This window comes from Chionomys nivalis, chromosome 1 (assembly GCF_950005125.1).
Source record: "Chionomys nivalis chromosome 1, mChiNiv1.1, whole genome shotgun sequence".
NCBI lineage: Eukaryota > Metazoa > Chordata > Mammalia > Rodentia > Cricetidae > Chionomys > Chionomys nivalis.
Genome location: NC_080086.1, coordinates 81,929,213 through 82,001,301, shown reverse-complemented (window position 1 = coordinate 82,001,301; position 72,089 = coordinate 81,929,213). Strand labels below are relative to the sequence as shown.

The window sequence follows — 72,089 nt, the reverse complement described above, 5'->3', positions numbered from 1 at the left end:
TCATAAATAAACAAAATCACATTATTTACCTGAAAGAATATGTTAGCTACATGAGAACCTGTCCTTCTTTCAATTTATGTCTTCAAGTAGTATTCTGTTGCACATATGGTAATCACTGTAAGCAAGAAGCTGCATGGTAAGTTGTGGAGTTCAGTCCCAATGGATACATCTACACAACACTCCAATACCCAACACTCAGTGAACAGTTTTGGAAAAGGGGTGAATAGTTTGTAAGGGCCATAGGATCAGAGAGTCTGCTGTGATATTTTTGCCTCCTAGTAACATCAGGAGATATACATGTAAAGTCTCATGAACATTATTAACCAAATGAGAGCTAAACAGGGAAGAAAAAAAAAACATACCAAAGTGAATGGGGAGGGGAAAGCAAACAGAGGAATCACTTCTCCACAGAGAATTAAAGATAACCAAGTAATGTTGGGAGGAGGAAAGGTTCTAATCCCCAGGAAAGAGCACATCAATTGACTGCCTTTTGGCAATCTGCCCAGGAAAGTTACAAGGAAAATAATATTGATTCAAAAGTTTTTTTTTCCTATGGATATTATGTATACAAAAATACATCCATGCATTAAATGATAAAGCAATGGAAAAAACGAACCAAGAATTTGAAGGAGAGTGAAGTGGCATATATGTGAGTATTTGAAAAGAGTAAAGGAGAGAAGAAATTCCCTAATTAAAATACAATCTTATATATAAATAGAAAAAAAGATATAGCTGACCTCCTCAATAATTTCTGCAGGTATGTAATTACAAGTCAAAGCAGAAAGAGGCCTCAATAACTCATAAATATGACAGAAATATACACGCATTTATTATTAAATGGGTCAGATGAAGAAGTCAAAAAAGAATCTGTAAAATATTGTAATGCATAACAAAATGAAAACACAAAACATTAAAAATAATGGAATGCAGATAAAGCAAAGGGATGTTATAAAGACTATCTTAATACAATGCAAAGTTCCTAAGTGAGATTAAGCTTGGAGGCCCTCCTTCCTGAAAGAAAAAAAAAAAGACCTTTAACTTGGTAAAACCTGAGATATCATTCTTGCTGCAAGACTTCCCATTACATAAGAGGCCACTGTAAGGGAAAGAGTCACTGAAAGAAAAGATCTGTTTTAGTGTTGTAATTAGAACAAATAATATGCAATTAAATCTTACCATGTGTTCACAAAATATAGCAGTGTCCCACTCAGTTCAGGTCTTAAAGTAATGGGGTCTTAAGTTGCCTCTACTGGTTATTAGAGCTGTGATTATGAGGTAAACCTGTGGAACAATTACCAATCTAGTTGCCTCAATGAAACAAATGAAGCTACTAAATAATGTTGTAAAATCAGTGTTTTACCACACATAACATTAGGAAATTTGATTACATTGTAAATATCAAACTTTCCTTGCATTTGCTATATTTCAATCACTCAATGCTCATGCACACCTTGTGATTAATGGATTTTTAATTAAGAAGAGTATATGAAGCAGTGATAGTTTAAAAGGTTACTTTGATCATTATAAGTTCAGAGCACAAAATCACCAGCTAGCTTTGTAAAAGACTGGGTGATTTCAAATGATCACTTAACTTGTTCAGCTACTGTGGTTCAAAGAGTTGGCTACTGCAAAGTTGTCTATTGAGAGGAATGGGGCTACCCCAATAAACATAATCCAGAAATCACTGATTCATACACAAACCCCTCCTGAAGTTTGCTCTGTAGTTCATAACAAATATTCTCTATAACAAAGAACAGTATAGGTTTGGGGCTTTGGGAACTTTCACAATTCAAGTTAACAATGTCTATTGTTGTTTTTCAATTTATGTCCCCTAATTTAGCAGTCAGATTGATGAGCATATGTGGTGTAACTACAAAAACTCAGAGAAGAAACCTCACAATAAGCTTCCTATCCTTTAATATTGCAATCATTCTACTCTCTCTACTGCAATGACCTCTGAGACTTTGGGTGTTGGAGAGTAACACTTTGAGTCTGTGTTTTACAACTTTGAATTTTAATTGGTTATAGGTTTCTGTTAATGTCTCCCTCTGTTTCAAAGAAGTTTGTCCTTGATGCAAGGTAAGAACCATAAACAGCTAAGGAATGTTCCCTGTGGGAGAAATTCTCTTCCCAAGGAAGAATACTGCAATTAGTTAGGTAATATCAAATGATCATTCCAAAACTATCCACAAAAGAAATATGATAAAGACTGTGCAGGTTATGCTTATGTATTTAGGAATATATGTCAATATTAGTATATATGCACATGTACGCACACATACATTTTTATAACAATAGAAGAATAAAGGTGGTGGCTTTAATAAAGAACAAGAAATTATACAGGAGAGTTTAGAGGAAAGGAAGGGAAAGGAGAAATACTGTATTATAATATAATTTGGCAATGACAGTGAAAGTCCTGCAGATGGCAGGCAAACCCTACTAAAAGTGGAATATCCATGTTAGGTACCTAAGAAAACTAAGTGGTGCTGGAGGAGGCTTGGAAATAATCACACAGAAGCTATATTATTAAAATATTGCTTGGCCCATTAGCTCTAGCTTCTTTTGTTTTAAACTCGTTTTTATTGAGCTCTACATTTTTCTCTGCTTCCCTTCTTTCCTGTCCCTCTCCTTCAATTCTCTCTCAAAGTTATCATGCTCCCAGTTTACTGAAGAGATCTTGTCTTTTTCTACTTCCCATGTAGATTAGATCTATATTTGTCTCTCTTAGTGTCCTCATTTTTGTCTAGAATTTCTGGGATTGTGATTTGTTAACTGTTTTTCTTTACTTTATGTTTAAAAATCACTTATGAGTGAGTACATGTGATAATTCTCTTTCTGTGTCTGGGTTATTTCCCACAAAATGATGTTTTCTAGCTCCATCCATTTGTCTGCAAAATTCAAGATGTCGTTATATTTTTCTGCTGTGTAGTACTCCAAAAATATGAGAGTTCTAGTTTTGTATTGGTTAACTCTTACATATTAATTTAACCCATCTCCATTAATCTGTGTATCGCCACGTGGCTGTGGCTTACCAGCTAAATTCTGTCTCCTGTGGGGCTACATGGCTTCTCTCTGACTTCACCACCTTTCTCCCATTATTCAGTTTAGTTTTCCCCACCTAGCTCTGTTCCCCTATAACTCTGCTATAGGCCCAAAGCAGTTTCTTTACACATTAATGGTATTAACAGTATACAGAGGGGAATCCTACATCAATGTGGTATTGACAACTTCTCCCCAATTAGTTTCATGAGACTGAATAGGGTCTGCAGTTTCACCAGAGCCACATAGAGGGATATTTAAGTGCTAAGATTTTTTAAAATCTCATTCTTTATTTTGTACTTTACTGTTGGAAATAGTAGGTTAATTTTGAACCTTTCTCTCCTCTGGCTTTTCTGGATTGCTAAGTGTGTGTGTGTGTGTGTGTGTGTGTGTGTGTGTGTGTGTAAACTAAATTATGTCTCCTCGTATATATGCTTAATCTTTACCTTCAATGTGAGTATATTTGGAAAAGCTATTTAAAAAGGAATGATGTTCATGATGAATGCTACAGGTGTCAATTAACCCCACATTATTAGTGATGTGAACAAAACAGTCCACAACAATCTCTGTGTCACTGATGCCAGGTATTATGAAAGATTTTGTGAGAATCAGGCATGGAATAGCTAACTACTTTGAGGGTCTGATTCATACCTATATCATGAAAATCTTCTAGTACTTCATCTGGACTGTTAAGGTTCCTATAGACTAAGAAAATGAATTTGTGTAATTTAATCCTCTGGGTTCCGATGCTCTGTTCAGACTAGTGTATCATCTTAAATCACCTCATCCAGATTAGGACCAGAAGGTCGCACTTGTTCATTAGAACATCTTTGCCAATTTTTCTTCTTTCACTCTGACCTTGGTGAGAAAGGAGGGAAGGGCTTCATTCTCACTGTGTTTACTTTAGTCACAAGTGTTTCCTTCTAAGAGAGGGTGTTTTCTTGTTTAGCTTCTGATAATAATGAAATGAAATGAATGAAAAGATTGCATTGTAGATCACACAAATGTTCATGTTATCACATAGACTGCAGTAGGAGCTCTTGCATGCCCACTGTTTCCAGTGGCTTTTTCATATCTCATGATGCAGGGTCACTGTTCTTTATAGGGCCAAATGAAATTATGAGTGCTTCATGCTAGCAGAAGAAAATTCAAGCTTGTAGACACAGGACATCATTTCATTCATTTTAACTGATCGTTGAGGCTGATCAGGCACCTCAACTCGAGCAGACTGCCAGGGAACCGCCGGGGGCCAAGCTCCGGGAAGCACGAGCCCCTCATTTTGAGACAGCCACCACCTGAGAGGCATTTTGTCACACAGGCAGGACAGCCGTGGATGTGGCAAGCTGGGGTCGTCATTGTAGATTCCTGGGAATTTCCCTTGCATTGTGTTTCTATCTGACCCCTTAAGGCCCCCTGTTTACAGTCATCTTTTCTTCAATGATGACACCAATGCAACTGCTAAAATTTCAATCCCCAACTACCCCCAATCCATCCAGGAATTCCCTTCAATTTCTGCTTCCTATGGAGATTTATGTGTTCCCCCCACCACACTGGGTTTTCTTCCTACCTAGCGTCTCTGGGGCTGGGAATTGTAACATAGTTATCCTTTACTTTTCAGCTAATATACACCGATGAGTAAGTACATATCATGTTTGTCTTTCTGGCTCTGGATTATACCATGTAAGATGATTTTTCCCAGTTCCAATCATTTGTCTACAAATTTCCTGATGTCATTTTTTTAATATTTAAATAATACTACATTGTCAAATGTATAATATTTTATTTATCCATTCTTCAATTGAGGAACATCTAGTTTGTATCCATGTTCTGGCTACTACAAATAAAGTTGCTATGAACATAGTTGAGGAAGTGTCCTTATAGTATGATTAGGTATAATTTGGGCATATGCCCAAGAGTTGAATCACTGGGTCTTTAGGTAGATTGGTTGCAAATTTTCTGATAAAACATGTCATTGATTTGTAAAGTGATTACGTATAGTGATATTTTATTTATGTTTAATAAGTAAAGCTTGCCCTTTTTTGTCTCTAAATATTTATTATTCAGCTACAACTATATAAATTTGCATTTGCTAATAAAAGAGAATGAACAGCTTCTGTGTTGCGGGAGGTCCTTCCGCTCCTCCAGCCAATAGCCACCAAGATACCAGCCCATTGGGGCGTGGTATCTTTCCCTTTAAAAAAAGCGGCCACTTCCCTCCTCTCTCTCTTTACTTCCTGCTCCGGTTCCGGCGACTAGACTTCTTCCCAATTGCGTGCGCAGAGGGCTGTTGTCTGGGACCGTGATCTGTAAGTTTATTCCCCTTTAAATAAATACCACCCTATTAATCACAATTCCAAACTGGTGTGGGATTGTTTATGACTTGCGCCTTCACTTCTGTCCCAGAAGTGGTGTGGGACAATGGTCTGTATTCTGTCAATTATGTTTTAAATAAATGCTGATTGGCCAGTAGCCAAACAGGAAGTATAGGTGGGCCATTCAGACAGGAAGTAGAGGTGGGTCTATGAGAACAGGAGAATTCTGGGAAGGAGGGAGCTCATTCCTCACCAGTCCTGTCCAGACACCAAAGAAGGAAGATGTGACCTGCCCTGCTGAAAAAGGAACCAAGCCATGTGGCTAACATAGACCAGAATAATGGGCTATATAAGTTATAAGAGTTAATAAGAAGCCTGAGCTAATGGGCCAATAAGTTTATAACTTATGAAGACCTCTGTGTAATTTTCTTTGGGACTAAATGACTGAGAGAAGTGGGCATGATAGAATCCCCAACAAGCAGGCCCTCATGATACACAGAAGAGTCGTCCATCAGAGGCTCTATGTGTCTCTTAAGAAAGATCTACACAATGAAAGCAGAATTCTCAATCACTTTTTAGATTGGTGGATATTGAGATAGTATCTTAATGCATTTTTTTATAATATGATGCACTGTGGAAATGAGTGTGCCTAACAAATAAGCATTAAAATAAGAAAACTGTCAAACATTCAAATTATGACAAATGGACTTCATTCTACTATCTAAGGAGTAGATTGAGATGTTATGGTGTAGGAGATTCTTCTGTATTTGTGTTGCTTTCATTGATTAAATAAAAAGACTGCCTTGATGTTTTGATAGGACAGCCCTTAGGTGGGCAGAGTAGACAGAATGGAAGGATGGGAAGAAGAAAAATGTGGCAGATGCCATATCAGCTCCAGCCTGAGATGGACATAGGTTAGAATCTTCCTTGGTAAGCCATGACCTCAATCTCATGGTGCTACACAGATGATTAAATATTGGTTAGAACAAGATGTGATAGTTGGCCAATAAGAGGCTAAAAATAATGGGCCAGGCAGTAATTAAATTAAAACAATTTCTATTTGGTTATTTTGGGTATAAGCTAGCTGGGCGGCAGGATGCTGCCTGCTCCCCTCATACTACAATGTTATATAATCTAGTCTTAAGTTTTAGAGTCTGGAGGTACAAACATACATACATACATTTACATACCCGGATATGCTCCTATATACAGTGGTTCAAAGGAAAAAAATCATATTTCAAAGCATCATATATTTAATAATTCTCCCAGTATTAGTGGACAGAATTAAAGCATTGTGCATTTATTTTAATCTCTCTTGTAGTCTTTTTGATGACTCCTTCAAAGAAAATACTATTACTACATAATTTAAGGTCAAGCTTGTCATTGATTTTCAGGTTAATCATTTTCTTAATATTTCCATGTTCCTACTCTTTCTAACATATCTCTTGTGTCTGTCATGATTATCTGGTACCGATTGGATCTCATTTTAACCATGCCTGATTTCTATCACTTACAGAATGGTTGTCTATGCTTTAAAACCTTACCACCCCTCCCATAAAAACTCACACTAAGGCCATTATTTCATTGATATATACATATTCTGAATCACATTATAGTTCTAAATCCCCTTGTGTGGCTTCTAGCTTCATTGGCTTATATGCTTCTCTTAACAAACAGCTGATATCACTCTGCCATAAAACTAAACTAAAAGGCATATCTCATCATTATCTGAAATACTTGGTGCTCACAGTATTTCCAAGTTTGGGAACCATTGTACATTCAAGGACAATGAATGACAATTCTGAGACAAACTCATATTTTAAAGACAGTAACTCTTGCTAATTCTTGTTAAAAAAATCAGAAGTCTCAGAAGAACATTAAGTATCGATATAATCCTAGATACAATTCCTGAATCTAGAAAGGAAATTTATATGCACAAATGGAAAGGAAAAAACTCCATAACCTTGGATATTCTTAATATAAGTAATTTCTATATAGTTGAGTGGTCATAAATAAGTTAAATTACATTGATTACCAAAAAGGATGTTTTAAATATAAGAGATTCTGGGGGCTGGAGAGATGGCTCAGCAGTTAAGAGCACTGACTGCTTTTCCAAAGGTCCTGAGTTCAATTCGCAGCAACCACATGGTGGCTCACAACCATCTGTAATGAGGCCTGGTGCCCTCTTCTGGCCTGCAGGCATACACAGACAAAATATTGTATACATAATAAATAAATAAATATAAAAAATATATATAAGAGATTCTGGTCTTCCTGACAAATAACATCTTCAAGATGTATTCCTTAACTTTTGTGAGAATGATTATGAGCAAGAAATTGCATGGCAAGTTGTGGAACTCAGTGGGTACATACACAGCACTCCAATACCCAAGGCTCAGGAAACATTTCTGGAAATGCTGGTGAAGAGATTGTGGGAGCCATAAGATCACAGAGTCTGCTGTGAGATTTTGCCTTTTGGTAATTTCAGGAGAAATACATGTAAGGTATCACCAACATTATTAGCCAAATATTAACTGAACAGGGATGACACCAAGAACATGCCAAACTGAATATGGAAAGTCCACGAGGCACTAGTTCTCCTCAAAGAATTAAAGATACAGAGTAATCCTGGCAGAAGTAGAGGTACTATTCCCCAGGAAAGAGCACACCAATTGATTTCCCATGGCCAAATGATCAGCCCTAAAAACATACATGCAAGTAAAATTAAATGGATTTATCCATTTGTATTGATGGATGTTTACGTAGCCACAATACCTACATACATAAAATGATATTGTAGCCAGGTGGTGGTGGAACACGCCTGTAATCCCAGCAGTTGGTAGGCTGAGGCAGGCGTATCTCTGTGAGTTCGCAGCCAGCATGGTCTACAAGAGCTAGTGGAGGACAGTCTCTAAAGCGACAGATAAACCCTGTAACAAAAAATGACAAAAATTGCAATGAAGAATAAACCAAAGATTTGAAAATGAATAAAGGGGGTTGTAGGGAGGATTCAAAGAAAGAAAAGGGAGAGATAAATGCATTAATTAAAATACAAACCCATATATAAATAGAAAAAAAAAATAAGTAGCTACCTTAGCTCATTATTACCTACAATTACCTATAAAATGACCCTGTAATGATTTATGTTCTTTTCAGAAATGTACTATATTTGACAGCCCCTACCATCAAGGGTATCATAACAAGGAAATTCTACATCATATAAAACAGGAATCAAAATAAAGTTCAAGTAATAGACTAGTGCTGTTCTTTGTTGTCCCAAGATGTGTTCTTTCCCTGAAATTAACATGTACTGCCCCTCTGATCTGAGACCTAAGACAACAGGCCTATAATGAATCTCTTGGGCAGTCCTGTGGCTATGCCCCACCATTGCTGATTTGCATGTGCCCAAAGCACAGCCCACTGTACCAATAACTTCTTCATAGACAGGTCACACCCTGTGCTGGACTCAGCCTCAGATTCATCACACACAGACATGATGATCTCCACACCTCTCCTGGGGTTGCTATTGATTTGGCTTTCAGGTAAGGAAGACAATACTGGAAATCTATTCATTTGAGTGTGGTCAGTCCATTGTCTCTGTGAAAGTTCTCTTAGCATAATTAATTGTATGGGAAATTTGTTTTCAATTTCTAACCCCAGGTGCCAGATGTGACATCCAGATGACCCAGTCTCCAGATTCCCTTCCTGTGTCTCTGGGAGACAGTGTCACCATCACATGCCAGGCCAGTCAAAACATTTACAGTAATCTGGCATGGTATCAGCAGAAACCAGGGAATCCTCCCAAGTTTCTGATTTATAATGCAAACAGTCTTGCCAATGGGGTCCCAACGAGGTTCAGTGGCAGTGGATCTGGGACACAGTTTTCTCTCAAGATCAGTGGCCTGAAGTCTGAAGATGTTGCAACTTATTACTGTCAACAGTATAGCAGTTACCCACCCACAGTGATTCAAGCCATGACAAAAATCACCCAGGAAAACAGAAGTGAGAGCCCAGGCTGACCAAATTGTTACTTCTTTTTTCTGCAGCTGCTGATTCTGTTTATTAAGCTATTAAGGTCAATGTTATATTTTTTTGCAGGGGTCAAAGGAATTTTTTATGACATAAATCTCTGTCCTATTTCCAAACTCAAACACTAAAATCACAGGGCTTCTTTTCATTACGTCCATAAAAAAAATAGAAAAAAAATGTTTTCCTGAGTAACAGAAAAATATGAACAGCTAAAATTCATCAAGTAGAGATGTTTACACACACATGCACACACACACACACGCACACACACAGAATCATAAATATATAATCACATTCAGCTGGGGTAATCTTTGCAAGGATATTATTATCTAATTATGTAATAATCAAACTATGTTAAAATCCCAAGGAAGAAGGCTCCGATTCTGGCTTATTGGTTAAGTGCACTAGGTATTTTTCTTTAGGAGCTGGGTTTGATTTCCAACAGCCACATTAATACAAGAAACTGAATGTAACAACAGTTCAGATGTATCGGAGACCCTCTTCTAGCCTCCAACAGCATTGTAGTAATATAGTACACAAACATATATAATGGTAATAAAACATATATACATAAAATAAAAATAAATAAGTTTTAAATATTTGAAAAACTCCAAAGGACTAGCATTTGATTAAAATGATACTGGAAACAGACTATTCTCAGAATTTATACTCCATTTTTTTTTTTCTGAAATCAAGTCTTTCTGAAAACATGGCTCTCGGCTATGGTGTCAAATCTCATATAATATGAATGGGAGGGAGGAGTTTTCCTTCTTTACCTGTTTGTTTCTTTTCTCTTTTTGTGAGGAGGGCAGGTGTCTTAGTTACTTTTCTCTTGTTGTGACATGACACCAAGACCAAGTCTATTTTTAAAAGAAATAATTCATTTTTGGGTCTTTCATTTCTAGAATGTTAGCCCAGGACTAACAATGTAATAATCATGGCATCAGGCAGAAAGGCAGAACTCTGGAGCAATAGGTAGCTGTATACTTCTTTATCTGTAAGTAAGAGTCGGTGCAACACAGAGAGATAAATGGGGATATCTTGTGTTTTGGATGTCTCAAAGCACACACCAAGTGACATACCTACTCCAAAAAGACACAACTTTTTTTTTCTTTTTCTTTTTTTTTTTATTCTTTTTTAATTAAAATTTCCAACTGCTCCCCGTTTCCCATTTCCCTCCCCTCCTCCCACACATTGCCCCCTCCCCCCACTCCCCTCCCCCATCCCCACTCCTATTCTCCTCCCCCCAGTCCATTCCCCCTCCCTCTTGATACTGAAGAGCAGTCCAAATTCCCTGCCCTACAGGAAGACCAAGGTCCTCCCACTTCCATCCAGGCCCAGGAAGGTGAGCATCCAAACAGGCTAAGCTCCCACAAAGCCAGTTCATGTATTAGGATCGAAACCTAGTGCCATTGTCCTTGGCTTCTCATCAGCCTTCATTGTCCGCCATGTTCAGAGAGTCCAGTTTCAACCCATGCTTATTCAGTCCCAGTCCAGCTGGCCTTGAAGAGCTCCCAAGAGATCATTTCCACTGTCACAGTGGGTGGATGCACGCCTCGTGGTCCTGATTTCCTTGCTCATGTTCTCCCTCCTTCTGCTCCTCATTTGGACCTTAAGAGCTCAGACCGTTGCTCCAATTTAATCTTACTTGTAAGGTTCCAAAACATGGGGACCAAGTTAAATGTGTTTACCTATGGGCAATATTTTCATTTATAGCACCATAGCAAATTTCAAGCCCCAAATTATAAAGAAAAGCAAAGATTATATAAGAAAAGCTTTAAGAAAAGACTGAGTCAAAACCACCAGGTATGTGTAGGGGTAGCTTAGCACACATGGACCCCACTGGGAAAGATTTGCAAGCACATTCTTTTCCAAATAAAACAGTTATCTGCTAGAGCTATAATTTCATAACATTTCATTCACACCACTCTCTAAACAAAGAAAACAATTCATTCCAATCTTGCCTTCAAAATAGCCTCAAGTATGGCCAAGTACATCAAGAAAGAGAAACCAAAATAGGAGTAGTTAACCAATCTAGGCTACAACTGACTTTGTGTAGTAAAAATAAAATTTGAAAAATAAAAAGATGTCCTTGCAATGCTGAAGCATACATAGGAAGCCTGTATATGGCAGGTTTGTCAAACTTGTCTATATTGGGATTCAAGTTCTAAATTGATGAGGATGACTGACCAGTTCACTTCCTCAAGATTGCACCAGATCTCATTGCAGATGGTTGTTAGTCACAGTGTGGTTGCTGGGAATTGAAGTCAGGACCTTAAGAACAGTAGGCTATCCCCCAGCTGAGCCCATATTGGTGCTGGGACCTGGTGGTGAGTGGCAGGAATTCCTTTGTTTCACTCAGCTTGCTGGTGGCAACCTAGGCATTTTGTCTGCAAGGTTCCTGCCCAGCAAGGAGCCCTTATCCTGTAACAGAAGATCCATCGGACGGGTGAGTATGTTTCTGACCTGTGGGTTGCAGAAGCCCAGGTCACGGAGCACAGACATTCCTCGAGCCCCTAATCTTTCCAGTCATTCTGCAGGGCCTTCTCCCTGCAGCTACAGCCATTCTCTTCCCATGCCATCCCAGCTTACCTAAGGCACTCCCTCCCTCCTTCGGGACAACAAGACCCACCAGCTAAGCCCATATTGGGACTGGGACCCGGTGGTGATTGGTGGGAGTTCCTTTGTTTCACTCAGTTTGCTGGTGGCAAGCTAGGTCTTTTGTCTGCGAGGTACCTGACCAGCAACGAACCCTTATCCTGTAACAGAAGACCCATCAGAGGGGTACCTGGCCAGAAAGAGACTTTGATCCTGTACCAGAAGAACCATCAGAGAGCATTTGAAGGAAGAGATGGACAGGTGCCAAGGCAAGAATTCCTCCAACAATCTGAAAAACAACATGAAAACACCAGAATCCAGCAATCTTACAACAGAAGGACTTGAACACCCTAATCCAGAAGAAGTGGAAAAAATTGACATTATGAAAGTGATAGAGTCCCTTAAACAGGATATGAAAAACTCCCTTAAAGAAATAGATGAGAAGTATAGCAAAAGTTTGAAGAAATGAATAAATCCGTAAATGGTACCCTGGAAAACCAAGAAAAAGCAATCAAACAGGTAATGGAAACAGTTCAAGAATTAAAAACTAAAATGGAGACAAGGAAGAAAACACAAACCAAGGGCCAGCTGGATATGGAAAATCTAGTTCAACCAACAGAGACTACAGAAACAAGAATAACCAATAGAATACAAGAGATAGAAGACAGAACCTCAGATTCTGAAGACATCGTAGAGAAAATAAATGCACTGATAAAAGAAAATAGCAAATCTAACAAATTCTCATCACAAAACATTCAGGAAATCTGGGACACAATAAAAAAAAACAAACATAAGAATAATAGGGGTAGGAGAGGGAGAAGAATTACAGATCAAAGGTCCAGAAAATATATTCAACAAAATTATAGAAGAAAACTTTCCCAACATAAAGAAAGATATTCCTATGAAGGTTCAAGAAGCATGCAGAACACTGCATAGACTGGATAAAAAAAAATCCTCTTGCCATATAATTATCAAAACACAAATCATACAGATTAAGGAAAGAATATAAAGAGCTGCAAAGGAAAAGGGTCAATTAACTTATAAAGATAAACCTATCAGACTTACACCGGATTTCTCTATGGAAACCATGAAAGCAAGAAGGTCCTGGATAGAGGTACTGCAGAAACTAAGAGACCATGGATGCAAACCCAGACTACTATACCTAGCCAAGCTATTGTTCACTATCAATGGAGAAAACAAAATATTCCAGCATAAAAACAAATTTAAACAATATGTGGCCACAAATCCAGCCTTACAGAAAGTAATAGAAGGAAAATCACAACCGAAGAAATCCAACATTGCCAACACTGCCCACAATAACTCAGATATCTAGCAACCCTTCACAAGCACAACTCAAAGAAGGGAAACGCACAAACTCTACTACCCCCCCCCCAAAAAAAATAAAAAATAAAAAAAGTAACCAGAGTCAACAACAACTGGTCATTAATATCACTGGATATCAATGGACTCAATTCACCTATAAAAAGGCACAGACTAAGAGATTGTATACGAAAACAGGATTGAACATTCTGCTGTTTACAAGAAACACACCTCAACCACAAAGACAGATATCTACTCAGAGTAAAGGGTTGGGAAAAGGCTTATCAAGCAACTGGATATAAGAAACAAGTGGGTATGGCCATACTAATTTCTAACAAACCAAAATCAATCAGAAGAGATGGAGATGGACTCATTACAGGAACAATTCATCAGGTTGAAGTCTCAATCCTGAATATCTACGTACCTAATATAAAAGCACCCACTTATGTAAAAGAAACATTACTAGAACTCAAGGCAGTCATCAAACAACACACACTAATAGTAGGGGACTTCAAACCTCCTCTCTCACCAATGGACAGGTCAGACAGAAACCTAACAGAGAAATAAGAGAATTAATGAAGATAATGAAACAAATGGACCTAACAGACATCTATAGAATATTCCAACGAAATAGGAAAGAATATATCTTCTTCTCTGCAGCTCATGGAACCTTCTCAAAAATTGAACACATAATAGGTAACAAAGCAAACTTCCACAGTTACAAAAAAAATATTAGTAACCACCTGTGTCTTATCAGATCACCATGGATTAAAGTTAGACTCCAACAACAATGCTATCCCCAGAAAGCCTACAAACTCATGGAAACTGAACAGTCAACTACTGAACCACACCTGAGTCAAGGAAGAAATAAAGAAAGAAATTAAAGTCTTTCTTAAATTCAATGAAAACAAAGACTCAACATACTCAAACCTATGGGACATTATGAAAGTATACTAAGAGGAAAATTCATAGCACTAAGTGCCCACTTAAAGAAAATGGAGAAGGCACACCTTGGAGACTTAACAGAACACCTGAAAGCTCTAGAAAAAAAAAAGAAGCAGACTTACAGAGGAGGAGAAAAAGACTGTAAATAAGCAAACTGAGGACTGAAATCAACAAAATAAAAACAGAAAACAATCCAAAGAATCAATGAAACAAACAGCTGGTTCTTGGAGAAAATCAACAAGACTGACAAACCTCTATCCAAAATAACCAAACAGCAGAGAGAGAACACGCAAATTAATAAGATCAGAAATGAAAAGGGGGACATAACCACAAACACTGAGGAAATTCAGAGAATCATTAGATCTTACTACAAAAGCCTGTATGCCACAAAATTGGGAAATGTAAAAGAAATGGATATTTTTTTAGATATGTACCATATACCAAAGTTAAACCAAGGGCAGGTGAACAATCTAAATAGACTTGTTAGTTGCAAAGAATTAGAACCTGATGGAGGTGGGTCATCTTTCTATCTGTTATTTCATTGGTTAAGTAATAAAGAAACTGCCTTAGCCCATTTATAGGCCAGCCCATAGGTGGGTGGAGTAAACAGACAGAATGCTGGGAGAAAGAAGCCGAGAAAAGGAGTCGCCATGATTCTCCCACTCCAGACAGACGCAGGTTAAGATCTTCCCTGGTAAGCCAACTCGTTGTGCTACACAGAATATTAGAAATGGGTTAGATCAATATGTAAGAGCTAGCCAATAAGAGACTGGAACTAATGGGCCAGGCAGTGATTAAAAGAATACAGTTTTCGTGTAATTATTTCGGGGCATAAGCTAGCCATGTGGGCGGCTGGGTGCCGGGGACGCAGCCCTGCCGCTCCTATTACAAGAGAGTGGCGCCCAGACATGGAACGTAAAACCTGAGAGGGCTTTAAAAGGACACAGAGAGAATTTAAGACAGATTTTTGCTGTTTGTGGGTTGCGTGCTGCAAAGAAATTGTCCTGACTCAGCAACAGGAAAAAACTGGCTGTTTTAAAATGCCGGCTTTCTGGGCTGTGCCGCCATTACGATCTCTGTCTGGCTCCTGTGGGAGACAGAGCTTTTGAATGGAGCATTTGGAGTAAAGTGCTACGGCTTGCTTGATGGCAATGGGGAATGCTGTGTGCCTGGAACTGTGTGTGGCTCAGGGGCACCAAATGGCTCTGACGCAGGAGCGGCTCAACTCCGCCATGCTGAACTATGCTGGTCTCAGGCAGTAACTACCGTAATTACCATAATAACAGCTCAGTTAAGGTTTAAACTGAGCAGGACACAGGCGGTACCGTATTACCTGTACATGGTGCAACTTAATTTTTTAAGAAATGCTTAATATTTTAAGAAATGCTCCTGGATAGTAAAAAAATTACAGATTCACAATAGGACAGATTCAGACCTATAAATGGATCACAGTGTTGAATGAATGTACGTAGGCTTGAGAGAGAAAAAAATATATATAAAGAATAAAGTTAATGTCTTAAAAAAAAAAACGGGTAAAGTCTTTAAAGAGACAGAGTACAGATAGTTATAGATTAAAAGAAATAAAGAAAAATAAGCCACGTAAAAATGGAAAATTCACAGAGAGTCTGGATTATTTGTATTATTGTGTTTTCTTTAAAATTTTTGACTGTGAAGGAGCTAAGTACAGAGAGACATTTCATTATATGGGCTGCCAAGCTAAACCAGAATGGATATAAGGGTATTATGATTTCAGAATATGGGTCTAAGGATATGATGCTTTGGAGAGGGTCTTCTTTTGTTTTCACAGAGGATGCGACCCTGTGGATTTCTTCTATCCCAATATGGTATGATAGACCACGCCCTCCTGAAAGGTTACTGTGAACGCCCTCAAAAAATTACTTCACTCAACTGTCAACTGAGATGACCCTGGCACCCAGGTTATACCATGAAAGACCTAATTAACGACGCCCCCATTCAGCAGGAAGCAGTTTGGAGAGAACAAACTGCGCCCATGTTCCCAAATATGGTTTATAAATGTTCTTCTACATTTAAAGGGGGATATGATATAGATATGAATAATTTGCATTGGTATAGATTTTAAGGTCAATTTTGTTATATGTATATGTATTTCTGATCTTGATTAAGGTATTGTGGTTGTGTAGTTCATTTAAAAATGTAATGTATAATTAGGAAATATAGGTTGTTAATGGATAATCATCGATAATTGTCAAGCTTTTAGTCATGTGAGTTAGATTTTCTAGATGTACATAGATATATTTCAGCTAGATAGGCATTCTTCATATCTTTCAAAGACTGCAGAATATGGCATTTAATGTTTTAATAACTTAGGGCTTTTCATGATAATGAGACACGTCTGCTCCTGGCAGCACCAATCTACTTCAAGAGGAAGATGGGCACCGAAGAGGCTCCTTAAGGAGTTTGATAGCCATTTGGGCAAGAAACTGCTCTTGCCTGGACTGATGCATAAACTGGACACAAAGAACCCGCAGAGAGAGGACTGCTGAACTTGCCTAAAGGTGAGATGGTCTTTCGGGGTTCCTGATTCATGAAAGAGTCTGCGAGACATTCTGCAGGACACAGCAAAAAGTGACTGAACTGTCTTTGGAATTTCCTGCTTTATGAAAATGTCTGCTGGATACTATGGGCCTGAAGGCTGAAGATGGATGCCCCAACAGTACAAAAGAACTTTGGGTGACTGTCTAGGCAGCGAGATGTCTCTGTCATTTCTAAAGTTTGAAGTTTCTTATTTCTTGTTTACTTAGGTAATATTATATCCTTCTGGAGTCTTTGATGGAGTTGAAGAATGGTTAGTTATAGTTATAGTTTTCTTTACTTATGATAAAAGATAAAATAGATATAAATATTGTAACTGTAATTCTTGCTTGATAACTGTTTTGTTATATGTAATTTTACTATGTCAAAGTGAACGCCTTTCTTTTTTGTTTAAACAGAAAAAGGGGAAATGATGGAGGTGGGTCATCTTTCTATCTGTTATTTCATTGGTTAAGTAATAAAGAAACTGCCTTGGCCCATTTATAGGCCAGCCCTTAGGTAGGTGGAGTAAACAGACAGAATGCTGGGAGAAAGAAGCCGAGAAAAGGAGTCGCCATGATTCTCCCACTCCAGACAGACGCAGGTTAAGATCTTCCCTGATAAGCCAACTCGTTGTGCTACACAGAATATTAGAAATGGGTTAGATCAATATGTAAGAGCTAGCCAATAAGAGACTGGAACTAATGGGCCAGGCAGTGATTAAAAGAATACAGTTTTCGTGTAATTATTTCGGGGCATAAGCTAGCCATGCGGGCGGCCGGGTGCCGGGGACGCAGCCCTGCCGCTCTTATTACAACAAGAACCTCTTATCAAAAACCTCCCTGCCAAAAAAAGCCCAGGACCAGATGGTTTTAATGCAGAATTCTACCAGAACTTCCAAGAAGACCTAATACCTATACTCCTTAGTGTATTTCACAACATAGAAACAGAAGAGTCATTGCCAAATTCCTTTTCTGAAGCTACAGTTACCATGAAAACAAAACCACACAAAGCCTCAACCAAGAAAGAGAATTACAGGCCAATCTCACTGATGAACATCGATGCAAAAATTCTCAATAAAATACTGGCAAACTGAATGCAAGAAGACATTAGAAAAATTATCCATTATGATCAGTAGGCTTCATCCCAGAGATGCAGGGCTGGTTCAACATATGAAAATATATCAGTGTAATCCATCATATAAATAAACTGAAGGAAAAAAACCCTATAATCATTTCATTAGATGCTGAAAAAGCCTTTGACAAAATTAAACATTCCTTTATGATAAAGGTCTTGGAGAGTTTAGGGATACAAGGCTCATATCTAAATATAATAAAAGCTACTTACAGCAAGCCAACAAAAAAATCAGTTGCCATTCTACATACAAAGGATAAAGAAGCAGAGAGGGAAATCAAAGAAGCATCACCTTTCACGATAGCCACAAATATTATAAAGTATCTTGGGGTAACTCTAACCAAGGAAGTGAAAGATCTTTTTGACAAGAACTGTAAGTCTTTGAAAAAAGTAATTGAAGAGGATACCAGAAAATGGAAGGATCTTCCTTGCTCTTGGATTGACAGGATTAACATAGTAAAAATGGCAATTTTACCAAAAGCAATCTATAGATTCAATGCAATCCCCATCAAATCCCATCAAAATTCTTCACAGACCTTGAGAGAACAATAATCAACTTCATATGGAAAAACAAAAAACCCAGGATAGCCAAAACAATCTTATACAATAAAGGAATTTCTGGAGGCATTACCTCCCTGACTTCAAACTCTATTACAGAGCTACAGTAATGAAAACAGTTTGGTATTGGCATCAAAACAGAGAAGATTACATATGGAATCAAATAGAAGACCCAGATATTAACCCACAAACCTATGAACACTTGATTTTCGACAAGAGAGCTAAAAGTATACAATGGAAGAAAGAAAGCATTTTCAACAAATGGTTCTGGCATAACTGGATGTCAACCTGTAGAAAAACGAAAATAGATCTATATCTATCACCATTCACAAAACTCAAGTCCAAATGGATTCAAGACCTCAATATCAATCTGAACACACTGATCTTGATAGAAGAGAAAGTGGGAAGTACTCTATAAAACATGGGCACAGGAGACAGCTTGCTACATATTACCCCAGCAGCACAGACATTAAGGGCAACCTTGAATAAATAGGAACTCCTGAAACTGAGAAGCTTCTGTAAAGCAAAGGACACTGTCACTAAGACAAAAAGGCAACCTACTGACTGGAGGAAGATATTCACCAACCCCACAACAGAAAAAGGTCTGATCTCCAAAATATATAAAGAACTCAAGAAACTAGACTTTAAAATGCTAATTAACCCAATTAAAAATTGGGGCACTGAACTGAACAGAGAATACTTAACAGAAGAAGTTCAAATGGCCAAAAGACACTTAAGGTCATGCTCAACCTCCTTAGCGATCAGGAAAATGCAAATCAAAACAACTCTGAGATACTATCTTACACCTGTCAGAATGGCTAAAATCAAAAACACCAATGATAGCCTTTGCTGGAGAGGATGTAGAGTAAGGGGTACAGTCATCCATTGCTGGTGGGAATGCAAACTTGTACAACCACTTTGGAAATCAATGTGGTGGTTTCTCAGGAAATTCGGGATCAACCTACCTCAGGACCCAGCAATAGCACTCTTGGGAATTTACCCAAGAGATGCCCTATCATTTTGCCACATCCACGGCTGTCCCGCCTGTGTGACAAAATGCCTCTCAGGTGGTGGCCATCTCAAAATGAGGGGCTCGTGCTTCCCGGAGCTTGGTCCCCGGTGGTTCCCTGGCAGTCTGCTCGAGTTGAGGTACCTGATCAGCCTCAACGATCTCGTTCACTTTGTTCTTGGCGATGGTTTCTTGCATTGACTCTGCTTCTGTTCTATTTTTCTCTTGACAAAAACTTAATCTGTTCAAGGAACCAGGAAGCATTTCCAACAGCTCCTTGAATATGGAGGAACTGATGCGTCAGTTCCCTCCCTTGATTCAGGCCATTAATGTTATGATTAAAACTCCAGTTCGCTCTCTGGGGGAATTTATAGATACCCTAGAACAGAAAGAGCTCATGATAGGAGATTTGGTAGAAGATGGGTAAATTATGAAGGAAAATGTATGGAATGGCATGAGTTACCATTTATGGAGAGGCTAGCCAGAATGAGAAACCCCTGGTACATATTAGATAGGAAAGAAAGGCAGGCTATTCTTGATAACATGAAGTCAGTCATTCAATATTTGAACAAACCCTGGGGGTGGAATCCTGAAGAATGGTGTTTGGGTCACCTTGGTTACCTTGAGGGCAGATATGATTTAGGGCCATGAGAAAGCACAGTTAGTGGTGTGAGACGAATTTCAAAGAAAAGCTCTGCCCACCTGGCCCTGACCACAAGACTTGCTGAGAATAATTAATTGTTTGTAATCATTTTTCTATGGAAACTTTTATGTCTGCCAACTTCCATCTGTAATCTCTTAAAAGTGATGCTTGAATTTTAGTAAAGTTGCAGCAGATTCAAATCTCATTAGAGTTGTGTCTGTCTGTCGTTCACCGAATCCTGGGTTCTCCTAAGTCTTCACCCCTATTCTCCCTCGGTCTTCGATCTTCAAGAGAGTCAGTCCGTGGCATCATTTTACAAAAGCATTTGTTCAACTATGTTCATAGCAGCATTATTTGTAATAGCCAGAACCTGGAAACAACCTAGATGCCCTTCAATGGAAGAATGGATGAAGAAAGTGTGGAATATATACATATTAGAGTACTACTCAATGGAAAAAAAAACAATGACATCTTGAATTTTGCATGCAAATGGATGGAAATAGAAAACACTATTCTGAATGAGGTAACCCAGACCAAAAAAGATGAACATGGGATGTACTCACTCATAAATGGTTCTAGCCATAAATATAGGACATCGAGCCTATAATTCGTGATCCTAGAGAAGCTAAATAAGAAGGTGAACCCAAAGAAAAACATATAGTTATCCTCCTGGATATTGGAAGTAGACAAGATTGCCTGGCAAAAATTGGGAACTTGGGGGTTGGGTGGGATGGGGGTAAGGGGAAATGAGGTGAGAAAAGTGAGAAGGGGAGGATGGGGAGAGCTTGGGGGAAATGGGATGGTTGTGATAAAGAAAGGGTGGATATGGGAGCAGCGAAGTATGTCTTAATTAATGGAGCCATTTTAGGGTTGGCACGAGACTTGACTCTAGAGGGGTTCCTAGGTGTCCGGGGAGATGCCCCCAGCTATTTTGTTGGGCAGCTGAGGAGGGGGAGCCTGAAATGACCCTATCCTATAGCCATACTGATGAATATCTTGCATATCACCATAGAACCCTCATCTGGCAATGGATGGAGATAGGTCCAGAGACCCACACTGGAGCACTGGACTGAGCTCCCAAGGTCCAAATGAGGAGCAGAAGGAGGGAGAACATGAGCAAGGAAACCAAGACTGCAAGGGGTGCACCCACCCACTGAGACAGTGGGGCTGTTCTATTGGGAGTTCACCAAAGCCATCTGGACTGGGACTGAAAACCATGGGATAAAAATGTACTCTCTGAACATGGTGGAAAATGAGGGCTGATGAGAAGCCTAGGACAATGGCACTGTGTTTTGATCCTACTGCATGTACTCCCTTTATGGGAGCCTAGCCTGTTTGTATGCTGACCTTCCTTGACCTGGATGGATGGGGGAGGACCTTGGACTTACCACAGGGAGGAAACCCTGACTGCTCTTTGGACTCTAGAGGGAGGGGGAGAGGAGTGGTGATAGGGGGAGGGAAATGGGAGGCGGGTAGGAAGAGGAACTTTTTAATAAAAAAAAGGAAATATAATTATATTTAAGAACTGTTTTCATGGAACATATATACATCATATAACTTCTTATTAAGGGTCATCCAACAATTGAAATAATTAAACAGAAATGAGATGTATTAAATTTATAGAAACAATTTGAAAGTCTGATTTTGTTTAACTAAATTTTTAAATGAGATTAAATTAAAGGCTTCCTTAAAGGTAATCACTTGAATTTGTTAAACTTACAAATAGAATAATAACATTTATATGCTAAATTAAAAAACTTAAGGACAAACTGGTTTTGTAAACTTGTTACCACTGAATTGAATACTAATTCAAATAAAGTTAACCTATAAAAATTAAAAAAAAGAAATGTTACACATATTTAATTCATGTAAAACAATTGAGTTGGACTTGACGTGTGGAATTTGACTAGTGAAATAAAAAACAAAACACCAGAGCCCAAAACAATACTTTAAATGTCTCCTCAAACTAAATTTCTGTGGAACATTAATTTTAATATTTATTCTCCCTACATTTTCATAATAAACACTACAGAAGCACCTTGCTAGTATTTGTATTTTCTTGTTTTTCATGGGGACAAATTCTTAAAAATAATAAGTTTTTTTCTATAAAGTTGTTCAAAGAAGAGGAAAGGCTTAGTTATTTAAGTCAAAGACAGTGATTGTATATATATCTTTGCTGTCACTCCTTTCTGTATTGTAATGCCGCACTTAATGGAAGTCTGGTATCAGCTAAATTGACCCTTTTTAACATATTCCTTCCCCATCAAGTACCACATTTTGTTTTATTATTGTTGCTGCACCTGACATACAAGATATTTTATATGATTTTTCAAATATGAGAACCCTCCATGACTCTTCTCTTTTTCTATACTTCAGCACTAAACCAGATATTTGCATATCATTCCCCAGGAGGAACCCACTCCAGCTAGTATCACATAAAAGTTCAGTTATCAGCTTTCAGTTTCCTATCATTCTCCTTGGACTGCCTCCTCAAAATGAAGTTTCCTGTTCTAGTTTTTGTGCTGTTGTAAAGTCAGGATTCCTGATAAGAGTAAAGGGGGTAAGAACAGAGAATGCTCAGGTAAGATTAACACACTGTTAATCGTGTGTGTTCCCACCATATCTGAGAAGATAGTGAGGATACTGGGACCATCAATAGGTTTTTACAGGAGAAAGAGTTTGAGCAGGAGAAAGAGAAAGAACAGCAACCTCCTAAGTTTAAACTGTCATCTCAGCCCACAGGACTACTTCTTCAAGGAGGAAATCAAAACAGGATTGCACTTCTAATTATTCTTGCACTCAAGGTACATGATATATGCTGTGGCTATGAGTTTCTTTTTTTTTTTTACTTATTTATTTATTTTTATTCTTTTTTAATTAAAATTTCCACCTGCTCCCCATTTCCCATTTCCCTCCCCTCCTCCCAAATATTGCCCTCCCCCCACTTCCCTCCCCCTATCCCCACTCCTCTTCTCCTCCCCCCACTCCATTCCCCCTCCCTCTCGATACTGAAGAGCAGTCCAAATTCCCTGCCCTGCGGGAAGACCAAGGTCCTTCTATCTACGTCCAGAAAGGTGAGCGTCCAAACAGGCTAAGCTCCCACAAAGCCAGTTCATGTATTAGGATCGAAACCTAGTGCCATTGTCCTTGGCTTCTCATCAGTCTTCATTGACCGCCATGCTCAGAGAGTCCGGAATCAACCCATGCTTATTCAGTCCCAGACCAGCTGTCCTTGGTGGGCTCCCAATAAATCAGTTCCACTGTCACAGTGGGTGGGTGCATCCCTCGTGGTCCTGATTTTTTGCTCATGTTCTCCCTCCTTCTGCTCCTCATTTGGACCTTAAGAGCTCAGACCGTTGCTCCAAATTGAGACTCTGTCTCTACCTCGATCCATCGCCAGATGAAGGTTCCGTCCCGATGAAACTTCTCGGCACCTACCGGCTATGAGTTTCTTAAGGGTGCAATATTGATCACCAAAACAGAATCCCTAGGTGGAAAGAATGGACAATGTTTACCAATAGACACTTGATTACATTTAGACAAGAGGAAAAGGACACAGCTGCTGCACTGTGTGTTAACTATAATCAGTTACTACCTAAAACTGATCCCAATAATTTAAAAGAGATACACTGACAATATTTTACCACTAAGAAGAAAAAAACAATACAAATTATGTAACTAATAAAAAGAACAGTGCCGCAGAAATATTAAGGTTATGTAAACAATGCCAACACCTGTTTGGGTAAAAAACAAGAAAAAGATGAAACACTAGTTCTAAGTGAAGTCATTTCCTTTTTTAATATATTACAGAAGCAAGACATACAAGAAACTCAAGAGTAAATCTTTTGGACTCCCAGAATACAGCAGAAATCATGACCTGAATCACAGGGGAAAAACAACAAAGTGTTTGAAAATGTTTGAGACAAAATAACTTGGACAGGAAGCAGTAATTTTTTTACTACAACTTATAGAACAGTCAAGTGAAGGAAAAGCAGTCTCTTGGGGCAGGTGTCCAAAGATCAGGCCCTTGAGAAGATTACAGAAGCAACAATGGCCTGAGGAAGTGCATGAGAGAAGCATTTGGGAAGTGTAAATTAGAGTTCTACTAGAATATTAGACCCTGCTAAAAAGAAAAGACAAAAAAAGAAGAGTATGTCAACAACTGATTAAAAATCTTGATTCAACAAGATTTCACTGCTTCTAAAATAAAATTATTCTCCTGGAATAACAAAGAGTTGAGAAGATCTGTGAACCTCTGAAGTGTGAGGAATGTTTATTCCTCACATTGGGATAACTAAGCAGAGACATATGCAGTAATATAATAATAGTAGTAAATTTAATTATTTTACTTAGAAGTGAAAACAGAACAGTATTGAACAATACAAAAGTAGTGGAAAGTGGGGTATCAATAGTTCTTTAACTGTGTTCTCCATTTAGATTTAACACCTACCTCAAGAGATTCAGTTCTCTTTCACATGAATGTCATCAAACACTCCACCTCTAAGAACAAAGTGCACATTTTTCTCTCAAGCACATGAGATTCTCTAAGCTCCAGTATGTATAACTCTGTCGGGGCCAGCCACTCACAAAAATACCTTTTTCCAGAGTGGAAGTATGACAATTTAGAAATAGAGTAAAGGAAACAAAGACGTGGATGAAAATAATAAATGCAGAAACATATCGGATAGTATTGAGAGGGAATTTCTCAGTGAGTATTGAAAATTACCCTCAACTAGTTAACATACCTCTGACCTCAAAAGGTAGGAGTGAAACAAAACTTCTTCAATGGACAAATTGAAAATTACCTGGTACATTCATTACTCATGCCATTGACTCATGCCCTATTCTAAACACTCTGAAGGCAAACCACTTCCTGGGTGGATACCCAAGTTATTTCCATAAAGGGAACTGGAACTTAGTTGGATCCTCAGACTTTTGTTTTATATAGGAACAAACTCCTTCCCTATTTCAGTAGCAGAGAGTCTGGCAACTAGCTACACCTGTTGACAATAGCCTTGAGAGAGCAGAACTCTGATTTACAACTATGTGAGACCTTTGAGTAAGAAACACAATAACTTGAATGAACTGAAAATAAGTCCCAAACTCTCTGAACTTTGGTCTCTTTGAGCCTCCACATAATTCACAAAAAAAAGTCATAAAATGTTTAAAAGACTGAAAACATGCAAATTATCTTCTTTTCATTTGGACATAGTGGGGAAGGATTTTATAAATATGTGTGTGCACATATGTGACTGTGCCTGCAAATGTGGAGGTCACATGTCAACTTTGGGTGATGATACTGAGAGGATATATACCTTATTTTAGTTTTGTGTTCTTTTTTGATCCAGATACTTTTACTTTCATGGAGTTTGCTGGCTAAGTAAGAAGTATTGGCTAGTGATGCACATTGATTGACGGGTCTCTGCCTCTTGAATAACTAGTGTTACAATCTATTGCCACTTGACCATGCAATGAGTCCTTGGGATCAAACTCATGTTGTCAAATTGAATGGCCAGTAATTTATTACCTGAGGTTCTCTTTGGTAAAATGGTATGTAAATACATAATCAAGGAAAAAGGAGGCCTAAAAAACTCATAAATATGTCAGAAAGACACACACACATTTATTATAAATGGGGCAGATGAGGAAGTCAAAAAAGAAGCTGTAAAATATTATAATGCAGAACAAAATAAAAACACAAAACATTAAAAATAATGGAATGAAGATAAAGCAAAGGGCTTTTATGAAGTTTATCTTAATACAGTGTAAAGTTCCTATGTGAGATTCAGCATGGAGGCCCTCCTTCCTGAAAGAAAAGACCTTTAACTTGGTAAAAACTGAGATATCATCTTTGCTGCAAGACATCCCATTGCATAAGAGGAAAAGTCACTGAAAGAAAATATCCCTTGTAGTGTTGCAATTAGAACAAATCATTGATGTAGGTGGGCCTTCTGTCTATGTGTTACTTTCATTGGCTAATAAAGAAACTGCTCTGAAAAGTGCTGGCCTCTCATGTGTATCAGTAAATCATGATAACAAGTTGCAGTAAGACTAAGCCCACCCCGGGTCCCATATAGGCTCCTTGGTTGTTGGTTCAGGCACTGTGAGTTCCTGTGAGCTATTTTAATTGTTTTTGTGTTTTATTGTGAAGTCCTTGACACCTCTGGCTCTTAAAATTCTTTCTCTTTTTCTTCCTCAGGTTTTCTTGAGTTCAGCCTAAAGTAGGTCTCTGCATATTTTCCCATAAGTTACTGGGTGAGGGTTCTCGGTTGACAATTGTGGTAGTCACCACTCTAATTACAAGAGATGACCAGTTCAGGGTACCAATCCATTATTGCAAGGAGTTTTAGCTAGGGTCATGTTTGTAGATTCCTGGGAATTTCCCTTGCATTATGTTTCTATCTGACCCATTAATGCCCCCTGTTTATAGTCATCTCTTCACCATTGATGATGCCAATGCAATTGCTAAAATTTCCATCCCAACTACCCCCAATCCGTCCAGGAGTTCCCTTCTATTTCTCCTTCCTATTGAGATTCATGTGTTCCCACCACCACATGGGGTTTTCTTCTTACCTAGCCTCTCTGGGGCTGTGAATTGTAACATGGTTATCCTTTACTTTTCAGCAACTATCCACCTATGAGTAAGTAAATATCATGTTTGTCTTCCTGGCTCTGGATTATATCACATAAGATGATTTTTCCAAGTTCCAATCATTTGTCTTCAAATTTCCTGATGTCATTTTTATAATATTTAAATAATACTACACTGTGAAATGTACAATATTTTATTTATCCATTCTTCAGTTGAGGGACATCTAGGTTGTATACATGTTCTGGCTACTACAAATAAAATTGCTATGAACATAGTTGAGCAAGTATCCTTATAGTATGATTAGGAATCCTTTGGGCATATGCCCAATGGTTGTATCACTGGGTCTTGAAGTAGATTGATTGCAAATTTTATGATAAAACATGTCATTGATTTGCAAAGTGACTGTATATAGTGATATTTTATTTATTTTTAATAAGTAAAGCTTGCCCTTTTTGTCTCTGGATTTTCATTATTCAGCTACAACTGTACAAATTTGCAATTCCAAATTATGAAGAATGAACAGCTTCTGTCCCAGAAGTGGTGTGGGACAAAGTTCTGTATTCTGTCAAATATATTTTAAATAAATGCTGAATGGACAGTAGCCAGGCAGGAAGTATAGGTGGGACAAGATGATAGGATGTAGAGGCGGTCAATGAGAACAGGAGAATTCTGGAAAGTAGGAAGCCCATTCCTCACCAGTCCTGTTCAGACACCAAATAAGAAAGATGTGACTTGCCCCGCTGAAAAAGGTACTGAGCTATGTGATTAACATAGACCAGAATAATGGGCTATGTAAGTTATTAAGAGTTAATAAAAAGCCTGAGCTAATGGGTCAATCAGTTTTTAACTTATGGAGACCTCTGTGTGGTTTTCCTTGAGGCTAGACAGCTGAGGGACCTGGTGGTAGGACAGAATCCCCAACAACCAGGCCCTTGTGTTACAAATGGCACCAACATGTGGACAAATGCATCCACATATTGCAAATTAGCTTGGGAAGTAATTCTAAAGAGAAAAGAATTGAGTAAAGCATGGCTTATTGATAGCATAAATTTGTCTGGGGGGTCTTCTTGCTAGAGGCAAACACTCTCATTTAAGAGAGGCTTCCTGACTTAGCATTAGCTGCAAAACCTTGCATCTCTTTAAGAGGTCCTTCCACAAAACACTTAAATGGTGCTGATAAAAGCTGCCAGCATGTTTTTGGTTTTTAGCCATAGCTGGAAAAAAGCCATGCTGTTTTATAATGCTAGCTTTCTGGGCCATCCTGCCAAGGCAAACTCTGACTTTTTCAGGCAGGCAGTCTGACTACAGAGCATTTAAGTGTGGGTTGTGAGCATGTTGCTGCAGCTGCTTTATTGACAGGAAACTTGAAACACTATATAGTTGTGGCAATAAACCTGGCTACAGCCAATACCTCCACCATGAGGCTGAAATCTCAGATAGCTAAGGAATGGGATGGATCCAGCCGTCAAACCCACAGTTTTAATATTCTCCATATTGTTTAGCAAATCAAGACTCATGCGGTCAGAAAAAGAGAGCTATATAAGAAAAGAAAAATTCTAAGTTGAAGAAAACCTCTAAATGTTTTACATTATGTTAAAAATATATGCAAACTAAAGGTTAAAGTCCTTACAATAAAAAAGAGAGTATTTCGGTGTGGTGGTACACACCTTTAATCTCAACACTTGGTAGACAGAGGCAGGCATACCTCTATAAGTTCAAGGCATGGTGGCACAAGTCTTTAATCCCAATGCTTTGAAGACAGATGCAGACAGTCCTCTGTGAGTTCAAGGTGTGGTGGCATACATCTTTAATCCTAGTACTTCAGAGTCAGTCTCAAGATTTAAAAGTAAAAATAAAAAATAGAGGTTAAAGTAAAGCCATATAAAAATGGAAAATACACAGAAAGTCTGGATACTATATGTTATCATGCTCTCTTTGAATTGTTTGAATGCTGAGAAAGGAGCATCAGCTGCTAAAAGATATTTGGTTATAAGTGCTGGTATACTAATCCAAGATAGGTATTTTGAAAATACCTTGACTTCAAAATTGATGTCAAAATATATGTTACTGTGGAGAAGAGAATTTGCTTTTGTTTTCACAGGAAATGAGAGGCTGTGGATTCATTCTGAGTTAAGAAAATCAGATTTAATCAAGGAAGACCACCTGAGAAATCTCTGGTAGGAACAGATGGCCCAGATTTCTGAGCTCTACATTCAGAACAGGTTCAAGAATGCTGCCTCAGATGATCAGGACTCACAGGATATTCCAGTCAGTACTTGATCATAATACTAAATTTTCTTTAGGTCCCCATAAGATTATCAGTGCCCCAATCAGCAGGAAGTAGCCTAAAACAGTATGCCAAGATTCCCAAAAAATGGACTATGGATATTTTCCTTTGTTTAAAAAAAGAGGGGGAAGTGGTGTAGAAAATGATCTGTATTCTGTAAATTATATTTTATATAAATACTGATTGGCCAGTAGCCCAACAGGAAGTATAGGTGGGATATCCAGACAGAAGTAGAGGTAGGTCAATGAGAACAGGAGAATTCTGGGAAGGAGGTAGCCCATTCCTCACCAGTCTTGTCCAGACACTGAAGAAAAAAGATGTGACCTGCACTGCTGAAAAAGGAACCAAGACATGTGGCTAACATAGACCAGAATAATAGGCTATATAATTTATAAGAGTTAATAAGAAGCCTGAGCTAATGGGCCAATAAGTTTATAACTTATGGATACCTCTGTGTAATTTTCTTAGGGACTAAATGGCTTAGGTGATGGAGGAAAGTCATTGGTTAACTAATAAAGAAACTGCCTTGGCCCATCTGATAGAGAAGAATTTAGATAGGCGGAGTAAACAGAACAGAATGCTGGGAGGAAGAGGAAGTGAGCTCAGACGCGAAGCCACTCTTCTCCAGGGTAGACACGATGAAGCTCCAACCCAGGATGGACGTAGGCTATAATCTTCCTGATAAGCGCACCTTGGGGTGCTACACACATTATTAGAAATAGGCTAGTCCAAGCAGTGTTTAAAAGAATACAGTTTGTGTGTTGTTATTTTGGGGCATGAGCTAGCCAGGCAGCCAGGAGCAGGGTGGCAGAAATGCAACCACCAGTTCCCACAACACTTAGGGAACTGGGCAGAACAAAATCCCCAATAAGCAGGCCCTTATGTTACACAGAAGAGTCCTCCATCAGAGGATCTATGTGTCTCTAGGGAAATGTCTACATAATGAAAGCAGAATTCTCAATCACTTTTTAGATTGTTGAATATTAATATAGTATCTTAATGCATTTTTTTAGAATATGATGAACTATGGGAATGAGTTTGCCTAACAAATATGCATTAAAATAAGAAAGCTGTCAAATGTTCAAATTATGACAAATGGACTTCATTCTACTACCTAAGGAGTAGATGGAGATGTTATGGTGTAGGAGAATCTTCTGTATTTGTGCTTCTTTCATTGGTTAAAAAAAAAAAAGACTGTCTTGAGTTCGAGACCAGCCTGGTCTACAAGAGCTAGTTCCAGGATAGGCTCCAAAACTACAGAGAAACCCTGTCTCGAAAAACCAAAAAAAAAAAAAAAAAAAAAGACTGTCTTGATGTTTTGAAAGGACATCCCTTAGTTGGGTGAAGTAGACAGAACAGAATGATGGGAAGAAGAAAAATGTGGCAATGCCATGAAACTCCAGCCTTCCAGCCTGAGATGGACATAGGTTAGAATCTTTCCTTGAAAGCCACGACCTCGACCTCATGGTGCTACACAGATTATTAAAAATTGGTTAGATCAAGATTTGAGAGTTGACGAATAAGAGGCTAAAAATAATGGGCCAAACACTAATTAAATTAATACAATTTTTATGTGGTTATTTTGGATATAAGCTACCTGGGCATCGGGATGTGGCTCACTCCCCTCATACTACAGAGTGGCATCCATCGTGGTTAACTAATATCAAATAAAAGCTGATTTCGGGTATAAGCTAACCAGGTAGCAGGATGTGGCCTGCACCCTGATACTACAATGTTATATTATATAATCTAGTTTTGAATTTCAGAGTATGGAGAAAAAAACATACATACATACATTTACATACCTGGATAAGCTCCTATATACAGTGGTTCAATGGAAAAAATAAAATATCATATTTCAAAGCATCATATATTTAATACTTCTTCCAGTATTAGTGTACAGAATTGAAGCATAATACATTCTTTTTAATCTCTTTTGTGGTCTTTCTGATGACTCCCTCAAAGAAAATATTATTACCACATAATTTAGGGTCATGTTTGTCATTGATTTTCAGGTTAATCATTTTCTTAATATTTCCACGTTCCTATTCTTTCTAACACATCTCTTGATCTGTCTGTCATGATTATCCGGTACTGAATGGATCTCATTTTAACCATGCCTGATTTCTATCACTTACAGAATGGTTGTCAGTGCTTGTAAAACCCTACTATCCCCATAAAAACTTACACTAAGGCCATTATTTCATTGATATATACATACTCTGAATCACATTATGATTCTAAATCTCCTTGAGTGGCTTCAAGCTTCACTGTCTTATATGCTTCTTTTAACAAACAGCTGATATCACTCTGCAATAAAACTAAACTAAGAGACATATCAAATCATTATCTGAAAGATTTGGTGCTCACAGTATTTCTAAGTTAAGGAACCATTGTACATTCAAGGACAATGAATGACAATTCTGAGAGAAACTCGTATTTTTAAAGACAGTAACCCTTGTTAAGAGGAGTCAGTTAAAAAATAGGAAAACTTAGAGGAACATTCAGTATCGATATAATCCTAGATACAATTCCTGAATCTAGGAAGGAAATTTATATGCACAAATGGAAAGGAAGAAACTCCATGACCTTGGATACTCTTGATATAAGTAATTTCTGTATAGTTGAGTGGTCATAAATAAGTAAAATTACATTGATTACCAAAAAGGATGTTTTAAATATAAGAGATTCTGGTCTTCCTGACAAATAACATCTTCAAGATATATTCCAAAACTTTCTTGAGAATCATTATGAGCAAGAAACTGCATTTCAAGTTGTGGAGCTCAGTGGATACATCAACACAGCACTCCAATACCCAAGGATCAGGAAACATTTCTGTAAATGCTGGTGAAGAGATTGTGAGAGCCATAAGATCACAGAATCTGCTTTGAGATTTTGCCTCTTGGTAACTTCAGGAGAAATACATGTAAGGTATCACCAACATTATTAACCAAATAGGAACTGAACAGAGAAGACACCAAGAACATGCCAAACTGAATATGGAAAGTCCATGAGACCCTAGTTCTCCACAAAGAATTAAAGATAGAGAGTAATGCTTGCAGAAGTAGAGGTACTACTCCCAAAGAAAGACCACACCAATTGATTTCCCATGGCCAAATGATCAGCCCTAAAAACATACATACAAGTAAAATTAAATGGATTTATCAGTTTGTATTTATGGATGTTAACATATCCACAATATCTACATCCATAAAATAATATTGTAGCTGGGTGGTGGAGGCACACACCTTTAATCCCAGCACTTGGGAGGCAGAGGCAGGCGCATCTCTGTGAGTTTCCAGCCAGCCTGGTCTACAAGATCTAATGGAGGACAGTCTCCAAAGTTATAGAGAAACCCTGTAACAAAAAACACAAAAAGTAACGAAAAATAAATCATGGATTTGAAAAAGAATAAAGGGGTTTGTAGGGAAGATTGAAAGAAAGGAAAGGGAGAGATAAATGCTTTATATAAATGCAATCCCATGTATAAATAGAAAAAAAATAAGTAGTTACCATGGCTCATTAATACCTATAATTACCTATAAAATGACCATATAATTATTTATGTTCTTTCTAGTATTGTACTATATCTGACAGACCCTGACATCAAGGGTAACATAACAAGGAAACTCTACATCATCTAAAACAGGAATCAAAACACAGTTCAATTAATAGACTAGTGCTGTTCTTTGTTGTCCATAGATGAGTTCTTTTCCAATAAATAAATATAGGCTGTCCCTTTGATCTGAGATATAAGACAATCACCGGCCTATAATGAATCTCTTGGGCAGTCCTGTGGCTATGCCATAACATTGCTTATTTGCATATGACCAGAGCACAGCCCACTGTACAGATAACTTCTTCATAGACAGATCACACCCTGTCCTTGACTCAGCCTCAGACTCATCACACACAGACATGATGATCCCCAATCCTCTCCTGGGGTTGCTGTTGCTTTGGCTTTCAGGTAAGGAAGACAACATTCATTTGAGTGTGGTCAGCCCTCCATTGTCTCTGTGAAAGTTTTCTTAGCATAATTCAATGTGTGGGAAATTTGTTTTCAATTTCCAAACTCAGGTGCCAGATGTGACATCCAGATGACCCAGCCTCAAGCCTCCCTTCCTGTGTCTCTGGGAGACAGTGTCACCATCACATGCCAGGCCAGTCAAAACATTTACGGTTATTTAGCATGGTATCAGCAGAAACCAGGGAATCCTCCCAAGCTCCTGATCTATAGTGCAAACAGCTTGGCCGATGGGGTCCCAACGAGGTTCAGTGGCAGTGGATCTGGCACACAGTATTCTCTCAAGATCAGTGGCTTGAAGTCTGAAGATGTTGCAACTTATTACTGTCAACAGTATAGCAGTTACCCACCCACAGTGATTCAAGTCATGACAAAAATCACCCAAGAAAACAGAAGTGAGAGCCCAGGCTGAAGAAATTGTTCCTTCTTGTTTCTGCAGCTGCTGATTCTGTTTATTAAGTTATTCAGGTCAGTGTGATGTTTTGTGCAGGGGTCAGAGGAATTTTTCTATGATATAAATCTCTGTCCCCTTTCCAAACACGAACACTAAAATCACAGGTCTTCTTTCCATTACCTCCATAAAAAATAGAAAAAAAAATGTTTTACTGAGTAACAGAAAAATATGAACAGCTAAAATTCATCCAATAGAGATGTTAATACACCCATACACACAATTATAAGCATACAATCACATGCAGCTGGGGTAACCTTTGCAAGGATATTATTATCTAACTATGTTATAATCAAACTAAGTTAAAATCCCAAGGAAGAAGGCTCAGATGCTGGTTTATTGGTTAAGAGCACTGGGTACTTTTCTTGAGGAGCTAGTTTTGATTTCCAATAGGCACATTAATGGCAGAAACTGAATGTAACAATTCAGAGGCATCGTAGACCCTCTTCTGGCCTCCAACAGCATTGTAGTAATATGGTACACAAACATATATAATGGTTAAAAACAATATACATAAAATAAAAATAAGTCGTAAATATTTGAAAAACTCCAAAGGACTAGAATTTGGTTAAAATGATACTGGAAACAGATTATTCTCAGAACCTATACTCCATTTTTTTTCTGAAAACAAGTCTTTCTGAGTACATGTTTCTCGGATATGATGTCAAATCTCATATCCTATGAACGGAAGGGAGGAGCTTTCCTTCTTTCCTTGTTTGTTTCTTTTCTCTCCTTGCAAGGAGGACAAGAGTCTTAGTTACATTTCTATTGGTGTGACATGACACCAAGACCAAGTCTATTTATAAAAGAAATAATTCATTTTGGGTTTTTCATTTCTCGAATGTTATCCCAGGACCAACACTGTAATAAACATGGCATCAGGAAGAAAGGCAGGGCAGGCTCTGGAGCAGTAGGTAACTGTATTCTTCTTAACTGTAAGAGTCAGAGCAAGACAAAGAAAACTGGGGATGGCTTGTGCTTTGGAAGTCTCAAAGCACACACCAAGTAACATACCTACTCCAAAAAGACACAACTTTTAGTCTTTCTTGTATGGTTCCAAAACATAGGGACCAAGTTAAATGTGTATATCTATGGGCAATATTTTCATTTCAAGGACCATAGCAAGTTTCAGTCCACAGATTACAAAGAAAAGCAAAGATTAGATAAGAAACACTTTAAGAAAAGACTGAGTCAAAATGGACAGGGATGTGTAGGGGTAGCTTAGCACACATGGATCCCAGTGGGAATGATTTGGAAGCACATTCCTTTCCAAACAAAACAGTTATCAACTAGAGCTATAATTTCATAAAGTTTCATTCACACCACTCTCTAAACAAACTATTCATTCCAATTTTGCCTTCATAAGAGCCTAAGTATGGACAAGTACATCAAGAAAGAGAGAACAAAATATGAGCAGTTAACAAATCTAGCCTACAACTGACTTTGTGTAGTAAGGATAAAATTTGGAAAAAAAAAGATGCTGCTGAGTAGTACTCTAATATGTATATATTCCACACTTTCTTCATCCTTTCTTCCATTGAAGGGCATCTAGGCTGTTTCCAGGTTCTGGCTATTACAAATAATGCTGCTATGAACATAGTTGAACAAATGCTTTTGTCATATGATAGGGCATCTCTTGGGTATATTCCCAAGAGTGGTATTGCTGGGTCTGGGGTAGGTTGATCCCGAAATTTCTGAGAAATCACCACACTGATATCCAAAGTGGTTGTACAAGTTTGCATTGCCACCAGCAATGGATGACTGTACCCCTTACTCCACAACCTCTCCAGCAAAGGCTATCATTGGTGTTTTTGATTTTAGCCATTCTGACGTCAGACTGAGCTCCCAAGGTCCAAATGAGGAGCAGAAGGAGGGAGAACATGAGCAAGGAAACCAGTACCGCGCGGGGTGCACCCACTCACTGCAACAGTGGGGCTGAACTATTGGGAGCTCACCAAGGCCGGCTGGATTGGGACTGAAAAAGCATGGGATAAAACCGGACTCTCTGAACATGATGCAGAATGAGGGCTGATGAGAAACCAAGGACAATAGCACTGGGTTTTGATCCTACTGCATGAACTGGCTTTGTGGGAGCCTAGCCTATTTGGATGCTCACCTTCCTAGACCTGGATAGAGGGGGAGGACCTTGGACTTCCCATAGGGCAGAGAACACTGACTGCTCTTCAGACTGTAGAGGAAGAGGGAAAGGAGTAGGGGAAGGGGGAGAGGAGTGGGGGGAGGGGTAGAGGAGTGGGGGAGGAGTAGAGGAGTGGGGGAGGGGGAGGGAAATGGGAGGCGGGGAGGAAGTGGAAATGTTTTCAATAAAAATAAATAAATAAATAAAAATTAAATAAATAAATAAATCCTTGGACAAAAAAACAAAAACAAAAAAAAAAGATGCCCTTGCAATGCTAGAGCACACAGGTGAAGCCTGTATCTGGGCAGTTTTGTTGAACTTGTCTATATTGGGTTTCAAGGTCTAAATTGATGAGGATACGTAACCAGGTCTCTTCCTCAAGAGTTCACCAGATCTCATTACAGATGGTAGTTAGTCACAATGCAGTTGCTGGGAATTGAAGTCAGGACCTTAAGAACAGCAGGCTATGTCCTTAACTGCTGAGCTATCTCTTCATATTATGGATAACATCTTATATATTGTACTATTCATATGTATGGTTTATTATGCATATTATTACAATCAAATGCATCAGGGAAAAAGGACATCAACACTGAACAAAACAATTCATTAAAAACAGACAACCATATATACATCAGGTTTTTCAGCAACCAATACTACCTCCTTCTGGATAAATAATCTATTGAGAAAACTTTATACAGACTCTGCTCCCTGTGACAGTGTTTTTCTCCTGTTCTTGATTTTGATTATGAATAGAATTCATTCTTGCTCTACTATATGTGTGCTTCTTCCTTTCTTTGAATAAGACACCAAGAACCTAAGAGCCACAGGTACAAACAAATCACAGGAAATCTTAGTGAGGTCAGTGAAAGATTTGGTGCTCACAGCATTTCCAAGTTTAGGAACCATTGTACACTCAAGGACAATGAATGACAATTCTGAGAGAAACTCATATTTTTAAAGACAGTAATTCTTGTTAAGAGGAGTCAGTTAAAAATTGGAAGACTCAGAGGAACATTCAGTATCAATATAATCCTAGAATTACTGAATCTATGAAGGAAATTTTTATGCACAGATGGAAGGAAGAAACACCATGACCTTGGATACTCTTGATGTAAGTAATTTTTTTGTAGTTGAGTGGTCATAAATAAGTAAAATTACATTGCTTACTTGAAAAAATTTTTTAGATATAAGAGATTCTGGTCTTCCTGACAAATCACATCTTCAAGTAATATCCTATTACTCTTGTGAGAATCATTGTGAGCCAGAAACTGCATGGCGAGTTGTGGAGCTCAATGGATATATCAACACAGCACTACAATACTTAAGCCTCACAAAACATTTCTGGAAATGCTAGTGAAGAGATTGTGCAAGTCATAAGATCACAGAGTCTACTGTGAAATTTTTGCCTCCTAGTAACTTCAAGAGAAATACATGTACAATATCACCAACATTATTAACCAAATGTGAACTAAGCAAGGAAGACACCAAGAACATGCCAAACTGAATACGGAAAGTCTGCGAGTCCCCAGTTCTCCACAAAAAATTAAAGATATCAGAGAAATGCTGGAGAAATAGAGGTACTACTCCCAAGGAAAAACCACACCAATTGATTTCCCATGGCCAAATGATGAGCCCTGAAAACATACATACAAGTAAAATTAAATGGATTTAACAGCTTGTATTTAGGGATGTTTATGTATCCACAAGTACATACATACATAAAATGATAAAGTAATGAAAAATAGACCATGGATTTGAAAAATAATGAAAATTGGTGTAGGGAGGATTTAAAGAAAGAAATGGGAGAGATAAATACCTTAATTAAAATACAATCTCATATATAAATATAAAAAAAGATGTAGCCACCTTGGCTCATTAATATATACAATTACCTACAAAATAACCCTGTAATGATTTATGTTCTTTCTAGTATTGTACTGTATCTGACAGACCCTGACATCAAGGGTAACATAACAAGCAAATTTTACATTATATAAAACAGGAATTAAAATAAAGTTCAAATAATAGACTAATGCTGTTCTTCGTTGTACAAAGATGAGTTCTTTCCCTATAAATACATATACTGCCCCTCTGATCTGAGACATAAGACAACCTCAGGCCTATAATGAATCTCTTAGGCAGTCCTGTGGTTATGCCCCACCATTGCTGATTTGCAAGTGCCCAGAGCACAGCCCACTGTACCGATAACTTCTTCATAGACAGGTCGTACCCTGTCCTGGACTCAGCCTCAGACTCATCACACACAGACATCATGATCTCCACTTCTCTCCTGGGGTTGATGCTGCTCTGGCTTTCAGTTAAGAAAGGCAGCATTGGAAATCTATTCATTCGAGTGTGGTCAGTCCTTCATTGCCTCTGTGAAAGTTTTCTTAGCATAATTCGTTGTGTGGGAAATTTGTTTTCAATTTCCAAACTCAGGTGCCAGATGTGACATCCAAATAAACCAGTCTCCAGTCTCCCTTTCTGCATCTCTGGGTGACAGTGTCACCATCACATGCCAGGCCAGTCAAAACAGTTACAGTTATTTAGCATGGTATCAGCAGAAACCAGGGAATCCTCCCAAGCTCCTGATCTATGATGCAAACAGCTTGGCCAATGGGATCCGAGTGAGGTTCAGCGGCAGTGGATCTGGCACACAGTATTTTCTCAAAATCAGTGGCCTGCAGTCTGAAGACGTGCAAATTATTACTGTCAACAGCTTAGCAGTTTCCCTCAGTGATTGAAGTCATGACATAAATCACCCAGGAAAACAGAAATGAGAGGACAGGATGACCAAAATTTTCCTTCTACGGTCTTCAGTTGCTGATTCTATTTTTCTTTTCTGAGTTATTAAGGTCAATGTGATGATTTGTGCAGGGCTCAAAGGAATTTTCCTATGACATAAATTTCTGTCCTTTTTCCAAACATGAGCAATAAAATCACAGGTCTTCTTTTCATTACCTCCATTAAAATAGAAAAAACTTATCCCGAGTAACAGAAAAATATAAACAGCTAAAATTCATGCAATAGAGATGTTAATACACACACATGCGTGCACACACACATGCACACACACACAAAATCATAAACATACAAGCACATGCAGCTGGGATAATCTTTGCAAGGATATTATTATCTAACTATGGTAAAATCAAACCATGTTAAAATCCCAAGGAAGAAGGCTCAGATGCTGGCTTATTGGTTAAGAGCAATGGGTGCTTTTCTTGAGGAGCTGGGTTTGATTTCCAACAGCCAAATTAATCACAGCAACTGCCTATAACAACAGTTCAGGGGTTTTGGAGACCCTCTTATGGCCTCCAATGGCATTGTAGTAATATGGTACACAAACATATATAATGGTTAAAAACAATATACATAAAATAAAAATAAATAAGTCTTAAATATTTGAAAAACACCAAAAGACTATTTGGTTAAAATGATACTGGAAACAGACTATTCTCAGAAGCTATACTCCATTTTTTTCCTGAAAACAATTCTTTCTGAGTACTTGATTCTTGGCTACGGTGTCAAATCTCATATTATATGCATGGAAAGGAGGAGGCTTTCCTCTTTACCTGTTTGTTTCCTTGCTCTTCTTGTTAGGAGGGCAGGTGTCTTAGTTACTTTTCTATTGTTGTGACATGACAACAAGACCAAGTATATTTATAAAAGAAATAATTCATTTTGAGTACTTTCCTTTCCAGAATGTTAGCCCAAGACCAACATTGTAGTAAGCATGGCTATAGGCTGAAAGGCAGGGCTCTGGAGCAGTAGGTAAAAGTTTACCTCTTTATCTGTAAGTAAGAGTCAGATCAAGACAGAGAGGTAACTGGCTTGAACTTGAAAATCTCTAAGCATACGCCTAGTGACCTACCTCCTCCAACAAAGACACAACTTTTAATGTTTCTTGTAAGGTTTCAAATCATGGAGACCAAGTCAAATGTGTATACCTATAAGCAATATTTTCACTTCAAGGACCATAGCAAATTTCAAGCCTCAAATTATGAAGAAAATTAAAGAAAAATCTTTAAGAAAAGATTGAGTCAAATGGGCAGGTATGTGTAGGGGTAGCTTAGCACACATGGACCCCACTGGGAAAGATTTACAAGCACATTCCTTTCCAAACAAAACAGTTATCAACTAGCGCTATAATTTCATAAAGTTTCATTTATACCACTCTCTAAACAAAGAAAGCAATTCATTCCAACCATGCCTTCATAAGAGCCTCAAGTATGGCCAAGTACATCAAGAAAGAGAGAACAAAATATGAGCAGTTAACCAATGTAGCCTACAACTGACTTTGTGTAGTAAGGATAAAATTTGGAAAAAAAGATACCTTTGCAATGCTGAAGCACACAAGTGAAGCCTGTATATGTCAGTTTTGATGAACTTGTCTATATTGGTTTTCATGGTCTAAGTTGATGAGGATGACTAACCAGGTCTTTTCATCAAGAGTGCTCCAGATCTCATTACAGATGGTTGTTAGTCACAGTGTAGTTGCTGGGAATTGAACTCAAGACCTTGAGAACAGTAGGCCATGTTCTTAACTGCTGAGTTTCTCTCCATTTTATGGAAAACATCTTATATATTATCCAATTCATATGCATGGTTTATCATGCATATTATTACAATCAAATGTATCAGATAAAAAGGACATTAACACAGAACAAAACAATTCATTAGATACAGACAACTATATACATCAGACTTTTCAGCAACCAATACCCTCTCTTTCTGGATAAATTATCTATTGAGAAAATTTTATGCAGGCTCTCCTACCCTATGTCAGTGTTTTTTTTTTCCTGTGCTTCAATTTTCTTATGAATAGGATGATTTCCTGCTTTACTATATTGTGCTTCTTCCTTTCTTTGAATAAGACATCAAGAACCTAAGAGCCACTGGTACAAACAAATCACAGGAAACATGAGTGACGGCAGTGGAAAGAAATAAACAAGGATCAAGGCAAAACAATATTTTCTGCTTCCAGAATTTTAAAATTTGAAATGAACAAGTACTCTATTTGAGTTTAGGAGGATGCAAACTTTATCAATTACATAATACAATTTTATTGAATCTGTGAGATAGGGGGAAAAGTTAACATGAATCAGCAAATGATATAAATATGAATAAATTGCATTGGTGTGGATTTTAAGGTCAATTTTGTTATATGTGTATGTATTTCTGATCTTGATTAAGGTATGGTGATTGTGTAATTCATTTTAAAAATGTAATGTGTATTTAGGAAATGTAGGTTGTTGAAGGATAATCATAAATAATAGTCAAGCTTGTAGTCAAGATAGTTAGATTTTCTAGATATATAGAGATATATTTCAATTAGGTAGGCATTATTCATATCTTTCAAAGAATATGGCATTTAATGTTTAAATAACTTAGGGTTTTTCATGACAATGAGATATGTCTGCTCTTGGCAGCACCAACTACTTCAAGTGGAAGATGGGCACTGAAGAGGCTCCTTATGGAGTTTGATAGCCATTTGGGCAAGAAACTGCTCTTGCCTGGACTGTTGAATAAACTGGACACGGCAAACCCGCAGAAAGAGGACTGCTGAACTTGCCGAAGATGGTCTCCAAAGTTCCTGATTCGTGAAAGTGTCTGCAAGACATTCTGAAGTACACAGCAGATAGTAACTGAACTGTCTTTGGAATTTCCTGCTTTATGGAAATGTCTGCTTGATACTATGGGCCTGTAGGCTGAAGATGGATGGCCCAATGGCAGAAAAGAACTTTGGGTGACTGTCCATACAGTGAGATGTCTCTGTCATTTCTAGAGTTTTGGACTTCTTGTTTGCTTAGGTAATATTATATCCTTCTGGAGTCTTTGATGGAGTTGAAGAATGGTTAGTTATAGTTACAGTTTTCCATTGTTATGATAAAGATAAATATTGTAACTGGAATTCTTGCTTTATAACTGTTTTGCTATATATAATTTTATTATGTTAAAATGAAAGCCTTCATTTTTGTTTAAACCGAAAAGGGGGAAATGGTGGAGGAGGGTCATCTGCCGATTTGTTACTTTCATTGGTTAATAAAGAAACTGCCTTGGCTTTTTTATAGGGCAGGATTTATATAGGTGGAGTAGACAGAACAGAATGATGGAAAGAAGGCAGTGAGTTAAGCAGTCACCATGACTCTCCTCTCTGAGATGGACGCAGGTTAAGATCTTTCCTGGTAAGCCACCACCTCATGGTGTTACACAAATTACTAAATATGAGTTAAAGCAATATGTGAGAATTAGCCAATAAGAGGCTGAAACTAATAGGCCAAGCAGTGTTTAAAAGAATACAGTTTCCGTGTAATTATTTTGGGGCATAAGCTAGCCAGACAGCCAGGAGCTGGCAGCGGGAAGCAGCCTGCTCCTCCTTCTACAAGCAAACTGTAGTTTTTCAATCAAAATGTTTCCTCCCTACATGTTTCTGAGACATGGAGACATTTTTGGAGTGTCTATAAATATATAGTGCAGTATTTTCATCATTTCCTACCGCTTCCTACTTCAAGATCTCTCATGTCTTTTCACCACTTCCTTCAAAATTCATGATGTGTGCTTTAATTGTTATTGTTACACATGCATGCATTTGTGTGCAAAAACATACTCAAGATATATATATATATATATATATATATATATATATATATGATTCCTTGCTAAGCTGCATTGTCTAATTGATAATAATAATAATGTTAGTTTATACAGAGTTTTAATGAATAAAAATAAATACAGGTATATGTTACATAGTTAATGACTATGAATTTTACCTATGGAGCTACACAGATCACAGCTCAAGTTAATGATTAAGAAAAACAATTTAGTTCATGAAACAAAGCTTGCATGATTTCCTTTAATCTTAATGTTTTAAGATGCCGTGAAGGGATGTGGTCGATCAGTAGTTAGAATTAACCAGACGAGCTTAATATAAAAGATTCAGCTTTAATAAATAAAACAAAGGGGACTTACAAAACCAGGGTTCCAGCAATCCAGGAGCACAGGGAACAAATGGGAAGAGGCAAGTGCACCTGGGATGTTTTATCTGTTTTTCTTTGGCCCCAGGGGGACACACCCTAAACAGAATGTGATTGTCTGAAGTTCCCCATCATCTCCCCCTTTGTCTAAACAAGATCAAAGAAAATCCAATACAACTACATACAGTAGGAACAGATACCAAATATAAAATTACAAACAACAAACAATACTAAGCAAGAAGTATATAACAAAAGTTTTACTAAACATTCAAATTCAAGGAGTCTAAATAATGTAGAGGCTAACTACAATTATCTAATCTTCAACTCCATCAAAGATCTGAGAAGGGAAGTAATATTACTTGAGCTACCAGGAAGAACAAATGAGAAACTTCCAAAATGTACAACAAATGACAGAGACAACTGACTACCTGGGCAATCACCCAAATTCTCGTTTGCAATGTTGAGGCAACCAACTTTGGCTAAGGCCTAATATAACTGAAATGGCATTTTCAAAGACAGGGAACTTTTTAGAACTATCTTACCCTGTCTTGGCAAGTTAAGACAATCCTGTTTTTATCCATTTACAGATAATCTGTATCTCTGTCAGTAGTCGAGGTATGGTCTTTTCTTTTGCCCAAAGGCCAGTTTGCCAAGAAGACAAGCTCCAAGTGGAGTGTCTTTGATGTTCAATGTTCTCTAGGGAATAGAGCAGTGTTGCCAGGAGTGATTGTGTCTCGTTAGCATGGAACTCTAGGTTAGACTAAAGGCCATTTTACACAACACTTTGAAGAGGTTGAAGATTATACTATCTATACTAAATATAATCTCTATGGATCTAAAGAACCTGATTAGCCTAAATATAAATATGACAAACATATATGACTATTGACTTATAATTCTTGATACCTATCTAACTTGAAGACTAAGAGAATAAACAACTGTGCAATAAATGAAGACAATGACCTCCAAATGTAAACAATGTATATCATTACATAAATAATATCAGAGGTAGAAATGTACACTGCAATATGGCAAATATATATGTGTGTGTGTATATATATATATATCAATACAATGTATGTATATATATATATATATATATATCAATACATAACAAATGTTTTAAACAGAGGTAGAAGCATACTCATATACAATATTCAATATACTTTAACTTTTGTATCAATATACAAGAATCAATATCAATATAATTTTCTAAAAACAATAACTCACAAATACCAATATTATTATTATTCCATCACCAATTAATCCCCTTTTTTTTCAATATACACCCCTGAGCCTATAAAATACCCCTCCATTCCCTCAACCCTATATCAACCCCTAAATGATGTTCCTAAACCTGAGGGAAAACTCTGCTGGGAGAGGGGACATTGTCCTCTAAGATTGCTTCCAGCTGTCATGGGGGCCACGTTCTTCTTAGGGGTTCCTGTGAAAGTAAATGATGGTAAAATTCCAAGATTAATATTTGGTCTGAGAAAATTGCAAATAGTCTCTGAGTGTTTTGAGGAGGTCCAACCAGAGTGTTGTCAAAAATGTGCACCATTTGGAACTGTCTTGTGCAGCTGGTACCCAAAAACAGATCTAATATTAGCATTATCAACATCATGATGTAATAGTAACCAGGTGGAGTTGATGTTGTGGGGCCCCATCTTCATCCTGAAAATTTCAAAGATTACTGCAGGAAAATTTATTGTTTGTTATAGGAAAGTTAAACTTTATCTACAAAGACATATACAGACATATATATTCAATGAAAGGTGTAATAAAGACAGAAACATATATGAGGAAAGGCAAAGAAAGTTTATCAATTATTATTATTATTATTATTATTATTATTATTATTATTATGTCCCATATCATGGCTCCTGACATGAGACAGAAACTGTGAGATATCTCTTATCAACAGGCTTGGAATTGGAGAGGAACTGAGACAGAGTCCAACTCCAAAACCAGGTTCACATATTTATAAATAAATGAATATTAATACATATTTTAAAATGTTCATACTTACTGAACCTATTTAGTTTTATTGCTGATCCTTATTGGGTTGTAACTAGTTTCCATCAGTCAATATTCAAACATCCAGAGTTCCTTGAATTCTTTGAAGATGAGTGTTTACCTGCGCTGGTAAGAAGAGAACCTTGCCCCCATCCTATATATTTTTCTTACCATTGGTCTGATTGTCATCATTGTGGATGAATTGTCATTTATCATTTCCAAGAGGCTTCTTCTCTTCAAAGTGAAACTTTATTAATTTTGATGGTATCCACAATTTTTCCTCTATTGTGGAAATAATAGCAAAACCCCTTCCCCAAGGCAGCACATCTCCTGGCTACCATTGAGAGGTCAGCACATCCTTGAAATAAACTAGTTGATTTAATTCAGCAGACTTTTCCATTATCCGATGTCTTTCTGCAGCCCTTGTCCCCTTCTCATTAGCATTGAGAAAAGTCAAGGTTAATAAAGCATTATGTAACCTATTTCTGGTGGTATTTTCCACCCCTTTCTGTTTGTTTAACGTATCATTTATAGTCTGATTTGATCTTTCTATGACTGCTTGACCTGTAGGATTGTATGGTATACCTGTAACATGTTTGATATTGTAATAAGCAAAAAACTGTTTCATTTTCCTAGAGACATAAGCTGGACCATTATTCGTCTTTATTTGTGCAGATATACTCATGATGGCCATAACTTCTAATAAATGAGTGATTACTGAATCAGCTTTTTCTGAGCTTAAAACAGTTGCCCATCAAAAACCTGAATAAGTGTCAATGGTGTGGTGTACATATTTTAATTTTTCAAATTCTGCCAAGTGGAACACATCCATCTGTGAGATTTCAATCCTTTGAGTACCCTTTGAATTAGTCCCTGCAGGCAATGGTGTTTGGTTATAAAAAGAGCAAGTAGGGCATTTCTTTACAATCTTCTTAGCTTGCTGCCATGTAATAGAAAACTCCTTCTTCAAGCCTTTGGTATTGACTTGATTTTCTTTTTATGAAATTCAGAGGCCTGCAGCACACTACCAATCAACAATTGATCAGTATCTGCATTATCTTGTGCTAGAGGACCTGGCAGATCCATATGGGATTGGATGTATGTTATAAACATAGAACAAAGTCTGTTCCTGATCATGTCTTGTACCTGGATAAACAATGAAGTCAGTTCTGTATCATGTGGTATAAACTCATCAGTTTCAATATGCAAGATAACTCTTTCTGCATATTGTGAGTTGAAGGTGTAAGTCACAAACAATCCCGCACCAGTTTGGAATTAGATTATTAGTGATGTTATTTATTTTAAGGGGGAAAAACTTACAGATCACTGTCCCAGACAACAGCTCTCTGCACAATCAGGAATGGAGCCTACTCGCCAAGCTGAGCCGGAAGCCAGAGCGAGAGCAGAGGGAAGTGGCCACTTTTTAAAGAGAGAGAGACCATGCCCCAGTGGGCTGGCATCTCAGTGGCTATTGGCTGAAGGAGTGGAAGGAGCTCCCACAACACCTCCCCCTTTTGTTTAAGTAAGAGAGTTTTAAACCTTCTATGAAAATATATACTAAGTACAAATATCCTATTCTAACTAGCTTAAGTCTTCTATAATAAATAACTTGGCCAAGTCATCAACCACATCGAAGATCTGAGAAGGGAAATAGTATTATGCAACAAATCACAGAGACAACTAGCTACCTGGGCAATCACCTAAGGTCACGTTTGTAGCATTGAAGCAACCAACTTTTGCTAAGGCCTAACATAACTGACATACCATTTTCAAAGGCAAGAAACTTTTCAAAACTATCTTACCCTGTCTTGGCAGGATAAGACAGTCCTGTTTTATCCATGTATGGATATACTGTATCTCTGTCAGTAGTTGAGGCATGGGCATTTCTTTGCCCAAAGGCCAGGTCTGCCAAAAAGAAAGGCTCCAGGTGGAATGTCTTTGGTGCTTAACATTCTCTCGGGAATAGATCAGTGTTGCCAGGAGCAATTGTGTCTCACCACCACGAAACTCTGTGTTAAATTAAAGGCCATTTTCTGCAGCTCTTTGAAGAGGTTGAAGATTATCTATCTATACTAAATATAATCTCTATGTATCTAAAGAATCTGATTAGGCTAATTATAAATGACAAACTTAGATGATTATTGATCTATATAATTCTCAATACCTATATAACTTAAAGATTAAGACAATGAACAACTGTGCAATAGATGAGGACAATATGACCTCCAAATATAAACAATGTACAAATATACAATGCAATATGGTAAATATATATCAATACTTAAACAATATATAAGTATATTAATCAGAGGTAGAAATGTACACTGCAATATGGTAAATTTATACAATATATATCAATACAATATATGTCAATACATAAAAAATGTTTTAAATAGAGGTAGAAGCATGCATGCATACAATAGTCAACATAATTTAACTTTGTATCAATATACAATAATTGATACCAATATATTTGTCTAAAAACAGTAACTCACAATTACAAATCTATTATCCCATCATTGCTCTTTGTTTTTCAAAAAGATTCCTGAGCTTATAAAATTCCTCCCCCAACCCTCAACAATATACTAATTATAATCAACCCCTAAATGATGGATGTCCCTAAACCCAAGGACAAACTTTATTGGGAGAGGGGACATCATCCTCTAGAATTACTTAAAGCTGTCATGGGCGCGACGTTCTTTCTGGGGGATCCTGTGAAAATAAAATCATGGTTAAACTTCAAGAGCAATGTCTTTTAAAATTGCAAACAATATCTGAGTATTTTGTGGAGGTCTGGTCAGAACGTTGTACAAGATGTGCACCATTTCAGCTAACCAAGTTGGAACAGTCTTGTGCAGCTGGTACCAAAAACAGGTCTTGTAGTAATGCTATCAATATCATGACGTCATATTAAACAGATGGAGTTGTTGTTACGGGGCCCCATCTTCTTCCTGGAAACTTCAAATGTCACTGCAGGAAAAATTCATTATTCACTGTGAAAAACTTAAACATTAATCATATAGACATATATAGACATACATATATTCAATGAAAGGCATGATAGATATATTCAATGAAAGGTATGATAGATATGAAGAAAAGCAAAGATATTTTCTAAACTCATATTTCTTTCTGTCCCATATCATGGCTCTTGACATGAGACAGAAACTCCAGAAACTCTGGGTTTTTCTGTTAACAACAGGCTTGGAATTAGAGAGAGACTGAGCCATAGTCCATCTCCAAAACCAGCTCTATAAATTTAGAAATATGATTTTGTATATCTTAGATTTTTATATTTACAGAACCTATTCGGTTTTCTTGATAGTCCCTTTTGGACAGTTATTTTTCCATCTGTCATTTTTCAAACATCCAGGGTCCCTTGAATATTTCAAAGATGAATGCTTTCCTGTGGAGATAAGAACAGAACCATGCCGCCATTCTATATGTTATTCTTACCACCAGTATGAATATCATCATTGTGGATGAGCTGTCATTTCACCTTTCCAAAGGTTTCCCCTCTTCAAATCAAAACTTTATTAATTTTGATGGTATCCACAATTTTTCTTCTCCTGTGGAAACAAGAGAAAAACCCCTTCCCCAACATAGCACATCTCCTGGCTTCCATTGAGAGGTCAGCACATCTTTGAAATAAATTGGTTGATTTATTTCAGCAGACTTTTCCATTATCCAATGTCTTTCTGCCGCTGTTGTTTCCTTTCTCATTAGCATTGAGAAAATTCAAGGTTAATAAAGCATTGTGTAATCTATTTTGGGGGGTATTTTCAGTCCCTTTTTGTTTGTTCAGTATATCCTTTATAGTACAATTTGATCTTTCTATAACTGCCTGACCTGTAGGATTATTTGGTATACCTGTAATGTGTTTTATATTATAATAATCAAAAAAGCATTTCATTTTCTTAGATACATATGCTGGACCATTGTCTGTCTTTATTTGTGCAGGTATACCCATGATGGCCATAACTTCCAATAAATGTGTGATTACTGAATCAGCCTTTTCTGAGCTCAGAGCAGTATCCCATTGAAAACCTGAATACGTGTCTATGGTGTGGTGTACATATTTTATTTACCAAATTCCATAAAGTGGAACATATCCATCTGTGATATTTCATTCCTTTGAGTACCCTTTGGCTTACTCCCTGCAGGCAACGGTGTTTGATTATAGAAAGAACAAGTAGGACATCTCTTTATAATGTCCTTAGCTTGTTGCTATGTAATGGAAAATTCTTTCTTTAGGCCTTTACTATTGACATGATGCTTTTTATGAAATTCTGAGGCCTGCAACACACTTCCAATCAATAATTGATCAATCTCAGCATTACCTTGTGCTAGAGGACCAGTCTGACCCGTATGGGACCGGATGTGTGTTTTGTACGTCGGACAAAGTCTATTCCTGATTATGTCTTGTACATGAATAAACAATGAAGTCAACTCTGTGTCATCTTGTATAAATTCAGTCGTTTCAATATGCAAGATAACTCTTGCTGCATATTGTGAATCTGTAACTATATTAAGAGGTTATTTATAATCCCCTAGCACCATAAGAATGGCACATAATTCTGCCTTCTGGACAGAATCATAAGGAGTTTGTTCCACCTTACTCAATTCATCTGACTTGTAACCTGCTTTCCCTGATTTATTTGCATCAGTATAATATGTATGTGATGGAGGAAGGTCATTGGTTAACTAAAAAAAAGAAATTGCTTTGCCCTAATAGGTTAGAACATAGGTGAGTGGAGTAAACAGAACAGAATGGTGGGAGGAAGAGGAAGTAAGCTCAGACTCGAAAGCTCTCTTCTCTGAGGCAGACGCAATGAAGCAAGCCGCCAGGTCAGACATGTTGAATCTTTCCCGGTAAGACTGATGCTACACAGATTATTAGAGATGGGTTGATCGGGATATGAGAATTAGCCAGTAAGGGCTAGAGCTAATCGGCCAAGCAGTGTTTAAAAGAATACAGTTTGTGTGTTGTTATTTCAGGGCATAAGCTAGCCAGGCAACCAGGAGCTGGGGAAGCAGGAACACAGCCCGCAGCTCCCACTACAGAATGGCACCCAGACGTGTTGACAACTGAATCCACTGAAAGCCTGAGAAAGCTTGGGAAAGAGTAAAGCATGTTTTCTTGGTAGCAGCAATTTCTCATGTCTGCTCTGCTTGCTAGAGGCAAGCAAGCACTCTCATCTAAGAGAGGCTTCCTGACTCAGCTTTAGCTGCAAAACCCTGCAGCTCATTAAGAGGTCCTGCCACGAAACACTTAAATGGAATTGATAGAAGCTGACTGCATGTTTGTTTGTTTTCAGCCATAGCAGGAAAGAAGTTGTGCTGTTTTATTTAAAATGCTGGCTTTCTGGTACATCCTGCCAGGGCAAACTCTGACTGTTTGAGGCAGGAGGGCCGACTACAGAGAGAGGACATGAGTGTTGTCTGTGGATATAGTGTTACAGCTTGCTTGCTGGCAGGGACCTTGAAATGCCACAGAGTTGTGGTGATAAACATGGCTACAGCCGGTACCTCCGCCATGAGCCTGGAAAGCTAAGGAATGGGCTGTATCTAGCTGGCAAAGCCACAGCTTTAATCCTACCCATATTGCTCAGTAATTTAAAGGCTCGTGTGGTCAGAAAAAGAGAGAGATACAGTAAAGAGAGATTCAAAGACAAAGAAAACCTTTAAATGATTTACAGTGTGCTTAAAAATATATGCAGGCTAAATGTTAAAGTTCTTCAAAGTAAAAAAGGACGAAAGAAAGTAGTTGGGTGTGTAGTTGGGTGTGGTAGTACACATCTTTAATCCCAACACTTGGGAGGAAGAGGGAGATTGACCTCTGTGACTTCAAGGTGTGGTAGCATACACCTTTAATCCCAGTGCCTAAAAGGCAGAGACAAACAGATCTCTGTGAGTTCAAAGTTTAGTAGCATACACCTTTAATCCCAATGCCTGGGAGGCAGAGACAGGTGGCTCTCTGAGAGGTCAAGGACAGCCTGGTCTATAGAGTTATTCCAGGTCAAAGATACAGAGAACCTGTCTCAAAAAGCATAAAATATAAGTAAAAATAAACAAAATAGAGATTAAAACAAAGCCGCAAAAAGATGGAAAATACAATGAGAATCTTGATACTATATGCTATTATGCTCTGTTTGAATTGTTTGAATGCTGAGGAAGGAGCAACAGCTGCTAAAAGATATTTGTTTATAAATGCTACAGTTTGTGTGATGTTATTTCGGGGCATAAGCTAGCCAGGCAACCAGGAGCTGGGGCAGCTCCCACTACACATACGGGCTCCAGTTATTGGAGCGTTATGTACAATTCTAGGAAGGTTAAGTCTATCACTTTTGGGATAGTTGCTATTAATTTCTCCAAAAAAGTTAGCATAAGCCCTTTGCCATGGTTCATTGTCTTCCCATAACTTTTTTGTTTCATCAGTAGTGAAAGGTACTATAATTTCTGCTGGGTCTACACCTGCTAGTTGATGAAGTCTCAGTTTACCTTTTATAATTAATTCAGAGAGCTTTTCTACATAAGTTTTAAATTTTTTACTTGGTTTGTGTGGTAAAAAGATCCATTCTAAAATAGTATTTTCCCTCTGCATCAAAATTCCTGTAGGAGAAATTCTGCAAGGCAATATGACTAGAATGCAACTAAGATTTAGGTTCATCCTATCCACATGTGCCTCTTATAATTTTTCCTCAATCATTGTCAGTTCCTTTTCTGCTTCAGCTGTCAGATGTCTGGGACTATTCAAATCTTTATCACCATCTAAAGTTTTGTTTAAATGAACTGTTAGATCAGGTATCCCAACAGCTGGTCGTAGACTGGAAATGTCTCCTAACAATCTTTGGAAGACATTAAGAGTCTGTAACTGGTCTCTCCTAATTTGTGCCGTTTGCGTTTTAATTTTTTGCAAACCTATTTTATGACCTAGATAATTAACAAAATCTCCTCTCTGTATTTTTTTCAGGAGCAATCTGCAATCCCCATTTAGGTAAAACTATCTTTACTTTTTCAGTCTTTCTAAGGTGTCTGTTTGAATCAGACAATAGAATATCATCCATGTAATAATAAATGATAGACTTGGGAAATTGCTTGCTTATTATTTGCAATGGTTGATTTAAAAATATTGGCAAAAGTTGGGACTGTTCAACATGCCCTGTGGGAGGATGGTCCACTGGTACATCCTCATAGGCTAAGAGTTATTATAAGTAGGCACTGTGAAGGCAAACTTTTCTCTATCCTTTTCTTAAAAAGGTATAGTGAAGAAACAATCCTTTAAATCAATAACTATGAGAGGCCATCCTTTTGGAAATAAAGAGGGCAAAGGAATTCCAGATTGCAGAGGACCCATAGGTTGAATAGCCTTGTTGAAAGCCCTGAGATCTGTCACCACTATCCATTTACCAGATTTTTTCTTAACAACAAATACAGGAGGATTCCAAGGGCTGGTAGATTCTTCTATATGTCGATCCTCTAATTGCTCTTGTGCCAGCTGTTCTAAAGCCTGCAACTTTTCCTCAGCTAAAGGCCATTGTTTGATCCATATTGGCTTCTCAGTCAACTATTTAAGAGGAAGGGCTTAAAGGGCCATCAATTGCTTTGTGTTCTTGTACAGCCCAAACAGCCAGTATTCAGCTTCTGTAATATCTTTTAATATTTTTCTCAAAAATATAGCCTCTAGAAGCAGCAAGAATGTTAATTTGAGTATTCCATTTCTGCAATAGGTCACGGCCCCATAAATTCACTGAAATATAGGCTACATATGGCCTTAGTTTTCCTATTTGCCCTTCTAGCCCTATGCATTCAACCCATCTCGTGCTTTGTCTTACTCGAGAGAGGGTTCCAATTCCCAGGAACTGAACATCTACCTCCTGAAGAGGCCAGTTCAGATGCCAAGATTCTGGAGTAATGATACTTACATCCACACCTGTGTCCAGTAATCCAGTAATAAAAAATTCCATTTACACAGTCTTAGTTTTGGTCTTTGTTCATTTATAGAAGTCTGCCAAGATACATGTAACCCATCCTTCAGCCCGTTATTGCTTTTAACAGAAGACATGGGGCTTTCTAATTTATAATTTCTAATATATAGGCACGTTCTCTATAGTAACTGGGAATGACTGGACCACATTCGCCATGGGGGTCTGCAAGAGGCCCCTAATTGTGTTTCCCAATGGTAGCGGGTTGCTTTGTCTATCTCTTGTTGATCTACATTCACTCATTCAATTCCTGCCTTTGACACGTCTCCTACATAAACCTGAAGGCTGAGTCCTATTTCTGTTATTCCTAGAAGAGGCATTATTATTATTATTATTTCTGGAAACCCGTTGTCTGCAATCCCTTTTCATATGCACCATTTTACCACAATTAAAGCATTTGGTACTCTGATGTCTTCTTTTACCATTGGAAATTGCTTCTTCTACCCATGTTTCAGTGCCATAGTCAAATGTATCAACATTAAGTCTATGCAAGACCCATTCATTCAAGGGCACTGATCTCATCTTTAATAGCCCCAAGATCCTTTTGCACTCCATATTGGCATTCTCATAAGCCAAAGACTCAATAATTATACTTCGTGCTTCTGGGTCAGATATCCCTATTTGTACAGTATTTGTCTTTGTAAAAATTCACTAAAGAGTTCTATCTGACCCTGTTTAACTCTGATATATGATTCCATTCTCTGTCCTGGGTCTTGAACCCTGTCACAAGCCTTTAAGGCTGCTGTGGTACATATGGATAAGGTGTGTTCATTATAATGAGCTTGTTCCAGAGGGTCGGAAAAGAGCCCTTCACCTAGAATTTGATCTAGAGAAATCTCAATTCCCTTTGCTCTTTTCTGCTGTTCTAAAACTCTAGCCTCTTGCCTGAATAAGCATTTCCAATTCAATTGCATCTCTAGGACGGCTGAAACCAACTGAATCCAATCGTGGGGCGTGACCTTGTTGCTGATAGACCATGTTTTTAGCATCTCTTTAACAAAGGAGGAATGTAGCCCAAAACTCATAACAGCCTGCTTAATTTCTTTCAGATCATTCATATGGACAGGTTCCCATGTATGTTCCTTGATGTCCCTAGGGTTTCTGGAACCAGTCACCTTCTCTGTTGTTATTACTGGAAAGGCAGGTAGAGTTTTATGGGAATTACCCCAGAGAGTTTTACTCACTGATGGAGTTAAAATTTGCCTTTCTACCATTTGCCCCTGTTCATCAGAATTTAGAATTTTCTCAATCTTTTCAAGTCTGTTTACCATTGCCTTCTGTAAGGCCTGAATCTCCTGTCCAGAATTATGCTCCAAAGCCTTCACTGAGGATTCTAAGGTATGAAGTTTGTTTGTTAGAGATAATATTTCATCCTTGGACATAATTTTCAAAGCATGAATTGCGCCTTCTTGTATTGAAATCCTATCCATTAATTTTTCATACCCCTTTGATAAAGTCCTATAGGTGGTTTGAATTCTGTCAGATAATATTTCAGCACCTACAAACAGGGACTGAAGTTTACGAGCCAAATCAGCTGTCCCCTCCTCCAGAGCAGTGAAGCTCTCTTTAATATTAGACTGCACCTTTCCTAAATTTTGCTCAGTTGAATGAGTTATATTAGACAAAGATCTATTCTCCTCCTTGAGAATTTCAAACTCTTTCTTGAGGAGGTTGGTGTCAGTCTGATTTGTTTTTGAAACTACCTCAACCAACTGAAAGTTGTCACTCAAAACAGTTGTGCCCTTTCTTAAGCATTCAAGTTCTGCCCTATAAACCCTGGATTCATTCTGTAAAGACTGTATCATTTTTCTAATATCAAACCATATTTTAAAGAAGCCGCCAAAAAAAAGTAGAATAATAAGCCCCAGGAATATCCAAACCAGTGGGATATCCTCTTGTAAAATCTCAGCCATGGTATAATTAGAAAAGTTGTGAAAAACTTGAATGGTAATGCCCGACATTTTCAAGCAAGCCTGTAATTATTTGTATTTAATCAAAATAAATTTTACCTCTAATGACCGTTGCCTGCCAATAGGTGGTGGGGTGCACCTGAATCCATGTGGCAGAGGAGTCAGAACCAGAAAAAATATTCTGAAATATATACTCAAATCCAGAAGTTAAACTCACAGACCATGTGCTGTGTGAATTATTTAACCACAGGTGGGTGGCAGTGTACGTTGGACTCAGCCGCGCGCGGGGAGAGGGCGAGGAGCAGTCTTGTGTGCTGAGTGACGCTGTGCACTGGCTGCACTGCTGTTGCTGCTAGGTGTGGGCAAATATGGCAGGCGGGCCGGCCCGCGGTGGGCTGGGGGGAGGAGGTTGAGCTGAGTTGTCCTTTCTGAGTTCTGTTCGCTTGCTTGCTTTTTCCACGGTGGCGGCGGCGGTGGCAGCGGTGGAGTGGTCGCTTGCTGAGAGCAGCTCTGGGCTGTGCAGAGGGGGGAAGGAGTCCTCGGCAGAGAGGTCACCGGCTCCTGGCAGCCGCACAGCAACCAAAGGCTCGAAGGCGAATAGCCAAAAAGCCGCACATTCAGGCGCCAATTGAAGGCATAAGTCACAAACAATCCCACATCAGTTTGGAATTAGATTATTAGAGATGTTATTTATTTTAAGGGGGAAAAACTTACAGCTCACCGTCCCAGACAACAGTCCTCTGCACAATCAGGAATGAAGCCTACATGCTGGAAGTGGAGCCGGAAGCCAGAGTGAGAGCAGAGGGAAGTGGCCACTTTTTTAAAGGGAGAGAGACCACGCCTCAGTGGGCTGACATCTCAGTGTCTATTGGCTGAAGGAGTAGAAGGAGCTCCTGCAACAGTGATTCAGTAACTACATTAAGAGGTTCTTTAAAATCTCTTAGCACCATAAGAATGGCATATAATTCTGCCTTCTGGACAGAATCATAAGGACTTTTTTCCACCTTACTCAATTCTTCTGATTTGTAACCTGCTTTCCCTTATTTATTAGCAACAGTATAAAATGTACAGGCTCTAGTTATTGGAGCATCATAGATGATTTGAGGAAGAATCCAAGAAGTTCTCTTTATAAAGTTAAGCCTATTGCTTTTGGAATAGTTGTTATTAATTTCTCCCAAAAAATTAGCACAAGCTCTTTGCCATGGTTCATTGTCTTCCCATAACTTTTTTTTATCTCATCAGTAATGAAAGGCACTATAATTTTTGCTGGGCCTATGCCTGCTAGTTGACAAAGTCTAAATTTACATTTTATAATTAATTCAGAGACTTTTTAGACATAAGTTTTAAATTTTTTACTTGGTTTATGTGGTAAAAAGATCCATTCTAGGATAATATCATCTCTCTGCATTAGTATTCCTGTAGGAGAGATTCTGAAAGGCAATATGACAAGAATAAAACTGAGCTTTGGATTCACCCTATCCACACGTGCCTCTTGTAATTTTTCCTCAATCATTGTCTATTGCTTTTCTGCTTCAGCTGTTAATTCTCTGGGACTGTTTAAGTCTTTATCATCATCCCATGTAGTGGGGAGCTGCGGGCCTCTTCCCACAGCCCGGCTCATGCTTGCCTGGCTAGCTTATGCCCCAAAATAACGACACACAAACTCTATTATTTTAAACACTGCTTGGCCCATTTCTGTTCATGTATGTAGCACCCCAAGATGCGCTTACCAGAAAGATTCTAGCCTACGTCCATCCTGGGTCAGAGCTTCATCTCATCTGCTCTGGAGAGGAGAGCATGGCGTCTGCTCCAGAGAGCAGAGCTGTCGAGTCTGAGCTCACTTCCTCTTCCTCCCAGCATTCTATTCTGTTCACTCCACCCACCTAAGGGGTAGCCTATCAAATGGGCCAAGGCAGTTTGTTTATTGACAAATGACCTTCCTGCATCATTTCCCTTTTTTCTGTTTAAACAAAAAAAAAAAAAAAGGAAGGCTTTAACATTAACATAGCAAAATTACATATAACATAACAGTTATCAAGTAAAAATTACAATATTTACATCTATTTTATCTTTATCATAACTAAGGAAAACTATAACTATAACTATCTATCTATTATTCAACTCCATCAAAGACTCCAGAAGAATACAATATTACCTAAGCAAACAAAAAGTAAGCAACTTCTAAACTCTAGAAATGACAGAGACATCTCACTGCCTGGACAGTCACCCAAAGTTCCTCTGTACCGTTGGGGCATCCATCTTCGGCCTAAAGGTCCATAGTATCCAGAGACGTTTCCATGAAGCAGGAAATTTAAAGGCAGTTCAGTCACTATCTGCTGTGTCCTGCAGAATGTCTCGCAGACTCTTTCATGAATCAGGAACCCCGAAAGATCATCTCACCTTTAGGCAAGTTCAGCAGTCCTCTCTCTGCGGGTTCTTTGTGTCCAGTTTATAAAATAGTCCAGGCAAGAGCAGTTTCTTGCCCAAATGGCTATCAAACTCCATAAGGATCCTCTCCGATGCCCATCTTCTTCTTGAAGTAGATTGGTGCTGCCAGGAGCAGAGTGTCTCATTGTCATGAAAAACCCTAAGTTATTAAAACATTTAAAATACCATATTCTCTAGCCTTTGAAAGATATGATGAATGCCTATCTGAAATATATGCATGCACATCTAGAAAATCTAACTAACATGACTACAAACTTGACTATTATTGATAATTATCCATTAACAACCTATAGACATTACATTTTTAAGTGAACTACACAATCACAATACCTTAATCAATATCAGAAATACATATACATATAATAAAATTGACCTTAAATTAATATCAGTAAACCAAGATTCATATCAATGCAAATTATTCACATCTATATCATCTCCCCCTTTAAATGTAAAAGAACATTTATAAACAATATATGGGAACATGGGCGCAGTTTTTTCTCTCCAAACTGCTTCCTGCTGAATGGGGGCGCTGTTATTCGGGTCTTTTATGGGATAACCTGTCTGCTAGGTTCATCTCAGTTGGCAGTTGAGCGAAGCAATTTTTTAAGGGTGTTCACAGCAACCCTTCAGGAGGGCGTGGTCTATCATACCATATCGTGATCAAAGAAGCAATCCACAGTGTCTCATCTTCTGTGAAAACAAAAGAAGAAACTCTTTTCCAAAGTATCATATCCTTAGATCCAAATTCTGAAGTCAAGGTATTTTGAAAATATCTATCTTGGATTAGTTCAGCAGCATTTATAAACAAATATCTTTTAGCATCTGTTGCTCCTTCCTCAGCATTCAAACAATTCAAAGAGAGCATAATAGCATACAGTATCAAGATTCTCTGGGTAATTTCCATCTTTGTGCAGCTTTATTTTAACTCTATTTTGTTTACTTTTACTTTTACTTTTTCTGTTTATCTTCGTCCTGGAATAACTCTTTAGACAAGGCTGTCCTTGAACTCTCAGAGATCTGTCTGTCTCTGCCTCCCAGGCATTGGGATTAAAGGCGTGTGCTACCACACCTTGAAGTCACAGAGGTCAATCTTCGTCTGCCTCCCAAGTGTTGGGATTAAAGGTGTGTACTACCACACCCAACTACTTCCTTATTTTTGTTTTTTTACTTTTAAGAACTTTATCTTTCAGCCTGCATATATTTTTAAAAACACTGTAAATCATTTAAAGTTTTCTTTGTCTTTGAATCTCTCTTTACTGTATATCTCTCTTTTTCTGACCACATGAGTCTTTAATTTACCAAGCAATATCAGTAGGACGAAAGCCGTGGCTTTGACGGCTGGATTCAGCACATTCCTTAGCTTTCCAGCCTCATGGCTGGGGTACTGGCTGTAGCCATGTTTATCACCACAACTCTGTGGCGTTTCAAGGTCCTTGCCAGCACACAAGCTACAACACTCAAATGCTCTCTCTGTAGCTGGCCCTCCTGCCTCAAAGAATCAGAGTTTGCCCTGGCAGGACGGCCCAGAAAGCCGGCATTTTAAAACAGCACAACTTTTTTCCTGCTACGGCTGAAAACAAACAAGCATGCAGTCAGCTTTTATCAATACCGTTTAAGTGTTTCTTGGCAGGAACTCTTAATGAGCTGCAGGATTTTGCAGCTAAAGCTGAGTCAGGAAGCCTCTCTTAGATGAGAGCGCTTGCTTGCTTCTAGCAAGCAGGGCAGACCCAAGAAATTGCTGCTACCAAGAAAACGTGTTTTACTCTATTCTTTCCCAAGCTTTCTGTGGATTCAGTTGTCCACACGTTGGGGGCCATCTGTAGTGGGGAGCTGCGGGCCTCTTCCCACAGCCCGGCTCATGCTTGCCTGGCTAGCTTATGCCCCAAAATAACGACACACAAACTCTATTATTTTAAACACTGCTTGGCCCATTTCTGTTCATGTATGTAGCACCCCAAGATGCGCTTACCAGGAAGATTCTAGCCTACGTCCATCCTGGGTCAGAGCTTCATCTCATCTGCTCTGGAGAGGAGAGCATGGCGTCTGCTCCAGAGAGCAGAGCTGTCGAGTCTGAGCTCACTTCCTCTTCCTCCCAGCATTCTATTCTGTTCACTCCACCCACCTAAGGGGTAGCCTATCAAATGGGCCAAGGCAGTTTGTTTATTGACAAATGACCTTCCTGCATCAATCCCAGGTTTTGTTTAAATAAGTTATTAGATCAGGTGTTATCCCAACAACTGGTCATAGGCTGGAAATGTCTCCTAACGATCTTTGAAAGTCTTTAAGAGTCTGTAGCCAGTCTCTCCTAATTTGTGCCTTTTGTGTCTTAATTTTTTTGTAAACCTATTTTATAACCTAGATAATTAACAGAATCTCCTCTCTGTATCTTTTTAGGATCAATCTGCAATCCCCATTTAGGTAAAACTACTTCTTTCAGCGGTCTTTCTAAGATATCTATGTTTGAATCAGAAAACAAAGTATCTTCCTTGTAATGGTAAATGATAGACTTAGGAAATTGTGTGCATACTATTTCCAATGGTTGACTTACAAAATATTGACACAAGGTGGGGCTTTTTAACATACCTTGTGAGAGGATAGTCCACTGGTACCTCCTCGTAGACTGAGAGTTATTATAAGTAGGCACTGTGAAGGCAAACTTTTCTTGATCTTTTTCTTGTAAAGGTATAGTGAAGAAGCAATCCTTTAAATCAACAACAATAAGAGGCCATCCCTTTGGTAATAGAGAGGGCAAAGGAATTCCAGATTGCAGAGGGCCCGTAGGTTTAATAACCTTGTTGATAGCCATAAGATCTGTCACCATTATCCATTTACCAGATTTTTTCTTAACAACAAATACAAGAGAATTCCAAGGGCTGGTAAATTCTTCTATATGTCGAGCACCTAATTGCTCTTGTACCAGCTGTTCTAAAGCCTACAACTTTTCCTCAGCTAAAGGCCATTGCTTGGTCCATATTGGTTTCTCAGTCAACCATTTTAGAGGCAAGGCTGTTGGTACCTCTGAAGGTCCACCAATTGCTTTGTGTTCTTGTACAGCCCGAACGGCCGATTTCTGCTGTCTGTAATATCTTTTAATATTTTCCTCAGAAATATAGGATATATATATATATATATATATATATATATATATATATATATATATATATGAATGTTAATTTGGGTATTCCATGCTGCAATAGGTCACGGCCCCATAAATTCAGTGCAATACTGGCTATATATGGCCTTAGTTTTCCTATTTGCCCTTCTTGCCCTATGCATTCAACCAATCTCGTGCTTTGTCTTACTTGAGAGAGGGTTCCAATTCCAAGGAACTGTATGCATCTACCTCCTGAAGAGGCCAGTTCAGATGCCAAGATTCTGGAGTAATGATACTTACATCCACACCTGTGTCCAGTAAGCCAGTAATAAAAAATTCCATTTACACACAGTCTTAGTTTTGGTCTTTGTTCAATTATAGAGGTCTGCCAGAATATATGTATCTCATCCTTCAGGCCATTATTGCTTTTACAACAGGCATGGGGCTGTCTAATTTTCCTGACAAGGCACATTCTCTAAAGTAACCAGAAATGACTGGGCCACATTCGCCATGGGGGCCTGCAAGAGGCCCCTAATTGTGTTTCCCGATGGTAATGGGTTACCTTGTCTATCTCTTGTTGATCTACATTCACTCATTCAATTCCTGCCTTTGACACATCTCCTACATAAACCTGAAGGCTGAGTCCTCCTATTTCTGTTATTCCTAGAAGAGGCATTATTATTATTATTATTATTTCTGGAAATCTGTTGTCTTCAATTCCTTTTCATATGCCCCATTTTACCACAATTAAAACATTTGGTATTCTGATGCCTTCTTTTACCATTGGAAATTGCTTCTTCTACCCATGCTTCAGTGTCATAGTCAAATGTATCAACATTAAGTGAATGCAAGACCCATTCCTCCAAGGGCACTGATCTGATCTTTAAAGGCCCCATGATCCTTTTGCACTCTATGTTGGCATTCATTCTCATAAGCAAAAGATTCAATTATTATACGTCTTGCTTCTGGGTCAGGTATCCCTATTTGTATAGCCTTAGTTAGCATTTGTAAAAAGTCACTAAAGTGTTCTCTCTGACCCTGTTTAACCCTGATATATGATTCCATTCTCTGTCCTGGATCTTGAACCCTGTCCCAAGCCTTTAAAGCTGCTGAGGTACATACGTATAAGATGTGGTCCTCATAAATAGCTTGTTTCTGAGGATCAGAGCAAAGTCCGTCACCTAGAATTTGATCTAGGGAAATCTCAGTTCCTTTTGTTCTTTCCTGCTGTTCTGAAAGTCTGGTCTCTTATTTGAAAAGGCATTTCCAATGTAATAGAGGTCTGCTTTCTAAAACAGCTGATATTAATTGAGCCCAATCGTGATGTGTGGCCTTGTTACTGAGAGGCCAGGTTTTGAGCATCTCTGTAACAAAGGAGGAATGTAGTCTGTAATTCACAATAGCTTGTATAATTTCTCTCAGATCACTCATATGGACGGGCTCCCATGTATGTTCCTTGATAACTCTAGGGTTTTTGGAGCCTTTTCTGATGTTATTACTGGAAAGGTAGGTAGAACTTTGGAGGTATCCCAGAGAGTTTTACTCACTGGCGGAGTTAAATTTTGCCTTTCTACCTTTTGCTCCTGTTCATCAGAGTCTATTTATTTCCTCAAACTTTTTAAATCTGTTTACCATTCCCTTCTGTAATGCCAGAATCTCCTGTCCAGTATTATACTCCAAAGCCTTCATTAAGGATTCTAAGGTATGAAGTTTGTCCATTAGAGATAATATCTCTTCCTTGGACATAATCCTCATGGCATGGATTGTGCCTTCTTGTATGGAAATTCTGTTCATTAATTTTTCACACCCCTTTGATAAAGTCCTATTAATATATTCAGTGGTTTGAATCCTGTCAGATAATGTTTCAGCACCTACAGACAGGGACTGAAATTACGAGCTAAATCAGCTGTTCCCTCCTCCAGAGCAGCAAAGCTCTCTTTAAATGAATATTAGACTGCACCTTCTCAAAATTTTTCTCAATTGACTGAGAAAAGATCTAGTCTCCTCCTTGAGAACTCCAAACTCTTTCTTGAGGAGGTTGGTGTCAGTCTGAATTGTTTTTGAAATTATCTCAACCAACTGAAACTTATCATTCAAAACAGCTGTGCCCTTCCTTAAGCTTTTGACCTCTGTCCTAAGAATCCTGGATTCAGTCTGTAAGAACTGCATAATTTTTCTATTATCAAACCATATTATAAAGAAGCTGCCAAAAACAATTAAAATGATAAGCCCCAGAAATAGCCGAACAAGTGGAATATCATAAACATCTTGTAAAATCTCAGACATGGTATAATTTAAAAGGCTGTGAAAACCTTGAACGGTTATGTTGTCCAACATTTTCAATCAAACCTATATTTATTTTTATTTATTTATTATTTTTTTAATTGAAAGAAATCTTACCTGTAATGACCGTTCCCTGCCAGTAGGTGGTGGGGTGCACCTGAATACACATGGCCAGGTAGTCAGAACCAGAAACAAAATCTGAAATATATATTCTCAAATCCAGAGGTTAAACTCACAGATGGTGTGCTGTGTAGGTTATAACTACAGGCGGGTGATGTCGTAGGCCAGACTCAGCCGGGACAGCAGGGAGGGCATTGCCCGAGGGAGTAGGGCAGCCGCAGGGGTCGCTCCGGCCAAGTAGCTCACCCTTCCACAGTGGTAGCAGTATAAGGCGGCAGCGAAACAATCGTGTGCATGGAGGGCAGCCCTGGGCACGGTGCAGTTGCTGCGGGCATTCAGGAGCCCTGGGAACAATGACACTGTGCTCACGGACCACGCTGGGTGTGCTGCCAGTGCTGTTGCCTGCAGCAGCAGTGGCAATGTGCAGCTGGGCGGGGCAAGAACAAAGAGGGGGCGGTGTGCACGTAGGAGAGAGGCCACTGGCTCCCAGCAGCTGCTGGGTGACCCCGAAGCTCGAAGGCAGAGGCTGGTATCTAAAAAACCTCACGTTCCGTCACCAAATAAAGGGGTGTGGTCGATCGGTAGTTAGAATTAACCAGACTAGCTTAATATAAAAGATTCAGCTTTAATAAACAGAAGAAATGGAACTTACAAAACCAGGGTTCCAGCAATTCAGGAGTGCAGGGAACAAAAGGGAAGAGGCCAGCATACCTGGATGTTTTATCTGTTTTTCTTTGGCCCCAGAGGGACACACTCTAAACAGAATGTGATTGGCTGAAGTTCCCTATCAGTGCTGTCAGTTTTTGGTGTGCATCACTAACTAAAACAAGGCCTTAAAATAACTTCAGATTAGATCAGATGTCTTGATGATAGCTTTTAAATGAAAAGCCCCAGAAAACATTCTAAAATTTACAAGGACAAATAGCTAAGGTCACAAATTCAAAGAAGTCCAATTGTCACTAGCTCATAATGAGGGTTGGTTAATGACCAAGGCTGATAATTAATCTCTTATAGCATTTTTTTCACTCAATCTCCTGAAATAAATAAATAAAAAAAAAAACTGTTGGTGAGTGGCTAAGGACCCTAAGGATTTAAAGTTGAGCTGTCCATTTCTTTTTTTAAGCATAAAAGTTTAGATTTGTGATTCTTTTAAGATTGCATCTAAGATTATCCTTCAATATAACTAATAGAGTGAGTGGTTTTTTTTTGTAACCACAACAAGCAGCCTGTCAATAAAAGAATACCTTGCTTACATACTGTTAGTCTATTAAAAATTGCTTGGGTATGAATGTATATGGGTACTTCGGATAATTTGTTTTCACCTGTAAAAAAAAAATGTGCTTAGTCATGTTAAGGGAAATGAAAAGCATGCTGTATTCTTTTTTTTATTACTTACATTCATTGTAATCATTTACTTAAGAAACAGAATTTAATAACATCATAATTTTTTATGTTGCCAGAAAGATTCTGCTTGGATATATACCTGTGATGAAAAAATAAAGATAGCATTAAAATGAGTTAGCAGAAAAACATCAAGATTGAGCTTGAAGAAAACGGGCATCAAAAATGAGAGAACTAGAATGGAAACATTAAGAGTTAATTTATTGTTTTAAGGAAAACCACCAAGAATTAGAGAATTAGTGGGAGTGAAATTTGACCCAGACACACTTCCATTGAATCTCAAAGAGGCCTCAGTTTATAGACTGTGTGTCTTCAAGACTGGAGTTTGCTCTTTGTGGTGTTGCATGTGTTCTTACCTTTTCTACTCATTTTTTCTTCTAATAGATGTGTTTGGTGCTGTCTGAGATTCTGTTGGATAATCTTCTAGGTACCAGTGAATCTAAAGCTCAGATGGTTGTTCTTCATGGTACAGTCAATGCCACAGTTCTAGTTACCCCATTGGTTACTCCGTGTTCCTGGTAATAGCTCAGTGCTCCTGTGCTTTGTTTTGCTCTGCTCCTTGGAGTTTGCTGTCTGAGGTATACTTTGGCCTAGGTTACCAACTTTGACCTGTTTCTGTAAATCCTGGTATGTAACCCCTCTGGCAGAAGTCCCTGGCTTGGTGTTTTCCTGCCAAGGTTTCTGGATCTGGTCTACTGCCTCAGAGTTCCCAAGCTTGGTTGAGCCCAGAACCACAGAGGACCTGGCCCAGGCTTACTCCCTCAGAGGTCCCAGACTCAAGCTCATAGCCGCAGAGTTTCCAGGTTTCTGCCTATTTCCTTTGATGTCCCAGACCGATTCTGGGACCCACAGTGGTCCTAGTTCAGGCCTACACCCTCTGAGGTCCCAGACTCACAACTGAACCTGCAGAGATCTCTGGTTCCTGCCTACTCCTTCGGAGGTTCCAGATTTATGACCAGACTAGCCAAGGTCCTGGCTCAGGCCTCGTTACTGGTAGGTCCTAGAATCACACCTTACTAACAGGTGTCTCCTTCCTTGAAGGTCCCAGATTTACATCTGGATCCTCAGTGGTCTCTGGCTCTGGCTCACTTGTTCAGCAGTTACTCCCTTTTACCTGTTCCAGTGGAGAGGTGGAGATCGCTGACTTTAGATCAGGTCACTGGCTCAGTCCTGGTCTTCCAGTGTCCCAGGACTGGATTGGCTCTTGGGACTGTACTTGCTCCTGGCTTCTACTCTAGTGGAGCTTCCTTCCACAGGCCCACTCTGTCCTAGGTAGGTGGTTCAATCCCACTCTTGTTCCTGAGGAAATCATTAACTCTGGATCAGATCTTGTTGATTTTTCAGAATATTGTAAATCATGAAATTATCTTCCATCTATTTCTACTTGATCTTTTCACCCATTTCTTATGACAGAATCTAGTACGGAAGTTTTGCTATCCCGGTCTTCAGCATTCCTGGCCCGCTTCACAAGGAGAGAAGTTCATCATCACATGTAGAGCCAGTGCAAATGTAAGCACAAGTTACTCACATGGGCAAGAGCAGAGGCCAGGAGATCCTCTTAAACTCCTCATTTGTAGATTATTAAACTTGGTTGCTGGAGTTCCAGCTCACTTGAGTGACAGTGGGTCTGGGAACTCTTACTCTCTCACAAACAGCAGTATGGAAAAAGAAGATTTGCTGCTATCAACAAGGTAATATTTACCCACCCTCAATGATACAAACTGAAGCACAAACATTTTCATCTCAGGGCCCTGCTGATTCCCTGAGTAAGAATGCACTATCATCAAGGGTCTGAAAAATAGATAACATAATCTCCCAATATTCTGCATTTGATTGGGGTTATATTTCATTCAACTGAACTCATTTCCTCTGTCAAAGAACAGAGAAAAGTGCAGACAGAGAGATAGAAAAAGTAGTAGTGTTTTCCAGTTTTGTCGCATCCTGTTTCCAGAATCATTTCTGTATTAGCTATGAACTATTAAGAAAGAAAAGAAGCTTATTCCAAAATATAGCAAATCATAATAGAGACTGGCCTTATTTCTGTGTTAATTGTAACAGATTGAGAATATCTCCATGTCTTTTACTTTGAATAAGATTGAAAATACTATAATAATATTTATTTTTCACAGTGTACATATGCTGGCTTTTTATATCAGCTTTACACAAATTAGAGTCATTTGAGAAGAGGGAGGTACATTTTAAAAAATTTTCCCAAAACATTGGCCCGTAGTATATTTCCTTGATTGATATTCGATGTGGAAGGGTCCAGCTCTCAAAAGCATGGTATGATCCTTGGAATGATGGTGGTCCTGTGTGGTATAAGAAAGAAAGTTGAGCAAGTGTTCCCCTGTGGATATTTCTTCTATTCTTGCCTCAAGGTTCATGTTTTGTTTAAATTTCTCTCCTGATTTCTTTTGAGATGGACTGAAATGTGGAAGTGAAAGCAAATAAACTCTTTCCTCCCTTAGTTGTTTATGCTCATGGTTTTTATTGCATCAATAAAAAATCTTAAAATATTGTGCAATTTTAAAATGTATGCTTGAAATAAACAAGAGCAAATATGAGGCCGTTATGAATATTCAAATTAAGACAATGTCTTTCTCAAAATTCATATTTTCCAAATTTTCTTTGTAATGCTGATACACTAGATAAATGTTTAATAAACATATCATCAAAATCTCCTGGATCAGAGAAATGACAAACAAGGATTTAAATTTTCAGATTCCTGCAGTAATGAAGATTTTAGAATGTATATGTTTTGTCATATACAGTTTCATGGCCTTAAAGGACTTAAGTTCACATGATTTAAAAGGCTAGTTGTAATGAACAAAAGAGAGTTCTTCAGTACAGCACAAATCCTCACAAAAAGTGCTGATCATGTTTTAGGCTTAGGACACAGACAGCATGTTTGTGAGATAGAAGAAAGAAATAACTAGAGGGTTTAAAAAAATTATTCTTGTCAAATTTTGAAGTATACCTTTTTATGAAATGAGAGCCATTGATAGTATATTCAAATTATTTAATATTTAAATATAGCAAATAAATGCATTGTGATTTTTGTTTTATTCTCAAATTGTAAATTTTAATGTAGTATATCTAGCATATTTCATTTGCATTATAGTATATTGTGACATTGGCATTTTATATACTAGGTTATCGTCTATAGAAGGTCATTATGATTTTCTTCTTTATATTCTAGGAAATTCATAGTATTTTGATGTGCATTAAAGCTTATGATATATTTTGGGTGGTTTTGTAACATGTAAGATTTATACTTGTTTTATACTTGATTTTACTGGAAAAAGGCTCTTCATGGAGGTACAAAGTGAATATGGTCTGAAATAGCAGTATCTCCTGAACTTGGATTATATATTCACTTTTCTATTTGTAAAGCACAATTGCCCAAGTATTCCCTGAGAGTTGCTAAAGATTCTGAGATCTATCTGGACATCCTATTTGATGTCAAGTTTAAGAGGCTTTTGATTTAGATACCTTCCTGCTCTCATCTTCTCTTCGGGATAAGAGAATAAAATCTAAAAGATCTTTTGAGCTCTATTTGTGTTCCTTTTCTTGGGCAGTGTGTCATATGTGTCAAACAAAGGAATAAGAAAGAGATATAGCCAAAATGAAACATAGGAGTATGTATGCATGTATGTGTGTGTAATATATATATTTTTCTACACAAAATCCAGTAAATGAAACCATTAAATAGGTAAATGTTCAAAAGTTGACTAGATGACCTGATCTGTAAGTTATATTTTAGAATAAAATACAAGGAACTTACAGCAGCACAAATATATATATAAAAATACAGATTTTTGTCTGTTATGTTACTATTTTTATACCTGCATAATGATATCTAGGAGACTCGTGTCCAAGCACTGCACATATACCTACATAATGTTTAAGAGCCAAAATAAATTGACCACAGGATTCCATTCTACTTAACTGAAAACCTGCATTCCTTTGCAAGACCTTGTCTTTTTTACACGTTTTCTGCTGCTTCATCTGCTTTGGAATGGTTTGGGCCTTGTTGTTATAGAATCACTTGTTTTGGGTACTGTCATACTGTTCTTTATGTTGTTGAGTGTATTCTTATACTACCATTTACCCATTCCTTCCTCCTTTAGCTGCAGCTGGGCCCTGTGTCTCTGGTGGTCGCTATTCCTCCAGATGCACATGGGACATCCTGTTTATATCTTCTATTTCTTATACCTCCTTCTACATGATTCTCCTTACTCTATTCTTGTGTCTCTAAGTATTTTTCACTAAGATTTTCATGGAATTCATCGACCCATTTTATTCTCAGTCTCTAGGGTGAGTAAGGATATGATGATGCTACCAGCCTTTCTGGTTTAGCTAATGGTCCTCTGTAAATCATGTTGCTCTGTGTTTTAGAGAAAGTTCATTTACCTCATCTAATAATGTTGCTCTTGAAGAAGAATGGATGCTGAACTTGTCTTCTGTATAACCCTATAATTTCAATTATAACTGAATCTGATTTGTACAACACCACCAGGAATCCCACACACCTCACAGTTGCTGTTATTGGCTCCTCAGAGGATCAACAGATTGCCTGGAGTGGAGTAGAGCTTTGTAAGAAATGAACAGAGTTTCATCTAAGTTCTATGCTCTCTGTTCCAATTTAACTCACATGAGAATAGGCGTGTTATCAAAAACTTCTTCAGGCTCTCTCTCTTAGAGGATGTATGAGGAATAACAGAAAATTAAATCCTACCATCAATTTTCCAAGAGACTCTACCCAAGGAGAACTGGTATTTAACTAAAACCCCTTCTTTTGAAAATTGTAACTTGCTCATATTCATATGGGTAAAATAGTATCAATATAAAATTGCAGATGTAAAAGTGGGTGAAGCCTTAATCTAGTTTCCAGTTATTTGTTTTCTATATTGAAGACAAAAATACTATCATCTAAAATTTTTTTTCACAATTAGGAATCAGGTTTTTACTTTAAGTTAACCGGATATATTAGGAAATCATGGTATGAAATACAACTTTCTTGTCTTTAGATGTAGTGGATTATGATTAGTTTTCTAAATCTCAGCCAAACAGACTTCACCTACTATACATGACAGACTATAGAAAACCAAAGCCATCTTTCATGCAGTGTGGTATTATGTTATAAACTCATAGGAATCCCTAAAAGGAAAAGGATTGATCCAATAAAAACATAAAATTTCACATGAGTTTGGTTAGATTTGGGACTCTGGTTATCTGAACCTGTTGTCATTTATGTTGTTTCACAAAGTTTACATGTCTTTTGCTGTGGGCTCACAACTAGATAGAATAGAACTCTGGTAGGAACAATATGAGGCATTTCTGCAAATTATGTGATCTTTGCTCTCAACCAGTCATTCAGATGAATTTGTGGGAAGTTCAGAGATACATGGATTGAAAACCAGCTCTTAAAGAGGTCCCATCTAGGAGTCATGAGGACTAGATGTGTATAAACAGCAAAATAGGTGATAAGGAAAGAAATTCCTATTGATTGACCACTATGGAAAGAGTGTGAAGGTACTTAGTAGCAAAAAAAAAATGAAAAAGAGGTGATGATAATGAAGAATATTGCACTTTCTGGAAACCATGGGTCGCTGTGATTTTTCTGGTGCTGGTTGTTATTATTGCTTATATTTCACATGAAGCATATCAGGAAGATGGGGTTGAGAGAGAGATGAGTGAACAAGAAGATTGATAGGTACCAATGAAGGAAGTCTGTGACTTGTTTATATTCTGAGTTTGTTCCAAAATGAACAGTGCCCATCCTAGATGAAAGAGGATCCAAAAGCATGTTGACACTCAAATTAATAAAAGTTAGATGGTATTTACTGAGCACAAAATGGACACTTCCAGTATAGAAGCCAGACAGCACATATTATTCATAGAAAAATTCGAACATCTCTAGTTTTGCTGAAGCAAACTACAGTTCTTACTCATATGATAAGTTACTGAGTTGACCAGTCTTGCAGATATGCAAAATCTGCTCAATACCTGAAGATTCGCATGTACCTACAGCACAGTGCACTACTACTATGGATGTTTATAGGCTTCACATACCCCGTGCAGGAGTCAGTTGCAAACAGGACACACCAAGAATATGAGGGCCCCTGCTCTGGGGCTGTTGCTGCTCTGGCTCACAAGTAAAAAGTACAACATTGAGAATTTAATTAGAGTACTATGATCAGTGCTGCCTGCTTCTTTGTTTTTCCTGTTAAACATAACATTTTTGTTGTATGTATCTGTTTTAGGTGTGAGATAAAACATCCAGATGACCCAATTCCACAGTTTCTGTCTTCATATCTAGAAGAACGTGCAATCATCTGAAAGTCCAATAGAAGTTAGGGTATTATTAATGAGTATTTGACTTGGTTTCAACAGAAAATAAGGAACGCTCCAAGGATATTGGTCAAATATGTATCCAAATTATTAACTGTGGATCCAGCAAGTTTCACTGTTTCTTGATCAGGGACAGATTATTCTCTCACTTATAAGCAACCAGGCATTTGTAGATATTACACATATTTCTGTCTATTGTATAATGTATATCCTCCCACACTAGTAAAATTAATAACATAAACCCCTAGGGAAGCAGAATTGATATACACCAGGTGTTCTTTTTTTTTTTTTTTTTTTTTTTTTTTTTTGTATCTCTACCTGCTAAGATACATTCAGGTTTAAAGAGTATCTCTGAGATTTAGTGGAAGCATACAAGAAAGCTCATTGTAGCCTGAAACATGTTCAGCATCATCAGCACAAGTGTAATTATTATGCTTACTCTTGGATTCCTTATATACAGAGATGACTACAGATGAAACACCTAGGTTATATCATCGATTGAGACTTATGTGTCAGAACAGCAGTCCCTGTAGATAATACAAACAGGAACTTTCACTTTGAGAATTTAGACTACACTACAGGCATTATCTGATTGAAATAAAGAGTTAACAAGTGGTCATATTGGTATACACCAGTATTAGAGAATACTCTGTTGTTTTCCTGGAAGGCAGAATTAACCTGCTAATGAAAATATGAACTAACCAAAGATGTATCCTGATAGAAGCCCTGTAGTCCAAGATAGTACTGATGACCTAACTGGATAACCATAGTAGTGATTTCATAATGTTCACCTCTATCCATATATCTGAGTTATCCTGACCTAGCTGCCTTGAAAGGCATGTGTCATAGCTTTAACATGTTACAGACCATGGTTTCTGGGACACAATGTGCTTTCCAGTTGCTGAAAAGCTGGTGAACTTTTTCAGGCCTGTAAGGATTCAGGCTAATTTGTGTTTTTCTTTATGGTCCCTTGGACTTCAAGAAAACATGGAGGCTTGACAGGACAATTGATCTTAGACATTAATTTTGTATACTCTGCATACCTTGAGAACTTTCTTGTCTCCTGTCATCTACAACTATATTGATCCATTATCCAATTAAATTCTGTTTATGATAAAGTTATAAAAGGTTCTATTGCTGTCTATAAAATTTTTACAGCCTCAGTTGTGTTGTGGTCCCTCCAAATGATCAGATTTAATTCCTTACTGTTGTATCAGATAACGTTGCCCTGGTAAACAAGAATGTTCACTTATACTCTACATTATGTTTTTCCTTGACATTCTGAACATTTTATTCTGATTATTCCTATAGAAATATGAATGTTTGCTGGTATATATGTGTACATGTGTGTGTGTTTGTGTGTGTGTGTCTAGTGTAGTGTAGTTTGTGATGTAGTATGAAGTATGTATTATGTAGTATGAAGTATGTAGTATGTGTATAGTATGAAGGTAAGCATGTGCATGCCAAAGAGAATATATGAAGGTCGGAAGTCTACTTCCAGTCCTGTATCGAGATAAGGAATTTATTATTTCTGTTGTTAAATGGATACTCTTACTCATTGTTGGTTGTCCTGGAAGATTCCAGTGATTCTCCTGTCCCATTTTTCTATTTCGCCCTAGAGATACTCAAATAAATACTATTTTTTAATGTGGCTTCCAACACCCATAAGACCAATCTCACTTCATCAGACTAGACTTGACTATCAAGTGCTTTCAACCACTTAATCATTTTCCAAGTATAAGAGTATGTATCTAACAGGCAACTCTCAAACATAGGTATTTGATACTAAATTATCTTTGAAAGGGTTGTTTACACATTGAACACGATTCTGAAGAGCCTTTTACATAACCAAAAGTAAACTTATCCT

The 72,089-nt window shown here is 38.0% G+C and overlaps 1 protein-coding gene and 1 gene segment (V, D, J or C); both read left to right on the top strand.

Moving 5' to 3' along the window:
- Window positions 1–8,821: 8,821 nt before the first annotated feature.
- Window positions 8,822–9,370, top strand: LOC130877374 (immunoglobulin kappa variable 1D-13-like). The segment is given in 2 exon segments: window positions 8,822–8,893; window positions 9,012–9,370. Coding segments are annotated over 2 exon segments (408 nt in total).
- A 23,545-nt stretch (window positions 9,371–32,915) lies between these two features.
- Window positions 32,916–38,378, top strand: LOC130877317 (immunoglobulin lambda-1 light chain-like). Its single transcript, XM_057774522.1, has 3 exons — window positions 32,916–32,986; window positions 33,097–33,438; window positions 38,074–38,378. The coding sequence occupies exons 1-3, from the start codon at window positions 32,938–32,940 to the stop codon at window positions 38,376–38,378; spliced, it is 696 nt and encodes a 231-aa protein (XP_057630505.1). The 5' UTR covers window positions 32,916–32,937.
- The last annotated feature ends 33,711 nt before the right edge of the window (window positions 38,379–72,089 follow it).

Excerpts from the sequence above, each read along its gene's own strand:
- LOC130877317 (XM_057774522.1), top strand. The coding sequence starts at position 32,938 with ATGATGATCCCCAATCCTCTCCTGGGGTTGCTGTTGCTTTGGCTTTCA. Across the intron at positions 32,987-33,096 it reads GCTGTTGCTTTGGCTTTCAG|GTGCCAGATGTGACATCCAG; the intron begins GTAAGGAAGACA and ends TTCCAAACTCAG. Across the intron at positions 33,439-38,073 it reads AATCACCCAAGAAAACAGAA|GTGCCAGATGTGACATCCAA; the intron begins GTGAGAGCCCAG and ends TTCCAAACTCAG.